This window comes from Arachis ipaensis, chromosome B4, assembly GCF_059453495.1.
Source record: "Arachis ipaensis isolate K30076 ecotype BB chromosome B4, ASM5945349v1, whole genome shotgun sequence".
NCBI lineage: Eukaryota > Viridiplantae > Streptophyta > Magnoliopsida > Fabales > Fabaceae > Arachis > Arachis ipaensis.
Genome location: NC_142439.1, coordinates 10,725,105 through 10,797,193, shown reverse-complemented (window position 1 = coordinate 10,797,193; position 72,089 = coordinate 10,725,105). Strand labels below are relative to the sequence as shown.

The 72,089-nt window shown below is 35.6% G+C and overlaps 2 protein-coding genes and 1 long non-coding RNA gene across 3 annotated transcripts in view; 2 read left to right on the top strand and 1 right to left on the bottom strand.

Annotated features, from left to right (window-relative positions):
- The first annotated feature begins 37,829 nt into the window (after positions 1-37,829).
- Positions 37,830-52,310, top strand: LOC148566649 (uncharacterized). Its single transcript, XR_015881267.1, has 8 exons — positions 37,830-38,080; positions 38,198-38,305; positions 38,408-38,456; positions 38,945-39,029; positions 39,487-39,775; positions 41,608-41,729; positions 42,334-42,583; positions 51,827-52,310. It is a non-coding gene; the product is annotated as an uncharacterized LOC148566649 (long non-coding RNA).
- LOC148566650 (uncharacterized) lies at positions 48,882-50,730 on the bottom strand. The gene is made up of 2 exons (XM_088483713.1): positions 49,932-50,730; positions 48,882-49,840 (listed from the first exon to the last, which is right to left on the bottom strand). Exons 1-2 carry the CDS (start codon positions 50,728-50,730, stop codon positions 48,882-48,884), a joined length of 1,758 nt encoding a protein of 585 aa, XP_088339839.1.
- A 19,661-nt stretch (positions 52,311-71,971) lies between the features above and the next one.
- The window catches only part of LOC107636020 (peroxidase 53-like), a 2,707-nt gene continuing 2,589 nt past the window's right edge, over positions 71,972-72,089 (top strand). The window contains exon 1 of the mRNA XM_021120716.2: positions 71,972-72,089. This exon is cut by the window's right edge and continues 117 nt beyond it. Coding sequence (XP_020976375.1) covers positions 71,988-72,089 — 102 coding nt within the window. The 5' untranslated portion in view covers positions 71,972-71,987.

Genomic DNA, 72,089 nt, shown 5'->3' with positions numbered 1-72,089 from the left:
TACAGTATGGGCCAGACAGGCATAACCCATACCAAAACGCACAACACAAGATCCTGTTGGGTCAACCAACGCTCCAACTCACTTTAAGTAAATTCAAATTACTCTCTACCACTAAGGTAAGCTTTTCCCCTAAGTGAAAGTGAGAAGGTTTTGTTTTTTTTTTTTTGTCAGTTTCTGGGCCAGGAAACCCAACCGAAGAACAACAGCAGCAACAGCAAGGAATATGCAAAACGAAACATGTTCCCTCCCTCTTCCTGACCAGAAAAAAACATGTTCCCTCCCTCTCGTTTACTTTCAATAAACTCTCCTATTTTGTGCATGCAGCAACTCATTGCTCAGCGGTAGACCCTTAAATGGAGTTTATTGCTCAGCGGCAAACCCTTAAATGGAGTTCAGATTCACGACGGATTAATCCTTAACTTATCGGATTGGGGATACCGTTTGGGTAAACAAAAAAAAAAAAAAAAAAACTCTCTCACCTAATCTAAGACAAGTTTAGACTTCAGAGGCATAAAATACAGAGAAAGTAAAATACAACATAAAATTTGAGTGAGTTAAACTTCAGAGTGGTCCCTGAACTTGCACTCGACCCTTAGAGTGGTCCTTAAACTTGCAATGGCCTCAATATTATCCCCGAATTTAACACATGTGGTTCACGGTCGTCCCTGAAGCATTTTTCGGAGAATATTCCTTAACGGCGCGCTGACGTGTATGAAGAGGCGCCACGTTGGATATCTGACGTGGCTGTTATCATTTTTTAACTCAATTTAGTCCCTGAATTATTTTATAACCCTAATTCCCAATTTATTATCAGAAACCACTCTGTTTCTTCTTCTCTGCTCTCCTTCGTCTTCTCTGCCATTGTTGAGCTGCCATTGTTGAACGTGATTTGAGTGGGTCATGATGGGTGGAGTAATAGTTGAAGTACCTGGTGGTGTGATAATTGGTTTGGCCCTTACTTCCTTGATTCTGGCATTGAATACTTTGCAAGCATTGTTACATATGTTGTCACATTTTGGTTGGGAGGGGAAGAAGGCCTGACTCCATGCATCTCTTCGTCATTTGAAAAGGTACTCTCATGCTTCCTTTTTAGCTCTCTAGATTTTCATCATCCCCTCAATGAATCCCTCTTGAGCAGTAGATCTTACACACTCCCATAGTAATCCTCTAAGTTCATTGTCTTTCCACTGCTTATTGAAGTTTCTCTGCAAGTGCTATACACAAAATCTGTGGTGGACATCAGGGAAGACCTCCTGCGCAGCTGTGATTAGCCCCTGCACGAAACCACTGAAATTAATAACTTACAATATCGGGACCCAAAATGGCCCCTCACCTTACATAAGTGACATCAAAATTAAATAGTCCCTACACATACATAAGTGACATCAAATTAATCCCTACACATGTATAAGTGACAGCAAATTCATCCCCACGATTTATTAAGTTCTACTCCTACCCCATTCTATCAATACAGGCAATAAAATGTGTGAAACAAACCAATAAATATAGAAATAGAATCATGAAAGTAAAACATGGCTACAAAAAATACATCAACCTAAGGAGTTCAACACTTACTAAAATACAATAATCAGTAAATAGCAAAGACATCGTTACCTTTTACATGTCCAAAATGAAACACCACCCATTTTGGGTGTAGCTCCCTAGATCCTCTTGCAGCAGCTCAAGAAACCACCTTCAATTATTCGTGTTCTCCATTGGTACAATGGCATATGCAATGACGTAAATGGCTGCCAAGATTTGTCCACTAAATCTGGTTTTCTGGAATGATTCATCAAGTCCTATTAGATGTCTGCATCCCGCCCTAAACCCATTCTTGCACCCATCCAGACAAATATACATCTTGTCAAAAGTGGGCTCTTCTGCATGGTTTGAAGTATGTTAAAGTTTCAGAGTGCTTCAGGAGTGTCTTCATTTTTTCGGATTGTCAAGAATTTGTCCCATCTAACTCATCATGATATACATCATGAGCATCATAACCTTCAAAATTCGGGCTTTCATCATAACCTCAATTTGCTGCCTCCACCCATCATGACCCACTCAAATCACGTTCAACAATGGCAGAGAAGACGAAGGAGAGCAGAGAAGAAGAAACAAAGTGATTTCTGATAATAAATTGGGGATTAGGGTTATAAAATAATTCATGGACTAAATTGAGTTAAAAAATGATAACAGTTACATCAGATATCCAACGTGGCGCCTCTCCATACACGTCAGCGCGCCGTTAGGGAATATTCCCCGAAAAATGCTTCAGGGACGACCGTGAACCACATGTGTTAAATTCGGGGATAATATTGAGGCCATTACAAGTTTAAGGACCACTTTGAAGGTCGAGTGCAAGTTCAAAGACCACTCTGAGATTTAACTCAATTTGAGTAGTAGTTTTGTTTTTTTTTTTTTACTTGGGTCCATAAGACCCGAAAAAACACACCAAGATCCAACCCGTTCCCATCCTAACACTCACATTTTGAACTATCTGAACCAGAGAAAACTCTTCTTCTACCCCGCCTTCATCTTTTATCATTGAAATGGTATCCTCATCTACCCACCGCCAATACCCACTCCAATACGCTGCTCCTACAACTGTGTTAGGACTCCATCTGGATCTGGTGCGTCGAAGATTGCGATCATCCCTTCCAAACTGAGATGCAGTGCTCTGTCATGGCCATTGCGAAAAGCTTCTATTCGCTGTAGTGCTGTACCATAAGTGGCCACAAGAGTCGAGAGCTCAAGGAAAGGGTTTCAAATTTTCATTGTGGTTCATTATACCCGAAATAATATTCTCAAATTGGCAACTGGGCCCATCCCAAATTCAAATGAGAATTTTATTCAAATAGAAATAAATGGCAGACCCGGGTTCGACCCAATATAGACTTGGCTTTGATATTTTTCTATTGGGTTAGTTTCTAAGAGTCCACAACGGACTTTACAAACTCTTTACACCAAGGAAACTAGTAACATAAATTGATAACCCTATACTTTTTTTAAAAAAATCTATCTTCGCAATCCTCATGATTAGCCAAAAAATGTTAATTTTCGTATGTCTGAAGTTAAGTAATTAACTATATCTCCATTTCTAATACCAAAAAAAGAAACTATATCTCCATTTCCACACTAATATTAATCACACATACTTTATACTCACCTATACTTTGTAATAATTATTATCAAACATTACCAATGCAATGTACAAAATTACCTATTGTTATTAACCAAATTTCATTTAATATGAAAAGTCCTCAAAATCATCGTGCGTGGATAATCTTGTAGTCATTAACACCTTTTTTTTTTTAATGAATAAAAAATAACGATCTTATTAAATGGTATTGTGCTAAATATGGTAATTTTTTTAGTAAGATGAATTAGACAACTCTAATTTTAAGTATTATAATACAATATATTTATGAGTATTGTTATACATACAAGTCTTTTTGGCATACAAGTCATATAAATTTCTTACATAATGCACGCGTGAAATCACGTTGTTCCTTTTGTATCTCGTGTTTCTCCTCTTCTTTTTTCTTTGCGTTTTTTCTTATTTTTCTTCGCGTGTTTCATCTTCATCGTCGATTTTTTATTACTGTTGTCGTTGTTATATTTTTTTCCTCCTACTATTTCTATTGATTTTGTAACATTATGTATTTTTTTCATCTTTGTTTGATTTTTTCTTCCCAAGAAGAATTATGAGAATATGAAATAAGAAGATAAAGAAGAAGAAGCAGCAAAAGATGAGAATGAAGAAGAGGAAGAGTTTTGAATTATATAGAACTTATCAGCACACATACGCCAGAAATTTTTAAACAATACACTCGAATATCTTCCTGTTACACCTAAATATCTTCGTGTTACACTCAAATTTGCTGCAAAATATTTTCTCTAATGCTGCATTTTTTTTCTTCTTTTTTTTGTCATTTCTTTCTTTCTTTTAGTTGGATGGATGTAAGTTCATCATCTTCTAATTAATTTTGTAACATTATGTATTTCTTTTTCTTTTTTGTTTTTATTCTTATTAAAAGAGTAAAACAAGAAAAAACTTGAGAAGGTAAAAAAAAAAGAAAATATGAATAAGAAAAAAAGAAGAAGAAGATGGTGATGATAATGATGATGAAAAAAAAAAGAAGAAAAAGCAGCAGAAGATGATGATGAGGAAGGAGAAGAATTTTGAATTATGCAGAACTTATCAGCACACATGCACCGAAAAATCTTAAACAATACACTCAAATATCTTCCTATTACACCCAAATATCTTCGTGTTATACCCAAATTTGCTGCAAATATAGAAAAATATTTCCTTTAATGCTGTATTTTTTTTCTTCTTTTTTTTTCTTCTTATTTCTTTCTTTCTTTTAGTTGAATGAATGTAAGTTCATTCTCTTCCAAGTAATTTTGTACCATTATGTGTTTCTTCTTTTTTTTGTTTGATTTTTTATATTTTTATTCTTGCTAAAAGAGTAAAAACAAGAAGAAATTTGAGAAGATAAAACAAGAAAAAAATGAATAAAAAAAAAGATGATGATGATGATGATGTTGAAAAAGAAGAAGAAGACGCAGCAAAAGATGAAGAGGAGAGAGAAGAAGAGTTTTGAATTTTGCAGGACTTATTAGCACACATACACCGAAAATACTTAAACAATACACTTAAATATTTTCGTGTTACACCAAATATCTTCATATTACACCAAATTTGCTGTAAATATAGAAAAATATTTCCTCTAATGCAGAACTTTTACATTACATTCATCATTATTTACCTGCAGAATCATAAACTACTAATAAAAAAAATTAACTAGAATTGAACCATACCTCAGCCACTTGATTGGATTTAAAATAATAATCAATTTCGTTATGATTCAATTGACAATTTAAACTTAAATTATTCATTATCTTCAACAACGAGATAACTGATGATGGAAGAGAAGGAGGAGAAGAAATTCCAATGAAAAAAGGAGAAAAAGGAGGAGGAGGTGGTGGTGATATTTATGACGATGATAATAAAAAAGAGAAGAATTTGTATAAGAAAAAGAAAAAGAAGAAAAAAAAGAACATGTGCATGTGCACGTAAATATAAATCACTTATAAAAACTTGTATAAAAGATGACTTGTATACAAAGAATAATTCTTATTTTAATTTTATTATTTATAAAATTTATAGTAAATATTAATACGAGTCATTCTGTATTGTATGTGCTATTAATCATTAAGTATTTGGTACAAAGTGTTAATTATATTCTATAGTATCTTTTAGAGATAGAATTCATTAGTTGAAAATGATAAAATATATAATAACCACTAAGATTAACAGTTTTAAGAAAAGTGAATTTAAAAAAAAAATTGAATTATAATCAACATCCAAATTTTAAATCTGAGAAAGAAAAATCAAAGAAAATAAAACTATTACTAGAGATAAAATTGCTGCCTTCAAAACTTAATAAGCGGCTTTCCAAAGTTACAATTTTTTTTTTTTTTTTGGTTCGTGAACGTCACAGTTTTAAATTCTTCAAAGTTACGGAATTTGTTTTTCTAACTTACAGTAGCATCATTGGGCTCCCTTATTGAAAGTGGCCCTAATATCTGTTTCGGTTTTTATTTGTTTGTCTGTGAGATTTGGGGTTATGGAGATTTTTGTTTTTCACAAGAAAGTCAAGAAAAGAATATAATGTTGGGTTAGAAGCAAAAACTAGGAAAGGATTGGTTGAAAAATTCAAAGAAAATAGAAAAGGATTGGCTGAAAAATTAATACATGATGCCATTACCAGCACATGGAAATGCCACATCAAACACATTTCACAGTTACTTACTTCTATAAAATTTTAAAAAATACTATTTATTATACCCTAAATATTCTTTATATTCATATAAAAATATAGTTATTAACTTATGATTAATTAATTATAGATTTAAATTAGCTTTTAATTAACAAAACAAAATTAAAGACTATTAATTTTAAAGAGTATACATGTAGAGGAATTGTAAAAATTTTAATCATGTTAAAAATTTTATATTTCAATTTTTAAAATAATTAAAATTTTCCTATAATTAATTTTAAAATAATAAAATAATCTTTGAAGATTAATTTTAAAAAGACTAAAGTACTTTTTAGTTTATTTTTAAAGGACTAATATATCCTTTAAATTAAACTTTAACTAAGGTTGATTGATTGTATTAGCAATTAGTAATTTAAATTTAATATTAAAAAGACTAAAAACCATTTTAGTTAATTTTAAAATATTAAAATAATTATTTAGAATTAATCCTACAAAGATTAAAATAACCTTTTAGAATTAAGGTTATTTGTTGTATTAGAAATTATAAAAATTAGCTTTTCCGAAGACTAAAATACCGATAAAGTAAAAATAATCTCTCTCTCTCTTCAATTCATAATAAATCACAAGCACATCTATATCCTTATACAATAGAAATCGAATTTATTAAATATTCTAATATAAAGAGATAATGGAAATTTTTTATTACAAGAAGAGATAATATTTAATTTGATTCTTGAATTTGCACATTAATTTTAATTAATTCTTACAATTTTAATTATCTCTATTTAATTTTTAAATTTTATAAATGTGATTCATATTAGTTACTAAAATAATTTGGTACATAGATTAATTTCTTGACCTATTAAATAAAAAAAACACCGTGAACTAAAAAAACAGAGCTATAATTGATTTTGAATGAACTAATTCTATCAATCTAAAATGTCATTAATTGGGGAGCTAGTCTATGTACATAGCTGTCAATGACTAATGAGTTTTCTAGATAAAAAAACTTATGGAATTTTATTAATCTTTCATCGAGTTTAATCAGAAGTCAATTTTTTTTAATTTTATATTTTTAAATTTTAAATTTTAATTTTTAAAATCTTAAATCTTTCAAAAAAATAAGAGTTAAAATATTAAATTTATTATAAAAAAATAATTAACGTTAGCTAATAAAAAGTGAATTTTTTATATTTATTCATCTTTTATGTATTTGGTTTAAGTGAAAGACTACTCCAAATAAATAAAACACACAAAACTAACGAAGAGATTATAAATAAGCTAAAAAGTTCATCTAATCCATGATAATAGGATAAAATGAATTGGGTCTAAATTCATGGATTACAGATATAATAAAAAAGTTAATAGGTAGTGTTCTTATCAGCTTGAGCCGAGGTATAAGTCGTCCTTCTGGTAAGGTCGGCAAACTTCTAAGGCGTGATCCAAATTTCGTCGGCAAAGGAAGAGTGGGAGAGGTGGGTACCTGCAAAGGCACTCCGACGCTCAAGTCAATAAGAGAATATGTATGAAGACTTTTTCTTAGAGAGATTGCCTACCTCTTTTGTTCCTGTCTCTTGCTTTTATATTTGTTCGGATAGGGATGACTGTTGTTTCTAGGTCGTAACGTCTGGGGAGAAAATTAATCATATGTCCGACGTTATGTAAATAAATGCCAATCATTGCGAATGCTCGGCTATTATTGTGGGTGCGTTACCGAGCTATAATTCGTAACCGATCTTACTGGTCATATCACAGCCCCCAAGCTTAGCCTGGCCTTGAGGAGACGGGTTGAGCTTTTTGACGAGTTATAGCTCGGTGTATGGAGCCCCCAGGTAACGTCTCTCTCAACCCAGCTATAATCCTCATTGTTTTCAACTTGAGGTAACAATTTTTTCTTTTTATCACCCATTCTCAGTGAAAGATTAGAAGCAGAAGAGGTAAAGAAGGTTTACTAACCTCTGGTACTCATGCTTCTATGAAAACCTGATGCTTCCCACTTAAACAGAATAGCAAAGGAACCAACCTTCATCCTGAGCCACTAATTAAATGAACTTTTCAGTTCCATGAATTAATCTACACCGTTTACCTAAACCCACTTAGAACGGTTATGGAACAACTTGGGAAGTTGAACCCAATCATAATAATGACTACGCACAAGACCCAATAAAACAAACTGTTTCATAATAACTTCACACTTCTCTATTTATAAAAAGTATTACTGAGTGAGCCACGTTGACCTGGGGGCTCCATACACCGAGCTATAACTCGTCAAAAAGCTCAACCTGTCTCCTCAAGGCCAGGCTAAGCTTGGGGCTGTGATATGACCAGTAAGATCGGTTACGAATTATAGCTCGGTAACGCACCCACAATAATAGCCGAGCATTCGCAATGATCGGCATTTATTTACATAACGTCGGACATATGATTAATTTTCTTCCCAGACGTTACGACCTAGAAACAACAGTCATCCCTATCCGAACAAATATAAAAGCAAGAGACAGGAACAAAAGAGGTAGGCAATCTCTCTAAGAAAAAGTCTTCATACATATTCTCTTATTGACTTGAGCGTCGGAGTGCCTTTGCAGGTACCCACCTCTCCCACTCTTCCTTTGCCGACGAAGTTTGGATCGCGCCTTAGAAGTTTGCCGACCTTACCAGAAGGACGACTTATACCTCGGCTCAAGCTGGTAAGAACATTGGCGCCCACCGTGGGGCCCGAAAAATTTGAAACATCATTTGTGGTAAGCCCCAAGATCTCCATGCACTCTCATGGCTAATGCTCCCCCGCCCACTTCATCCGAACTTTTGAGGATGGTGACCGAGCTTCAACAAGCAAACCAGCGAATGGCAGAGGACAACTAGAGAATGCAAAACCAAATTGCGCAGTTAGTGCAAGCTCGCTTAGAGCACCATAACCATGATCACGAGAACAACGAACGAACTCATGTTTCTGAGACACCACAAAGCGACAACGAAGGAAATCAACAGAATGACGAAGCTCAGCCTGATAACGAGGAAGAACAACCTGACAACTCGGCGGGACCATTTACAACAGATATAATGAACTTCTAACTCCCCAGACAATTCACTCTTCCGACAACTTTAACCCCATATGACGGATTGGGCGACCCAAAGCAGCATGTCAAAAAATTCCGATCTATTATGATTGTTAACGGTGCATCCGATCCAATTCTTTGTCGATGTTTTCCATCTTTTTTAGACGGTCCTGCACTTGACTGGTTTTGCTCTTTGCCTGCAGATTCGATATCCCGTTTTCAGGAGTTGGCTGCCCAATTTGAAGACCATTTTGCAGCGTCCGCAATATATCTACACGATTCTGACTATTTGACGACCATAAGGCAGGGAGCACAAGAAAGCCTGAAGGATTATATCACCCGCTTTACAAAGGTCGCCATGAGGATCCCCGACCTCCATCCAGAAGTTCATCTCCACGCCATAAAAAGCGGCCTCCGCCCTGGCAAATTTCAGGAAACTATCGCTGTGACAAAGCTCAAAACTTTAGCTGAGTTTCGTGAAAAGGCCAAAGGTCAGATTGATGTCGAAAAACTCAGGCAAGCAAGGAGGACAGAAAGGTCAACCACAAGCAAAGATGACGATAAGCCTCGAGATAGCAAAAAAGCATTTAAGCCGGTCCCTCGTTATGGCTCATACACTCAATTCAACACAAAAAGGGACGATATTATCAAGGAGATATTGAACTCTAAACTAATTAAGCCTCCTCACAAAGCCGGCAATTATCCAGAATCAAAGAGCGTCGATAGATCGAAGTATTGCACTTTTCACCAGAAACACGGACACACCACTGACGAATGTGTCATTGCTAAAGATCTTCTTGAACGACTAGCAAGGCAGGGGCATCTCGACAAATTTATTGCAGGGCATATCCAGAAGAACACTAGCCCCGCCCCATATACATCAACAGCTGGCGCATCCTCAAAAGGAAAGGAAAAAGCACCGGCCCAACCTAGAGGAGTAATAAACTGTATTTCAGGGGGCTACGCTGGAGGAGGACACACAAGCTCAGCCCGAAAACGTACTTACAGAACCATGCTGGCAGTAACCGATGCCCCAAGCAATCCTCAGCCACTGACGAATGTCCCAGAAGTGACTTTCAGATCAACCGACTTTAACGGTGTTGATACCAACCTAGATGACCCTGTTGTCATCTCCATTCAATTAGGAGACCTGATAGTAAGAAAGGTTTTACTCGACCCAGGAAGTAGTGCAGATGTCTTATTTTTCACCACCTTCAAAAAGATGAAGCTGAGCAACAATATTATGCAGCCATACCTGGGAGACCTGGTCGGATTTTCAGGAGAATGAGTTCCTGTACTGGGATCAGTGTGGTTACAAACCACACTCGGTGAGCAACCACTATATAAGACACAAGATATTCAGTATCTTGTAGTCGACTGTTTTAGCCCTTATAATGTCATTTTAGGCAGACCCTTTTTAAATAAATTTGCTGCAATCGTATCTACTGTTCACCTTTGAGTCAAGTTTCCTGTGCAGGACAATGTTATAGCTACAATTCACGGAGATCTCCAGGAAGCTCGGCAATGCTACAACACGAGCTTAAAGCCATTCAAAAAAGTCGGACAATCACATATCAACTTCATAAAGTCCGAACAGATAACACCAGCCAAACTTGACCCCCGCGCTGACTTCGAAGATCGGCCTATGCCAAATGAGGAGTTAGCAAAGATTACTCTAAATGATGATCCAATGAAATTTACTTTTGTGGGCACTTCCATGAGTACAGAGGACAGGAAAAGCCTTACAAGTTTCCTACAGGAGAATGCCGACCTATTCGCATGGACCTCTGCTGATATGCCAGGAATAGATCCGTCTGTTATAACACACAAATTGGCATTAAATCCAACAGCTCGGCCGATCTCCCAGAAAAAAAGAAACCTCGGCACTGAAAAACGACAAGCATCAATCGCCGAGGTGAAAAAACTCATCGACGCCAACTTCATCAGAGAAATCAGATTCACAACATGGCTGGCCAATGTGGTTATGGTAAGAAAAAATAATGGTAAGTGGCGCATGTGCGTCGATTTTACTGATTTAAATAAAGCATGTCCTAAGGATGCTTACCCCCTACCTTGTATTGATACCTTGGTTGATAACTCTTGTGGCTACGGTACGTACTTTAAGCTTTATGGACGCATATTCTGGTTATAACCAGATCCTTATGCACTCAACAGACCAGGAAAAAACGGCTTTCAAAACTGAGAATGGTAATTACTGCTATAATGTTATGCCTTTTAGTCTAAAGAATGCATGAGCCACATATCAACGGTTGATGAATAAAATCTTCCAGCAGCAAATAGGCCGGAATATAGAGGTTTACGTTGATGACATGGTCGGCAAAATAAAGCTCGGCGACTCTCATATCCAGGACCTAGCCGAAATCTTCGGACAAATCCGACGATACAATATGAGGTTAAATCCAGAAAAGTGCGCCTTCAGAGTTTAGGGAGGAAAGTTCCTCGGATTCATCCTTACTAGCCGAGGAATTGAAGCAAATCCAGAGAAATGTCAAGCAATACTTGGCATGCAAAGTCCATCCACAGTAAAGGAGGTTCAAAGGCTAACAGGACGATTAGCCGCTCTATCTAGATTTTTACCATGTTTAGCACCTAAATCCTCAAATTTTTTTCCAATGTTTGAAAAAGAAAGCAAAACACTTTGAATGGAACCAAGATTGTGAAATGGCTTTCAAAAGCTTAAAAGAATTTCTTTCAAAACCCCCTGTTTTACAAAAACCAAAGTCCTGCGAGCCATTATACATATATTTGTCTATTACTGATGTTGCCATTAGTTCTGCTCTTGTAACAGAAACAGATAAGAACCAACAGCCAGTCTATTTTGTGAGCAAGTCCTTATAGAACCCCGAGCTTCGCTACCCAAGGTTGGAAAAGCTCACCTTAGCCCTAGTATTCTCATCAAGACGCCTCCGACCATACTTCCAGAGCCACACGATCATCGTCAGAACGGGACAACCTTTACGGCAGGTTCTTTTGAAACCCGAGCTGGCAAGAAGACTAATTAAATGGGCCATTGAGTTGTCAGAATTTGACATTCAATATCAGCCAAGAGGGTCGATCAAGTCCCAATACCTAGTTGACTTTGTTGCTGAACTCACGGAACCATGGTCAGACACATCAAGTCCAAGGTGGACCTTGTTCGTAGACGGAGCTTCCAATCCTCAAGGTGCTGGTGCTGGAATACTACTCGAAAGCTCGGATGGCATAGTTCTCGAGCATTCCCTTAGATTTTCATTCAAGGCCAGCAATAACCAGTCCGAATACGAGGCCCTCATAGCAGGGCTCAGGTTAGCCACCGATTTACATATCGATAATTTAAAAGTTTACTGCGATTCATTATTAGTAGTTCAACAACTACTAAAAAATTTTTCAACAATCCACATTATTCACATACCTAGGGAGCAAAACCATAGGGCGGATATTTTATCAAAATTAGCAACCACACAAGCCCACACCACAACTCTTTTACAGTCAACTCTAGATAAGCCGAGCATTGATGCACTTAATGTTCTAAACATAGTTAATAAAGATAATTGGCAACACCCTTACATTCAGTACCTCCGTTCTGGATCCATTCCGAAAGATATTGAAAATAAAGGCAAATTCAGAAGACAAGCCTCCTATTATACATTGTTAAATGATAATCTGTATAGGCGAGGATACTCTCGACCTTTGTTAAAATGTTTGAACAGGGCAGAGACCGACCTTGTCTTATCCGAGGCTCACGAAGGCATTTGTGGAATACACTCTGGAGCTCGAAGCCTGTCACAGAAAATTCTTCGAGCCGGCTTTTACTGGCCAACGATATGGGAAGATAGCAAACACAAGGTCAGAACATGTGATAATTGTCAGAAGCATTCGCCGACCATTCATCTACCAGCAGAGCATCTTCATCATTCAACGGTAAGCTGGCCATTTGACAAATGGGGAATCGATATTCTAGGACCATTCCCTACTGCTCCAAGACAGGTAAAATATTTGGTAGTTGCAATTGATTATTTTTTCAAATGGATCGAAGCACAACCTTTGGCAAAAATCACATCAGCACAAATGATAAGCTTCGTTTGGAAAAGCATAATATGCAGATTTGGTATACCAAGTCACATTACAACTGACAATGGTCGTCAGTTTATCGACCAAAGTTTTAAAGCTTTTTTGCAGAATCTAAAAATAAAACAACATTTTTCTTCCGTCGAACATCCACAGTCCAATGGGTTAGCAGAAGCTGCTAATAAGGTCATTCTCCAGGCTTTGCGAAAAAAGCTCGACAGTGCAAAAGGGTTATGGGCCGAGCTTGTCCCAGAAGTATTATGGGCGTATAATACTACAGCTCATTCGACAACAAAGGAAACCCCATTTCGTTTGGTCTATGGATCTGAAGCTATGATCCCTATAGAAGTGTCACAGGGCTCAATGCGGACGTTAGCTAAAGAACATGATCAAGCTCGGCAAACAGAGCTCGACTTAATCGAAGAAATACGAGAAACAGCAGCCATTCGGCACCGAGCATTACAGCAGCAACTTAGCCGACGATATGGGCAGAAGGTGATCCCAAGATCCTTCAGCACTGGTGATTTAGTACTCAGAAAAACAGAGCAAGCTCGCCGACCTCCCTCCCATGGGAAGCTTGCCGCAACATGGGATGGTCCGTACAGAATATCTGAAGTCCTCGGCAGAGGAGCATACAAGTTGGAAAACATAAATGGCACTAAACTTCCTAGCACATGGAACGTCAGCTCCCTGAAGCGATATTACAGTTAGTAAAGCAGCAACCCAGTACTCTTTTTCCTACCATGAGAATTTTTCCCAAAGGGTTTTTGCTCGTGAAGGTTTTAATGAGGCTGGCTTACCTTGAACAATTAAGATATTTTATAGGTACTGTTGTTTATAAAATGTAATTTTTATTTTATTTCATACACACTCATTAAGCAGATCACTCATTCCCCGAAAGGGACTTATTCCGCGCAATGATACACTCCTTTAAAGGAGAAACCGATGATAGCTAAAGTCGCATTACTACAATAACGAATGCGCAAATAACATAACTATAACTGTCATTCAAGCCATTTAAGGGCAACAAAATACATGATTGGGAAACAGACAACCCTAATCAAAGCAGTTTTTCACAAATAAGTACTTAAGTACAAAATACTAATGTTCAGAAAAAGAAACCAAATTCTCGCTTTGAACAGTTAAACCTTTCAGATATGCAACAAAAAGCAAGCTACTAAAGCTACACAAAGAAAATATCAGTCAACCAAATTATCATCTCCCTCCTCACCAGTCTCTTCGTCATCGACGAGTTTACCATCCCGAATTATCTTGCCAGGATCCATAGCTGAAAAATCTTCATCCGAAAACAGAAACCTTGCTTGATTAACAGCTCGTTGAAACCCCTCAGCAAAAGCATCCAAAATGTCCACTTCCTTACGACTCTCAAGCTCTTTCATCTTCGCCGACACCTCGATAACTTGATCACTCAAACTCGTCAAGTCATTTTCTTTTTTCTTCAGTAAACCAGAAATCTCTTCATGGCATTCTTTTTCCGCTTTCAAATCAGTCTCAACCTCAGATAACCTTTTCTTCAAATCACTTACATTCATTTCCTTCAGCAAAAGTTGCTCCTTTAACTCGGCAACTCGGGAAGCCTCACCAATCGACTTCCTATGTTTTTTCTCCTGACTCCGCCCGATGCTAGCTAGCCGAAAACCTAGTACCTAATATTCACAGTTCAGTGTTCAGCCCTCAAACACATTTTTTTTAAAAAAAAAAAGAAGAAGAGAAGAAACAGAAAAAGAAACCTGTAGAAACTGATCAACCCCTATATCCCCAGCCTCTTCCACTCGCCTAATATCTGTCACAGTCTGAACGACTTCATCGGCCACAATGTTGAAGGGAAACTTCTTGTTCCACATTGACGAACTCTCCCCCTCCTCTTCAAATAGGTGTAGCCTCTCCTGCTTTATCAAAAAGTTTGATAAATCTTCCAACTGAACGCTTTCGTCTTTACCTTGTACATCATCTAGCAGAGCTGACTCTGACTTCCTCTTTTTAAAAACAATCGCCTTCTTCCTCGGCGGGGGCTGATTAACTTCGGCACCTCCATCAGCCTTGTCTTGATTGGACGACGATCCCTCAAAGTTTTTGGTCTTAAATCGAGACCTTAGGCTAGATGCAGTTACCCCGGGAAAATTGCCAGCTGCAACATTAAAACATTATTTGGTCAATTCATCAACAACTGTTAAAACCAACAAACAGTCTTTTCAACGTCTTACCGAAATATTTTATAACAGAGCTCTTATCTTCTTCCCAAGGAAGCAGATCAGAAACCGAAATTAAACCACCTTTATCAACCATCTCTATCAGAAACGAAATTATACATTCATTTCGACTGTTTATGAACCCGGGACCCAGTATGTGTTGCGGGTGGCAACACCAGTACATGGAAAATTTTTCCCCCAAATGCTCGTCAATGTAAAATGGGAATTCCTCATCAGCCGATTTTACTTTCAGAAACATTTCTTTCAAATCTTTAAAAGACGATTTATAAAGCTTGAAAACAGAAAAATTCGGTGTACTATTCAGATTAATCCACAGACCTTTCCATACCCCTTTAGCTTGAAATAAGCAAAAAAACAGTTCTAAATCCGCTTCAATTTCAAGAAAATCCATCAAAGCTTGAAAACACCTGATAAAAGCCCAGCCATTTGGGTGTATTTGAGAGGGAGCGCAATTCATTTGTTTCAACACATTACATTCAAAACTAGTGAAAGGAAGCTTCACTCGCAACTCCTCCATGACACAACTATACATATAAAAACTTTGAAAATCATTTTTTCTATGAAAAACACGATCAGACCGACTGCATGGCAGCAGTTCCACCCGAAACCCAGCCCTAACTATCCTACCCAGATTTACCCTATTGACACTCTCAATATCAGAAAACAATGAATCCTGTATGTGAACGTCTCTCTCAACCCAGCTATAATCCTCATTGTTTTCAACTTGAGGTAACAATTTTTTCTTTTTATCACCCATTCTCAGTGAAAGATTAGAAGCAGAAGAGGTAAAGAAGGTTTACTAACCTCTGATACTCATGCTTCTATGAAAACCTGATGCTTCCCACTTAAACAGAATAGCAAAGGAACCAACCTTCATCCTGAGCCACTAATTAAATGAACTTTTCAGTTCCATGAATTAATCTACACCGTTTACCTAAACCCACTTAGAACGGTTATGGAACAACTTGGGAAGTTGAACCCAATCATAATAATGACTACGCACAAGACCCAATAAAACAAACCGTTTCATAATAACTTCACACTTCTCTATTTATAAAAAGTATTACTGAGTGAGCCACGTTGACCTGGGGGCTCCATACACCGAGCTATAACTCGTCAAAATGCTCAACCCGTCTCCTCAAGGCCAGGCTAAGCTTGGGGGTTGTGATATGACCAGTAAGATCGGTTACGAATTATAACTCGGTAACGCACCCACAATAATAGCCGAGCATTCGCAATGATCGGCATTTATTTACATAACGTCGGACATATGATTAATTTTCTCCCCAGACGTTACGACCTAGAAACAACAGTCATCCCTATCCGAACAAATATAAAAGCAAGAGACAGGAACAAAAGAGGTAGGCAATCTCTCTAAGAAAAAGTCTTCATACATATTCTCTTATTGACTTGAGCGTCGGAGTGCCTTTGCAGGTACCCACCTCTCTCACTCTTCCTTTGCCGACGAAGTTTGGATCGCGCCTTAGAAGTTTGCCGACCTTACGAGAAGGACGACTTATACCTCGACTCAAGCTAGTAAGAACAGGTAGTAAAATTGTGAATTTAAGAACTTAATTTTAAAAAAGTAAAATATGATAGATGAAAGAGAAATATTATATTAAAAGATAACATTATCATTTAATACAAAACAAGATTATTTTTTTTTAAATAAAATTATTATTATAATCCTTATTACTAATTTTAACATATTTGGTCTCTTTTTTAATTAATCTTTACTAATGGTCCTTACTATTAATTCACCCTAGGTTTTGCAAAATTAGGTCAGGACCACTATCCTAAAGATAGGTTTTACAAAATTAGGTCGAAACCACTGTGCATAAAAATAGAAAGAAAACTCAATTACAATGGAAAAGAATAATAACATTAAGAAATAATATGGATAATTTTATTATAAATTTTTTTGTCCTTATTCTCAAATAAATTTTATTAGGTCCTTTATAATAATTTTAGTTTAATTGGTCCTTTTCAATAATAAATATGTGATAATGATCCTTTATGCTAATTTTTCCTTAAATATAATTGCAATTACTCCAATACCTCGCATTTTTGTCTATATGTGCATTTGATCATCTTCATGATCTTGTTTCTTACCCTATTAATTACTGTTACTTTATTAAAGGTATGTATTTATGGTTGTGTTGAATACATGTTAGTATGTTACTAATAGTTGCACTTGGAGGGTATTTTTTAATTAATTATATTCAACAACAATAGTAATTAAGTAGGCTGTAAAAAAAAAAGGTAATACGAAGAAAATTTCTAAGTGTTGAAAAATATTTTGTGTATTTAATATTTTTATCATATCCTCGGTCCCTCACTATATCAATATATATTTAGTATGTATTATATGATCATTTATGTATTTTATTGTTTTAACATGGATATTTTAAATATAAAATTAGTATGTGTTCATCACACCACGTCGTATTTATTTATTAATTATTGAGGAATAATTATAAATCTTAACTAGGAATTCAAATTTATATTTATTTTTTAAAACTTTAAAAATATAAAAATATATTTTTTTTAGAATTAAAAAAATTACGAAGATAATCTACGATTTCCAATCATTGTTATTTATGCTTTCGTAAAATGTATACTTGTCATATAATAATATAAAAATGAGCTTCACATATTTAAAATTTTAAAATTGTTTACATCCAAAATTATGTTAAATTATCATGGAATGGTTTTTATTTTTATTAGATTTATCTAATATAATCACGATTTACGAATCAATAATAAAAATTTGATACTCATTATTCTGAATTTTTAAAAATGTCGTATTTAAAAATATTTTAATTTTAAAATAATCCCGTGAACAAATTACTTTTGTTAACTGGTCAAAAATATAAAAAAAAACTAATTAATAAATAGTGTAGGATTTCTATAATTTTCTTTTTCTTGTTGAGGAGCCAAATTCAAATTGAATAGACAATATAAATCATGTCAAAAAAAAGAAAAAAATCAATTATCAGACAGTATAAGTATATGTATATTATATGGATCCGCTAGGGAGACAATGGACTATTTGTACAATGTGTTATTAAAAGATCGAACTTTTGACCTTTTCAATTTAGTACTCTAATACCATGTCATGATACCACTCATCCCAAATACTTCAGTTGATGAAAAAAGATAACACTAATGATTATATCTTTAATATTCCATAAACTTCCATTGTATACATTATATAAATATTCCATTGGCTTCTCATACTTTCCCATATTATATATATGTACATTACTACAAAACTAATTACTTTAGCATGTAGTACTATAAGAACAGCCTTGTTCCAATTTTCTTATAAATAGCTAGAGGCAACTCTAGTCCTCTATATGTAAAGCAAGTCACGCAAACATTCAATATCATATACATTATACAAACAATAAACTTGCTATTTACAAAAAAAACTTCTCATACGATATAAGATGAAACTAGAAGTTGGACTGCCAAATATAGAGTAGAGCTTTTGATTGGAGAATAATTCTGTGTTTATTTATTCAATATATAATATTTGATTTTTTTTTGTATTTATATAATTGAATAAATTAAAAATATAAACTTTTTAGTTTTTATAAATTACAATATTATACTTTTAGCTCCAATATTTAAACTTTAAAAATAATAGTAGTATAATACCAATATTTATTATACCTAATGTAATTTATTATATATTACTCTCGTACTCCAGTATATATATTTGTAAATCAAATACCAATACACAATACAATTTTTTCACTTTTGTATTGTAATAATATTTATTGTATATTTTAATTTATAAAATCAATAAAACATAAGGAACTTACAACAAAATAATTAATAACTGAATTTAAAATAAAAAAATATTAAAAGTAAATAAAAAAATGGAGTATCAAACTCATTTCGGAATTTAGATTTTGGAGTAAGAAATTTTTACCAAATCATACGCCTATCATGAAATTAATGGTCATGTGTTGGTCTCCTATGTATACACACCTGCCTCTCATAACCTACTTTTTATCATATACCCTAATTAGTCATTATAATAATAATAATAATAATAATAATAATAATAATAATAATAATCCTATTTTTAATGTTATATGGTGACTAGAAATGAAATTTTACTATGAAATGGCTCCAAGACCCAGGGACGGATGCACGTGTATAAGTGTAGGGCAAACGCCCCACTATAATTTAAATTTTTTTTAGTAGTATATGATAATAAAATTTATTTGCCTCCATTAAATTATTAAATTTGACCCCACAATAATTTTTTACTCAATTTTTGGTACTTCATAATCAATTTAAAAATTTTATATTAGATATTGTTAAAATGATCAATTCACAATTTAAATAAAATTTTTGTTTTTTCTTAGAAATCGACTCAAAACAGTATTATTTATCTTTTTTTATTAGTTTTAATTTTTTTTCGATAACAACTGTATTAATTGAAATAACTTTTTCAACTATGAATTTCAATAAAAATTGGCTTCTAATTATATGAGAAGTAAATTTTTAAATATGTGTGTGTAAGAGTAATACTACACATTCAAGTTTTTTTATGAACTAAATCTAATCAAGTTAAACAATAAGATTTTGAATAATGTCAGTCATAACTGATTTTTGTTATCAGACTAATTTGGTTGGACTTAGTTAACAAAAAACTTGAATATGTAGTATTATTCTACATAAAAAGAGAGATATTCCGATTGTATTATTAAGAAAAAGATTATTCAATTTTTTTTTAAATATAAAACCTAAATAATAAAATTTTAAAGAGTAAAGTATATTTTTTGTCCCTAAAGTGTTTGACAAAAATTTTAAAAATACCCTTAAGTTTTATTTTGTTTCAATTTTGTTCAAAAAGTTTTCGATTTACATCAAATATATACTCCATAACAGCTAATTTTTCAAAAAATTTAAGACTAATTCAACAACAATTTCATAAAAATAACTCTCAACACAAGCAAATCAAGCATAATTTTCATGCATTATTGTTAGATTAGTCTTAAATTTTTTGAAAATTTAGCCGTCAAGGATATATTTGATGCAAATAAAAAACTTTTGGGACAAAACTGAAACAAAATAAAACTTAAGGATATTTTTGAAACTTTTGCTAAATTTCAGGGATAAAAAGTATACTTTACCTAATTTTAAATTATATGTTATAATTTAAATTACTATTTTAGTGTTTTAATTTGTAAATTATATATTTTAAAGACTAATCATATTATATGCACATAAAAAATAATCACATGTATACATATTGAAATAAAAAATACAAATTAAAAATAAATTAAAAATACATATATTTATATATAAATATCTAACGATTAATGAATAATTTGATAGCTTACCCATAATATTTTTATTATAAAATATTTTATTATATTATATATATTTTGTCCCTACTATCAAAATTTTTTGAATCCGTCACTGCGAAGACCCATAGATAATGATTCGATATGGTAAGAGAAATTATTTTATTTATTTTTATTGATATGTAGAGTTGAGAAATATTTTATGATTTTAAAATGAGAAAGTATGAGGAGCCAATGGAATATTTATATAATAATGAAGGTTTAGGAAGTATTAGAGATATAAGCATTAGTGTTATATTTTTCCATCAGCTGAAACTTTTGGGATAAGTGGTATCATGACATGGTATTAGAGCGCTAGATCTGTAAGGTCCCTAATAATCGGATGGTTATTTTAAATAGTATGCATTTATGCATTTTTATTGTTTTAATATGAATATTTCAAATATAAAATTAGTACATGTTCATCACTTGGTGTCGTATTTATTTATTAAACATTGAGGAATGATTACAAATTTTATTTAGGAATTCAAATTTTAAAATTTATATTTGTTTTTAAAAACATCAAAAATATAAAAAATATAAATTTTTATTTATAATTAAAATAAATTACGAAGATAGTCTAGGATTTTCAACGATTGTTATTTATGCTTTCGTAAAAAATAAAAAATGTCCTTGTCATACTCATATAAATGAGTTAATATGTATTTATTGAATATTTGAATTTTTTATAAAAAAATTAATTAAAAAGTTAACATAAAAAATGTTAAATTAAATAAATAAAAAATATTTAAACTTCAAAAGTAATAGTAGTATAACACCAATATTTATTGTATATTTTAATTTATAAAATTAATAAAACATAACTTGAGTTTGTAACTTGTAATAAAATAATTAATAAACTGAATTTAAAATAAAAAAATGCTAAAAGTAAATGAAAAAAGGGAGTATGAATTATGAAACTCATTTCTGAATTTGAATTTTGGAGTAAGACATTTTTACCAAATGATAATGTGCCTCTTCTCTTTCCCTAACACGGTAAAATTTACCTATCAATAAATTAAATGACACATGCTTCTGATATTAGTATTTTGGTTTTTAAAGCATATATTGATATGAGACTACACCTCATTACACCAATTATATTATTATAGAATATTAATCCTTTTTTAAATGCTAGTGCTTGCAAGTTTTCTTATATATATATATATATATGGAAAAAGTAAAAAACTAATGGCAAGACAAAAAGAGACCGAATATAACTAATAAGGATGTGAGAAATTGTTTTATTTTATTTATTGATATTCAGGGTTAAAAAAATATTTTATAATTTTAAAATATATATTTAATATGTATTATATGATCATTTGTGCATTTTTATTGTTTTAACATAAATATTCACCTATTGACCTACATATCATAAGCTTCTTTTTATCATACCCTCAGTCCTTTTTTTTTTTTAACCCTCAGTCCTTTACTATATCAATTATGGGTAATTTAATATTTTTTTAAATGCTATAGTGGCTAAGAAGTTTTATTATGAGATGACCCGTAGATAATGACTCGATATGGACATATGGTCAGAGAAATTATTTTATTTTATTTTTTCTAAAGTTAACATCTTTATTGTAATCAAATAGTTCAATTGAAATAGCCACACAATCAGAATAAGCATATACAATAATAACAAATTTGGGACCACCAAATATAGAGTCCAGCCAAATGACATGTTTTAGATAAAACTTTTCCTGTGTCTTTGGGTTTCTTCTGTTAGCACCGACTTAACAGAATTGCTCAAGAGAGTAGCGCTTTTTTCTGTTTTCTTGTCAATTCGCGATCGTCTCGCTTTGATTGCTATTTTTTTTCGCTTTGTGCGGTTTATCTTCTCATCTGTAGATGGCAGAAATTTCTTCACAATAAAATTATTAAGATATCACTAATAATTCTACCACCGATACAATTTTACAAACCAATAAAGACTAGGTTCTAATTTCTAATAAAGACCCAAAAATTATAGAATATGAGGACAGTGATGTACATGCGGGGATAGCAAAATGCAAGCTAAGTCTCGTTGGAAGGTTCATTACAGGAAAATTCATTTCTTCCACCGTGATACAGACAACTATGAATAATATTTGGAGAAAACCAGCTGACTTTAGTATGATCGAATTAGCATCACAAATATATCAATTTTTCTTTCAAAATGAAACTGATTTAATATGAGTTCTTCGGGGTTCACCTTGGCTGTTCCGTAATGAATGGTTACTACTTACTAGATGGACCAGAAATTTCAACATTAACACCAGCCTTCAATAGTGTAGAACTCAAACTACAACTCTGGAACCTGCCAGAACATTGCAAAACCACCACACTAGGAATCAAAATTGCTGAACGCCTTGGTAAAGTGAAAGAGTGTAAAATGTTTATGGCAGGACCGGGTCAAAGTAGTTTCTTGAAAGCCACGATACATATGAACATATTGCAACCAATCAAAAGTAGGGTATTTATGGAAAATAAGACTGACGGTCGTACTTGGATTAAGTTCCGCTATGAACGGCTGCCCACTTTTTGCTACTATTGTGGTCTAATTGGTCATAATGAAAATAACTGTGCCCAGGCAGATCTTAAGGATCCAAATCAACCCGACAAAAAGGAGCTTGGACCATGGATACGAGCTAATACGATTGGAACTATAGTCGAGCATCGGGCAACAGAGGAGGATTTTCAAGGAGATGGACGTTTTGATCCAAAAACAGGTAGGGTTGACGTTTTAGACGGTTTTGCAAAGCTATCTGTGAAAGATACCTGAGATTATGCTCTATCAGGACAAATAGACATCGTAAGTGAGATGAATCCAGTCGATCATTCAGGTCAGAACACCTCTAATGCGCTAACAAAACAGAAAGACAATACTGAACATACGATAGATAAACAAACGCAAGAACAAGGATTGGAACCCCATAGAGTACCAACTGCCTTGGAGGAAAAAACTACACCGACATACGACATGGGGAAGCATACACTAAATATTTTACAAGAGAAGGCAGGTGCACAACGGAATGAGGAAAGGAGCAGCAACCAAGCCTATTCATTCCTCAAGGGTTACAAAGTGGAAGCGGATGGCTCAAGATTTACTCACCCATCCTAACCCCCATCACCAAAGTGTGTTGCTTACATGAAAGAGGAAAACTGGAGACATTCAAGAAATAGAGTGGGAGGAGAATGACTACCTCATCAAAAAACACAACCGGACAAGCCCGGAACATTTAAATTTGGCAGGGGCTGCAGAGCAGCCCTGCCAGCATCAATGAAACTCATTAACTGGAATTGCCGTGGGCTTGGGAACCCATGGACAGTGAGAACTCTCAACAAGCTCTTAACACAATAAGTTCCCAACCTTGTATTCCTTATGGAAACAAGAAAAAAAAATGGTTGAGTTAAATCGGATTCGTGGCAGAGGAGGTTTGCATAATATTTTGGGAATTGACTGTGAAGGAGATGGGAGACAAAGATCAGGAGGATTAGCAGTTATGTGGGACAATTCCCTAGTTTTGGAAGTATCATCGCCAAATCATATAGAGCTTATAGTCAAACCACCGGATCAGACTCGCCCTTGGAGGGTTATTGGTTTCTATGGTTGTCTAGATGTAGCTAATAAATATAAATCTTGGGAGCTTCTTAATCGGTTAAGACAAGCACATCAGATGCCTTGGCTAGTTTGTGGCGACTTCAATCAGATTTTGGAACAAAAGGAAATATTGGGTGGGCTACCTGTCACCTATGCTCAAGTCCGAGGCTTTCAAGATTCATTGCAACTTAATGAACTATTTTGATTTGGGATTTGTGGGACATGCCTTTACATGGTCTAATAATCAAATTGGCGAAGCTAATATACAAGAACGTTTAGACCGAGCAGTAGCGACTATCGATTGGAAAGAGGCTTTTCCGGAGGTGATTGTACGTCATTTGAACCAATATCGCTAAGATCATTGTCCTATTCTAATTGATATGGATGGGGCACGAAAGCAAAAGAGAAAGCGGCCATACTTGTTTCGGTTTGAAGAGGTTTGGTTACAAAAGGAGGAATGTAAAGAAGTTGTTAAGCGAGCCTGGATTGGGAGACAAGGACATCTGGCGATTACTATAACAAACTGTGGTAGTGTACTTCAGGAGTGGGGATGATATAATTTCGACCAACTCTTGATGAAAATACAACAGAACCAACAAATTTTGGCTCAACTTACAACTTTTCCACAAACAGAAGATATTTTACAGCAAATAAGAGATATCCAGGCCAAGTTAGATGAACTACTACTTCATGAAGAAATACGGTGGTCCCAACGCTCTAGAGCAACGTGGTTGAAAGTCGGTGATAGAAATACAAAGTTCTTTCACCGAAAAGCATCTCAACGAGCAAAAAGGAATCGTATTGACAGAATAACAGATGATACCGGGATTGTGTATGAAGAAGAAGCAAAAATTGAAGTAATGGTTAATTTTTTTTGAAACCCTCTTTAGGACAAAAGGAGTCTCGGAATTACAGAAGACAATGGAAGTAGTTCGGGATAGAGTCTCTCAAGCAGATTATCAGATTCTTGAGGCACCATTCATAGGAGAAGAGGTGAAAATAGCACTGTTTCAAATGCATCCCACCAAGGCTCCAGGACCAGATGGTTTGCCAGCACTTTTCTATCAACAAATGCGGGACATAGTAGGTGATGAAACCACGCGTTGGGTTTTACATTTTTTGAATGAAGAAGGAGACCCATCAGATCTAAACAAAACTTATATTTGTCTGATCCCAAAATCACAACAACCGAAGCATCCCAAAGAGTTTAGGCATATTTCATTGTGCAACGTGGTGTTCAAAGTAGCAACAAAGGTAATCGCTAACAGAATGAAGCTGATTTTGTCAAGAATTGTAGGCGAATATCAAAGTGCTTTCGTTCCAGGAAGATTAATAACAGATAACGGTTTAGTAGCATTTGAAACGTTCCACTTTATAAAGAAAAAAAAAACAGGGACTAACGGTTATGTCGAACTCAAATTAGATATGGCCAAAGCATATGATAGAATTGAGTGGCCTTTCCTTTTTGAAGTGTTACATAATGTTATGGGTTTCCCTCACACTTGGATAGGATTAATTCGAAGATGCCTCACCACAGTATCCTTCTCAGTCTTAATTAACGGTATACAATCTAGGCCTTTTACACCTACAAGGGGAATTCGACAAGGTGATCCTCTCTCACCCTATTTGTTTATACTATGTGCGGAGGTTTTCTCAGGGTTATTATTAAGAGCACAGAGAACGAAAGCAATCCAAGGTATCCAAGTTTCTAGGCATGCACCAGAAATATCACATCTTTTGTTTGCAGATGACAGTATTCTTTTTCTTAGAACTTCGGATCAGGTTATTCAGGAGGCTAAGGAGATTCTCCAACTCTACCAATTAGCATCTGGACAAAGGATCAATTTGGACAAGTCAGAAATTACGTTTAGCCGAAATGTGCCACTTCTCAGACAAATGCTTATACAAGATTGGTTAGGAGTTAAGGCAGTAGAACATCATGCAAAGTACCTGGGGCTACCTACTTTTGTGGGCAGGTCCAAGAGGCAGATTTTCAACTTCGTCCAAGAACGGGTCTGGAAAAAACTAAAAGGGTGGAAGGAGAAGAGTCTTTCAAAAGCCGGAAAAGAAGTTCTAATTAAGGCTGTGGCCCAAGCAATTCCATCTTACATAATGGGGTGTTTTCAACTACCTAAGAGCCTCTGCCAACAGATGGAGAGTTTAATAAGTAGTTTCTATTAGGGCAGCAACAGGGGAGAAAGAAAAATTCATTGGGTCGGCTGGACAAAACTCTGTAAAGCTAAAGAGGAAGGCGGCCTGGGATTTCAGAGTTTTGAGGCTTTTAATCAAGCTTTATTGGCAAAGCAGGGCTGGCGGCTTATCCAAACACCAGCATCACTAGCTGCTAGAGTTCTCAAGGCAAAATATTATAATCGAACAACCTTCCTAAGATCAGCTATTGGATACCATCCAAGTTATACATGGCGCAGTATATGGTCTTCAAGATGGGTACTAAATTTAGGAGGTTTTTGGCGGATAGGATCCGGTACAACTACTCGTATTTGGGGAGATTCGTGGCTTCCTAACCAGAACAGTTTTAAAATTTGGAGTCCGTGTTCTTATTTTGATCAGGATGCAACAGTCGGCAATCTTATTGATAACGATACCTTGTTTTGGAAAGAGAGCCTAATCAGACACATATTCTATGACTTCGAAGCAACACAAATTCTAAGTCTTCCCATTGACATCAATCAGTAACAAGATAGTTTTGTATGGAAAAACACAAATTCCGGGCTATATGTAGTAAAAAATGCTTACCATCTTATACGATCACAGCCGCAACATGCTGCAGAATCTAGTGAACACCATTTCAGGCCTCAATTCCAATAGAAAATATTATGGAAGATACAAGCTCCAAGACGCACACTTACTTTTGTTTGGCGATTACTCTTACAAGGTCTACCCACTAAGAAAAACCCACAAAAAAGAGGTATTAGTAATTCCACCCTATGTCTCAACTGTTACCTTGAAGAGGAAACTGAAACTTACATTTTTAGATACTGTGAATGGTCTCGCCGATTTTGGTACATTTCTCCTTTTACCCCTTCGAACAGCACACTCTGCAAATCAAACAATAGAAGAATGGATTAGTTCACTGCTTCATCGTCTTGATAACAATGAAAGGGGGATTTTTTTGGAGTGCTTTCATGCTTTGTGGTGGAATATAAATTGATCTTGCCTGTGAAATAGATCGGCTTCAACTCCTCGAGACCAGCCGAGCTATGTGCTACAAGGTTGAACGTCCGTCTCTTGGAATCCGAATTTCTTATGTTCGTCGTGAGTGTGAGAACACGAGCAATACCAAAAGAGGGGATTGTACCTGCAAAGGCACTCCGAAGCTTAAGTCAGTGTGTATTCTAGTTTACTCAGGAAAAACTTAGGTCTTTGGAAATAGTTTACTTCCCTTTTATATGTGACGAGTTCTTTGCCCGTTATATTCTCGGCATTACCGTTTAACTGAGTGATATCATAACCGACCTTATTTTGTCGTTGGAACGTCGGTTATGATGGAGATGTTATTGTCGCGGAGTTATAGCTCATAATTCCGAATAGTAACGGAAGATAACGAGGTACATCATATGTTGCTAATGGTTATGGGGCCGAGTTATAACGTACAATAATGATGACTATTATTATGAGATAATGATGATCATATCACAGCCCCCAAGCTTAGCCTGAGGAGGATTTTAATGAAGCAGGTTGAGCTTTTTTGGATGAGTTATAACTCGGTTTACGTGGGTTAGTGGATGAGCCCCCAGATCAACTTACTTCATTAAAAGATGGTTTTGTGTTTTAAATTTTTGGTACGTGGGGAGTCGTGTCCATTATTTTCTGATGAAAGAGAAAGAGTAATGGTTTCATTTAAGTTTGCTGATTCCCAATGTTGGGTTCACTGTTTGATGTGGCTTTGGGAGTGGGGGTTATCATTTGGAATGTTTTGTTCCTTTAATTGCTTTAATCCTTTCAGATTTTTGTTGGGTGTTGTTGGCTTTTGGTTATATGCTTGCTTCTTTGAAGAATGAGTAAGAGAGGTATGATTCTCCTTTTTCATTTCTGATCCGTTTCTTCTTCTTTCTGTTTATTCTTGTACTGCTTTGTGAGCTAATGGGTTTTGAGAAAGAGAAAAAGGATAAGGTGGATTGGTCTTATGATTGGGTAGGGAAAGATGTTAAATCACGGGTGTCACTTTTCTCTGATGAGGCGGTAGTGAGGGAGGTGGATGTGAATAAAATAGTGAGGGTGGGTTCCGGAGTGAAGGTAGAGTTGTTACCATGTAGTGTGGATGATAGAGTTTATCACCGAGAGTGGGGGTTTGGGTTCTTCTACATGCATAGTTGTGTGCTTGAAGAATTGCGGGTTAGGCTTCCGTTTACGGAGTTTGAGTGTCAGGTTCTTAGGCAGCTCAACTGCGCTCCATCACAGCTTCATCCCAATGGGTGGGCTTTTTTGTGATCCTTTGAGGTTTTGATGGAATTCCTAGAGGAGGTGCCTTCTGTGGATCTATTCTTTTCTTTATTTCAAGCTAAAGGGGTGTGGAAGGGGGGTTGGGTGAACTTCAATAGTACTCCGGGATTTGGGATTTTCAAACTTTACAAGTCTTCTTTTAAAGACTTCAAAGAGATGTATTTTAAAGTCAGGAGTTCAGAGGAGGACTTCCCATTTTTTATTGATGAAAATCTTGCTGAGAGGTTTCCTCTGTTTTGGTGCTCGGAGCCGCAAAATATACTCGGCCCAGAGGTGATATCGCCGAGGAACGAGTGTCTGATAGAGTTTTTGGTGGAGAATGTTGATCGAAAAAATTTGATATCGATGTATGAGTTGCTGAAGTGGGAGGAGGATAAAGGTGCTGTTGTAGAGTATTTGGGTGAGTTTTTAGGGCTTATGTTGATGTCTGTCTTTTTTTCTGAAAAGTCTAACATGAATTATTTTTTGTAGGTGGGAAGTATCCTGGCGTCTCTGCTGCGTCTCTGAGGACGCGGTTCAAGAATAAGAATTTGGAGAAGGAGGTATCTTCATCTAATGCTGAGAAGGTTGTTGGGACTGGCGAGGTTACGCAGCCTCGTCAAGGTCGGAGGAAGGTGATTGCGAAGAAGAGAAAGAAGTTCGACCTTGTGGATTTATCGGATGATTCTGATGAAAAAGAGTTAGGTGTTCCTCTGGAAGAGATACAGGCTTTTATGGAAAATCAAAAAAGGCTTCACGAAATTTCTGAACAAAGTGAGGCATTTTCGGTGTGGGGAAAAGAGTATCCTTATATGACTGTTGTGGACGAGTATTGCCAATCGTCGGCTGATGTTACTCTTGCAAAGGAGGTTGGGGATATGGCTATTGGGCAATATATGCAGGTAATAACCTACTGATTTTTCCTTAATTTTCTTTTGGGAGTCTTATGAGTTCTGGTTTATTTTGTTCTCTAGGTTGTTGGGCTGCGCCTTGCAAGTCTTGGGCGTAGCCAGGAGTTGAAATATAAGGGGGTTGCTGCAGAAAAGGGAGAGGTGTCTGTTTTGAAGGAGGAGTTGGTTAAGTGTAAGAGTCTTACTGCTGAGCTTCAAGCCCGTTTGACTGAGACCGAGAAGTTGCTGAAGGAGACTAGGGAAAGTTATTCTAAGGATGTGGAGGATTTGAAGAAAAAGGAAAGTGATCTGGTGAACATGCAAACTCGTCTGATTGAGGTTACTGCTCAGTTTAAGGATATGGAGAAGAAAAAGGCGGATGATATATTGGATTCGTTTGTTGAAGGTTTTGAAAGGGCAAGGTTGCAGGTTAAGTTTTTGGTTCCGGATGCCGATCTCTCTGGCATGGATCCTGGAAAGATAGTGCGAGATGGTTAGCTGATTGAAGATGATGGGGACGCAGAAGACGAAGCCGATAATGTTTAGCGTGTTTTGTTAGGAAACTTCTTTGAATTTGTTTTGCATATGTAACAGTATAGCTCGTGTTTTTTTTGAACTTATCTTGAATTGACTTGTTTGAATTTTGAATTTGATGCTTTTTATAAAAGCTATTTGTGATTGTTCGGATATTTTTCCGAGTTTATTGGTGTTGTGGTTGATGATGTTAGCTGATGAATGTAGTTTGTAGCTTAGCCGAGTATTGGCATTTGTCTGAGCTGTATTGATAGATTGATAAGATCGATTTTATTTGATAGAAAAGAAAAAATAAGATAATATTTGTCTCCTATATATTCGGAGTTGTTTTGAACCTTTTACATACAAAGGTGCAGGTAGACTAGCCTCGTTAAAACCTCTCCAAGCAAAACCCTTTGGGATAAAATCTTGGTAGTAGGAAAAAGAGTACAAGCCTGTCCCTGTCTTTTAACTATAATATTTCTTTAAGGAAGACACGTTCCATGTATTAGGCAAGAGTTTACCATCTAGTGATTCTAGCTTGTATGCTCCTTGGCCGAGTGCTTCGGATACTCGGTATGGGCCGTCCCAATTGGCTGCGAGCTTTTCATGTGTTGGTGGTTTCCGAGCAGTTTTGGTTTTGCGGAGGACTAAGTCTCCTTTAACGAATGATCTGTTTCTGACCGACTTGTTGTATTGTCGAGCTATGGCTTGTTGCGTTGCGCGTTGCTTCAAGGCGGCGATGTCTCTAACTTCTTCGATGATGTCGAGCTCGGATCTCCGAGCTTCGTCTTGGTTGTCGATATAAGTTCGGATGGAGTTCTGGGAGATTTCCAGGGGGATCATGGCTTCCGATCCATATACCAGCCTGAATGGCGTTTCCTTTGTTGATGTTTGTGGGGTGGTGTTGTATCCCCAGAGTACCTCGGGTATTAATTCGGCCCACAGTCCTTTGGCGTCATCTAGCTTTTTCTTTAGTGCATGCAGGATGACCTTGTTTGCGGCCTCAGCTAGTCCGTTTGCTTGAGGATGTTCAACAGAGGCAAAGTGTTGCTTTATTTTGAGATTCTGCAAAAAAGATTGGAATTTCTGATCGGCGAACTGGCGACCGTTGTCAGTTGTGATATGTTGAGGTATGCCGAAACGGCAAATAATATTTTTCCAAACGAACGAAATCATTTGTTGTGATGTTATTTTTGCTAGAGGTTGGGCTTCAACCCATTTGGAGAAATAGTCAATTCCGACAATAAGAAATTTTACCTGGCCCGGTGCCGTAGGAAACGGTCCGAGTATATCCAAACCCAATTGGTTAAATGGCCAGCTGATATCTGAATGATGTATTTGCTCGGCAGGGATGTGTATCAGTGGTGCGTGTCTTTGGCAATTGTTGCATGACCTTATTTTCTGTTGGCTGTCCTGTTTCAAAGTCGGCCAGAAAAATCCGGCTCGGAGGATCTTTGATGTTAGGCTTCGAGCCCCTGTATGTGTGCCACAGATTCCTTCATGTGCTTCTGCTAATGCTATGTCAGCTTCTGACTTGTTGAGGCATTTGAGTAGAGGGCGAGTATATCCCCGTCGATACAATGTTCCATTGAGTATTGTGAAGGAAGATGCTTGCCGTCGGAACTTTTTGTCGCTCTCGACCCCTTCTGGTATATTACATGTTTGTAAATAGTGTATAAAGTCGTTCCTCCGATCTGTTACCTGTGAAACACTTAACACATTTGTCAGAGTAACAGTGGGTGATGTTATTGTGAACTGTTGCAGTGTAGATAACTCGGACTGTGTACTGCCGAGCTTAGATAAGATATCCGCTCTTTGATTTTGTTCGCGTGGTATATGTTCTATTTCAAATTTGACAAATTTTTTTGATAATTTTTTTTACTAATAGCAAGTATTTAGAGAGTAGAGGATCTTTTACCTGGAAAAGGTCATTTACCTGCTGTACGACTAACAAAGAATCACAGTATACCTTGATCGTCGAAATTTGAAGATCTAAACAGAGTCGGAGTCCGGCGAGTAGTGCTTCATACTCGGATTGGTTGTTGCTCGCTTTGAAAGCTAAGTGTATTGAGTGTTCCAATATGAATCCATCCTCGGCCTCCAGACGAATTCCTGCACCACAGCCTCTGTTATTTGAAGAGCCGTCCACATATAAGATCCATTGTTTTGCATGATCTTCCTCGGATGGTATTGTAAGCTCGGCGATGAAATCTGCCAGGAATTGTGACTTGATCGGTCCTCGGGATTGGTATCTGATGTCGAACTCAGATAGTTCGACTGCCCATTTTATGAGTCGTCCTGCAATTTCTGGTTTGTGTAACACTTGTCTTAGTGGGTGATCGGTTCTGACATGGATAACATGGCTCTGGAAGTAAGGTCGGAGATGTCGCACCGAGAATATTAGTGCTAGTGCGAGCTTCTCAATCCTTGGATAATTGAGTTAGGCATGCTGGAGAGTCTTACTGACAAAGTATACTGGATGCTGAACTTTGTTTCTTTCTGTAACAAGGGCTGAGCTTATCGCCCAATCAGTAACTGACAGATATAGAAATAAATCCTCCCATTGTAGGGGTTTTTGTAATATCGGCGGTTGTGAGAGTGTTGTTTTTAATTTTGAAAAGGCCTTCTCACAATCGTCGTTCCATTCGAATTTATTTTTCTTTTTAATTGTTTGGAAAAAAGGAATAGAAGTTGAAGCAAGGCAGGGAACAAATATGGAAAGTGCAGCGAGTCGTCCTGTGAGGTGCTGAACTTCTTTGACTATTTTAGGGCTGGTCATGTCCAGCACTGCTCGGCATTTGTCTGGATTTGCCTCTATTCCCCTGCATGTCAGCAAAAAACCTAAAAACTTACCCCCTTGAACGGCGAATGCACATTTCTCGGGGTTGAGACGCATGTTGTACTGGCGGATCTGGCCGAATATTTCTGTAAGGTCGCTGATATGGTTGTCTTCGATTTTTGTTTTGGCGACCATATCATTGACATAAACTTCGATATTCCTGCCGATTTGTTTGGCGAACACCTTATCCATAAGGCGTTGGTAGGTTGCACCTGCGTTCTTTAAACCAAATGGCATAACTTTATAACAATAGTTACCGAAATTAGTGATAAAAGCTGTTTTATTTTGATCAGAGGGGTGCATCATTATTTGATTATACCCTGAATACGCATCCATAAAACTTAAAGTAGCGTAGCCTGACGCATTGTCTACTAAAGAGTCTATGGATGGTAGAGGATAAGAATCCTTTGGGCATGCTTTGTTTAAATCAGTGAAGTCGACGCACATGCGCCACTTACCGTTTTGTTTTCTTACCATTACCACATTGGCTAACCAGGTGGTGAATCTGATCTCTTTGATAAATTCGGCGTTGATGAGCTTTTATGTTTCTTCCAGTGACGCTCTCTTTTTCTCTTCGCCGAGTTTGCGTTTCTTCTGTTTCACTGGTCGAATTGCCGAGTTTATTGCTAGTCTATGACTGATAATCTGTGGGTCGATTCCGGGCATGTCTGATGGTATCCATGCGAAAAGGTCGGCATGTTCTTGCAGGAAGGTTGTTATGGCCTGCAACTCAGATGCATTGAGTGAGGTACCTACATATGTGAATTTATTAGGGTTATTGTTGAAATACACTTTTTGTAGGTCATCGGAGGGTTTTGGGAGATCGAGAAAATCAACTCTTGGGTCCAGTTCGGCTAGCGTGTGCTCCTTTTGGTTCAGGCCGACGTTGTTGACTTGTTGCGTTGAGCGATTTTGGAATTTCATGTTAATGTTGTAACATTGTCGTGCCTCTTTATGGTCGCCATGGATTGTTACAACCTGGTCGTCCTGCAGTGGAAACTTTACACAGAGATGAACTGTAGAAACAATGGCGCCGAACTTATTCAAAAAAGGTCGGCCGAGAATAAGGTTATATGGGCTGAAACAATCGACTACTAAATATTGAATATCATTAGTTTTTGAAAGAGGTTGCTCACCCAGTGTGGTTTGTAACCACACTGATCCGAGTATTGGAACTCGTTCTCCCGAGAAGCCGACCAGGTCTCCTCCTGTGGACTGTAGCACGTTGTCGCTGAGCTTCATCTTTTGAAATGTGGAATAAAACAGAACATCGGCACTGCTCCCGGGATCCAAGAGTACTTTTTTCACTAATAGATCCCCTAGCTGGAGGGTGATTACCACAGGGTCGTCCAAATTTTGTATGTTGGAGTTAAAGTCGGCCTGTGTGAAAGTGACTTCTGGTTGTGGGTTAGTGATTGCTACATCTTGTTTCGGTCCTTCTACCGAGCATATTGCTCTGAACGACCTTTTCCTTGCCGAGTTTGAGTATCCCCCACTTGCGTATCCTTCTGAAATACAATTGATTATACCTCGTGGTCTTTCATATTGGCTTGAAGATGCCTTCTCTTTTCCTCGGTGTTGTTCAGAGAGGTCGTTTGTTGTGGAACTGGGGCCGCACTTTTGGATGTGACCACCAATGTATTTGTCTAGGTGTCCTTGTCTTGCTAGTCGTTCTAAGAGATCTTTGGCGACCACACAATCATCGGTATTGTGGCCGTGTTTCTGGTGGAAAGCGCAGTACTTTGACTTGTCCACGTTCTTTGCATCCTGGTATGTGCTGGCCTTTCTTGGTGGCTTAATTAGTTTGGAGTTCAAGATCTCCTTGATTATGTCTTTCCTCTTAGTGTTAAACTGCGTATAAGAATCAAATCGAGGTGTTAGTTTAAAACTTTTCTTAATGGTTGAGCTCTTATCTTCTTCACGGAAGTGTGACTTGTCAGACTTCTGAGCTTGTCTGAGCTCCTCGATGTCAATTTGTCCTTTTGCTTTCTCTCGAAATTCTGCTAGAGTCTTCGGTTTTGCTACTGCGATCGTCTCCTGGAACTTCCCGGGTCGGAGGCCACTTTTAATTGCATGCAGATGGACCTCGGGGTGGAGATCTGGTATGCTGATTGCGACCTTGGTAAAGCGAGTCATATAATCCTTTAAGCTTTCGTTTGGTCCTTACTTGATAGTGTTCAGGTAATCGGAATTGTGCAAGTATATTGCAGATCCGGCGAAATGTTCTTCAAATAACTTCACCAACTGATGAAAGCGCGAAATGGAACCTGCAGGCAAAGCTCACAACCAATCAAGTGCAGGACCGTCTAAATAATTCGGAAAACAACGACATAAAACTGTATCTGATGCACCATTGACGATCATTATTGATCGGAATTTCTTTAGGAACTTCCTCGGGTCTCCGAGTCCATCATAAGGCGTGAGGGTCAACGGCAGCGTGAACCTCTTCGGCAGTTCGAAGTTCATTACTTCTTCTGTGAAGGGGCCTACAGGGTTTTCGGACTCTTCTTTCTCGTCTTCGGGCTGCTGCTCTTCGTGTCGAGCGGTTTCTGAAACATGAGTCGGTTGGGACTGATGTTCCTCGTCTTCCGCCTGTTGGCGATGAGCATCGTTGTGTTCAATCCGAGCATGATTTAGTTCAGCAATTTGAGCAGCCATTATTTGGTTCTCGTCAGCCATTCGCTGATTAGCTTGTTGTACCTCAGCTACCATTCGCATGAGTTCGGACAGTGAAGGAGGCGGTACGTCAGCCATGGATGCAGATGGAAGTGATGGGACCAAAAGAAAAAATATGATTTCCTCGGCCCCACGGTGGGGCCAATTGATCTTGCCTGTGAAATAGATCGGCTTCAACTCCTCGAGACCAGCCGAGCTATGTGCTACAAGGTTGAACGTCCGTCTCTTGGAATCCGAATTCCTTATGTTCATCGTGAGTGTGAGAACACGAGCAATACCAAAAGAGGGGAGTGTACATGTAAAGGCACTCCGAAACTTAAGTCAGTGTGTATTCTAGTTTACTCAGGAAAAACTTAGGTCTTTGGAAATAGTTTACTTCCCTTTTATATGTGACGAGTTCTTTGCCCGTTATATTCTCGGCATTACCGTTTAACTGAGTGATATCGTAACCGACCTTATTTTGTCGTTGGAATGTCGGTTATGATGGAGATGTTATTGTCGCCGAGTTATAGCTCATAATTCCGAATAGTAACGGAAGATAACGAGGTACATCATATGTTGCTAATGGTTATGGGGCCGAGTTATAACGTACAATAATGACGACCATTATTATGAGATAATGATGATCATATCAGAAATCAAACAATTTTTGAAAACCATACCTCCAATCCAATGCATCTGCTACGCAATGCGGTGCGCAGGGCCACGGATTACGCTGCTGCTCAACAACGCCAACACCCCTCTTCTGCAGCACCTGCATATGGCAGAAACAACCACACTACCTGGGAACCACCTCCACCGCGTATATATAAAATCAATTTCGATGCCTCTTTTTTCACAGACGAAAATGCAAGAACAGGGTTGGTGAGAGGCGATGCCGGGGCGACGGCGGTGATTCGCAATGATGATGGTAACATCATGGTCGCCGCAACATGGTTCCTCCAAAAAGTTGCATCGGCGAAGGAGGCAGAGGCTTATGCGTGTTTTCTGGCACTTAAATCAGCTTTAGACAGTAGCTTGACCAACATCATGATAGAGGGGGATAACCTTCAAGTTGTACAGGCCCTAATGCACACTCACCTCCCAAACAATTATTTTGGACTCACTATTTCTAATTGTTAAACTATTTTGAGAGGTTTTAGCTGTCCTCATATTTCACATGTAAAAAAGGAAAGGTAACTTAGTAGCCCATAAATTAGTATCATTGGCTTTTTCTATCCCCAATCAGGCTTGGATACAAACAGCCCCTTATGATATTCTTAATTTGACCTACTTAGATGTATTAAGTTCTTTGACTCACTATTAATAATACATATACTTTCTTTCAAAAAAAAAAAAAAAAGCGTCCAGCCTAAAATTAAAGAATAACTCTGTATGTTTACTTACTCAATATATATATATATACTAAAAATATTAAATGAGTATAGAAAGTCTATGTCAATTGAACTATGTGTTTGTTTGAATATTATTATTTTGATAAAAAATAGATTTTTTTCAATGAAAAAATATTTTTTTTATTTTTTAGTGTGTTTAGTAAATTTTTAGTAGTAAAAAAAAAACACTAAAAAAATAAAAAAATATTTTTTTGAGAAATTGTAATTTACATCTTTTTTCTTAAAAAAAAAATTTTTCATGCAATAAATAAACAAAAAATATTTTTATATTGTTATATCCAAATATAATTAATAGATAAAAAGATTTTTTTACATGAAATACCTAAACATAAAATTATTTTTATGAAAATTTTATTTTTTTATAAGATTTTTTTTAGAAGTTCACCAAAACAAACCTTATAATTCATTAGCACTCAATATTATTATTATTATTATTATTATTATTATTATTATTATTATTATTACTTTTACTAACCGTATTTTTTAATTGTATCAAGAGAGAAGTTGGTTACTCCTTCTTAGTCTAACGCAAAAAAAAAAATTTGTATTGCTATTTTTTTTACAATATAATTAATTATTATTGTTGTTGAATATAATAATTAATTAAAAAATGCTCGTCCAAGTGCAATTATTAGTACTATACTAACATGTATTCAACACAGCCATAAATACACACTTTTAGGGGTGTGTGGTTGGAAAAATATTAAAATATTTTCAATAATGTTTAGATGGAATATTTTATTTCCATGTTTATTTTAAAATTTAAAAATATATTTTTAGATAATTTTTATTTTTTGAAATCAACATTTTACCAATTTAATTTTTATCTTTAATTTCAATAAAAGTAAAATGTCTATAACAAAAATAAAAAAAAAAACTAAATTATCTTTTTTCATCTAACTCTAACAGCCTAACCCTCTCTTTTCAGATTTTTACCCCTCATCTCTCTATATATAATAGGAGAGTAGTTGATGATTCTTTACATGTAATGAGAAGTATTGTGTTTCTTTAAATATCTTTTTTCCCATATTTTGTTTGTTTCTCCATTCAATTCCTGAAAGAATTGGTCCGTCTCACTTGCTCGCGATATTTCGAACACCGTTTTTTTGCTCTTGTCCTAATCGTGACGACCTTAGTGGCACTGATAACTGGGATGCTGATCTCTTCTTCTGGAAGAAATCGTCGGATCCGAGCAGGAAGGTGAGACCGGTAATCCTCAAAGGATGTTACAGGTAAGCACAACGGAAGCTGCTTTTTTTTTTTTTTGCTGTACCCTTAACTGATGTGCTACAGTCTACAGATCTGATTTGAGGGTTTCTCCTCTGAACAATACTTTGCTCTAAACATAGCCTTTCAATTTAACCACCAACAATGGCAACGTCTTCTTCTAGCACCTTCTACACCAACCTCAAGTTTTGCACCAAATCCAACAACAGCAACAGCAACTTAAACTGAAGGTACACTTTGTTACTTTCTCTTTGCTAAAGATATGAAACTATTGAATTTAATTACCTATTTTCTGAAATTTCTAAAGTTGAAATCTTTTTACCATTTTGAAGGGAACTCATATTGAGAAGCAATGAAATAGCAACCGTTGGTGCTATCTTGGTAACCCCTTCTCTATGTTCTTTTTTCCCCCTGTTTATCAGTATCACCATTGAAAGTTGTTCAATTTTTTTTTATATTATAATTATTTGATGCAAATTTGGAATATCTTAGTTTAAGATTTTATATTTTTCCTTATTGCATATTTGTGCAGTGGAAAAAAATTTTATTATCTTGGAGTGCAGAAAAATTCTCCATCTTTAGCTTTGTGTCCAGCAACTAAGAACTGCATATCAACCTCTGTGAATGTCACTGTCAATTTTTTTGGTGGATATATATTTACAAATATAAGACTATAAATAATTTTACTTGCCTGTGATGTGTTTTGCTAAAACTATAACCAAGATTCACATTATTATCTCAAATTGCTTGGGTTGTTGACATCCATGTTGCAATTGGGGATTTAGATATATTTTTCTTTTAGCAATGATAGTGATTACAAGTAGAAGATAGTTACTTGAAGTTTGTCTAAAGGCTTCTCTTATCGATAGTGTATTAAGGTGGGATGTCAAGGTTTTGGGACTTAGTTTGGAGTTGGAGAGGAAGGGGAAGGAAATTGGGCAGCTCACCAAGGAGGTGTTTTATTTTATTTTATTTGAATACCAATAAAATATAAGTGAAGATAGGTAGGTAATCAGAAGTTCTATAATTCCAATGGAATGATAACTGGAATTCAAAATGAATTGAAACATTCAATGAATGTTGGCATCGTTGTTTTGTCTAGCTGGAGTTGGATACTAACATTTTTTTTGGTTTCGTATGGAGAGTAATGGGGCACTTTCTACTCACATGAATCTCTGTTCATCCTTTTGGCTTTAATGCTTATGTTGTCTAGATTTAATTTATGGGTGGCTGAATTGTGCCACTGTCAACAGCTTTTTCCTTGCTTTTATGACAAACAAAATTTGAAATTTGAAATTAGTTGAGCGTTAAATTTCCCAAAAGAGCTTTTGAATCTATCATTTGAATTTCTCTTGCTCTCATTCCTTCATTTTGTTTCTCTCATTCCACCGGGTGCTTCTACGTGATAAAGGTGGTGGACACGGATGTGGTGTGCGATGAAACTAAAGTATATATTCTAAGTATATGAGTCTGGGCCGGATTGTTGCTATGCTGTGTCGGATAGGGCATCCTCCTATCTCGAAGGGGAAGCCAGGTCGTCCTCCGAAGGCTGCTCCTGCTGGTGGTCCGGCTGCTGTTGCTGTGGCGGCAGCTGAAGCTTTAAGTGGCGACTCCTGTTCATTGCTGTCTCTGATCCTGCCGTTGCTGTGACTGCATTGCGGCTGGCACCCATGGTTCTGCCTGCCATTCATCACAACCAGGTCAATCACGTAAGCTATGAAGTTTCTAATCTATATTTGAGTTGGTTTTGTTCCCCCATTTTCGCCCTTTATTCTTTGTTATTCCAGAAGTTGTTGCATTGGCCTTTGTTTCTTCTTGGTTTTTTAAAATTTAAACATGATTTTCCATTTGTTCAAATTTCTGATTTTATATATGTGTTGATAATTTGTGTTTTGTTATTTTTGAATTAGGGTAAGGTCGTGTATCATTTATTTTGATTTGAGGAAAAGGATTTGATTTCGAAAATTTTCTGTGGTGATTTGTTGGATGCTTTGATTTATGCCTTTGTTTGTTCTAATTTTGTATTATGGTTTGTTTCTTTCTTACTATGCAGTGTGCCTTCTCATACAACTTCTCATACAATTTTGATCAACCATTTTGCTCTTTCTTTTAAAATATTTAGAAACAATTTCATTCTTCAATTAAAATCTCTAGAAAAGGACAATCTCATTTCCATTCCCAGAATTGTTAACAGTAAAAGTCCTTTTTTTGGTTCTTTTCATATTTTATCAATCAATTCTTATGGTGATTACTTTTGACAAGGAAAAAAAAGTTGCTTTTGACAATAATGTTTGCTCTTATTTTGTATGATGGTTTGTTTATTTCCTGTTGATTGTGGGTTGAAGGATTTTGACACACTGGTTTTTGCTAATCAAACTCATCGACGGTCGGATTGATGTTGTACGAAGGAAGAGAATAAAGTAATCTTTTCTCATTGAGTTGTCCATGGTTCCTTTGAAAAGTATCCTTTGATTTATTCTCATTTTTCCTCATTGATAGTTGTAAACATTCAAGCATTTCTTCTGTTGATATTTCTTTTTTGATTCTAAAAGTTCTAAACTAAACATAAAAATTTCTATGTTTGTTTTTTGTGTGCTTTTCATTTTAAGAGGATTACTAAGTTACTTAAAGATTCATATTAGGAATTTGGTCCCTCAAAAATACACTTGACATGAGATTAAAAAGATTTGTGGTATTTTTAACCTTAAAATGCATATCATATTTCATCTTAGAAAGGTGTTATATCTATTTGACTAAATTTGGGGTTTTAGACATAAATATACTCATTTTGTAAGGATTTTGGACATCAAATTTTTTTTGGAGGCAGTCTCTTAGCATGTAGGGTAATCTTCTATGTTTCTCATACTGTTAATGAAGGGTCTTAGATAAAGACTTTTTGCTTATCTTCATGGAAGTGTGTATTTATTTTACTTTTGGTTTTTTGGGAACTTTCTGTGCTCTTTGTTGTTATTACTTTTGGCAGCCTCCTGTTTATGCCATTTCTGTCTAATACCAAATCACTACCAAATCATGGAGAGTTTAGTTTAGCTTTTGCAGACTCAGTAGGAGCCATATAACTTAGAACTCTTGGAGTAGTAGTTATAGTCCTTACAATAAACATTTTAGGATTATGCTTTATATGTGTAAACATATGGAGATATCAAAATACATTTTAGAGAGAAAGAGAGACAAGAGTAAAAGTTATTAGTCTCTTATTTATTATTCATTGCAATAGTTAAAATGAAGGGTCTCTAATGTTGGAGCATAAATTTGACAATTTAAGGCTGTGAAAGAACACTTATCTATTCACTGTTGCCAAGAGAGAAAAGTTTGTTGGTAGTTGAAAACTTGAAATAGGTTGTTCACTGTTGTCCTAACTGTTATCATAACTAATTGTGTCAGCTCAGCCTATATTGAGAAAATGCAGTCCTTTGTTCATTTAATTTGCAGCTTTGGCCCTTTTCAATTTCACCTATTATTGTGTTTTGAATTCTGATTCCATTTGTTAATTGTTATGCTCATCCCCCATCAGGTTCATTCAACAGAAGCTAAGATGTCCTTCCATCTCAGATTATGAAAAGCTGCAAGCAGATTTCTCTTATCTCCACAACAAATATAATGACCTTTTGGCTGCACATCACAAAATTTCCAGAGGTTCCCCTTTTTATTTTTGGCAATTTTATACCATGATTTGAAATTTGAACTCCACAAAACCCTATATGATATCATATTGTTGCATGACATTTTCTTCTCAAGTGCTTGTGGCTTTGCATAACATTACCAAGGCCCACTCATTCCTTGCCAATTGGATTATATTTGAATCATTAAAGTGTATAGCATGATTTAATAACTGTAGTTTATATCTATGTACATTACCCCTATGTATGTCAATCACATTATTTAACAAGCTTTACATAATGATCTCGAATGCTATATACGTTTGTATTTGAAATTTAATCTATATGTACCTAACTATTTATGTAGAATAGTTTATAATAATTGTTGCTATGCATAGCTAATAAAAGCTATTAGTAGTTGAAATAAATTTTTTATGCAATCATATCATCTATATAATGGTTGAAGTTCAACCTCAAATATACCTAGTTCGAAGCATGTTCCTCTAGTGTTAATTTGGAAAAGATTTTGCCTTCTGTTAATTTGGTTTCAATTACATCCATTTTTCTTCTTCATTATGTTTGGTTTCTTTTCTTGAATCTGACAAAAACATACTTTTACATGTTTAATTTGGCTTGAAAAGACTGCTCAATCTTCCTCATCTCCCCTTTGTTTGCTGCTCTGCTGCCTCCTCTCGGTTTAAGCCGTCATCTTTCCTGGTTCGTTTTTCTTTATAACTATAACAAATATTAATCTGTTTTCTTGTGTATAATATAACTTGATCTGTTGCCTTTTATGATATATAAGTATTGAGGTTTTAAATTTTATAACCAAACATAGAAATCTTATATACCAAGTAATCTTATTCCTAGGAATGATATTGTTACGGCCTGGCCCGAAACTCACGCGGGTCAACCCGACCCGAGTCCTCGCCGGCCCAATGGTGCGTCCTCCACCCGACCCGGACACGCGTCCCGTACGGCTTGCACACAGCCGTGGGGCAACGCCTTTGAGGGTATGGGCCTGCCCACTGGAAGGGCCCACTACTGACATGTATATAAGGGGGAGACTGGCTCTCCCCCCGAGGTACGTCACATTTCACATCATTCCTTCTCCGCCTGCACATATTCTGACAAGGGCGTCGGAGTGTCTTTGCAGGTGGCACCCCCCCCTTCTCCATCAGAAGTGCTCGGGACCTCGCTCACCCGGAACCTGGAAACCCCGGCCAGACGAGCTTCTCCACCATCCGAAGCATTGACCTCAGGGTCCTAACCCGAATCGTCCGGTACCCGACCTACCGAACATTGGCGCCGTCTGTGGGGACAAAACGTTCATGGATTTCGTACTGGTCCAAACTGGAACTGGTTCCGAGGTAGCGCCTCCCATACTCGGGGGAGGCGCCGTCGCGACGGAATCCCGGCAGCAGCAACGGTCGCCCACGAGGGATGCGACGCAGACTCACGAGAGACGCCCCTTCGGGGGGACGGGTGACAACCACGCCAGGATAATGCAAGAACTACGCCACAGAATGCAAGACTTAGAGCGCAGGCTAGCAGAACGAGAGCGCGACCAACGCTTCCCAGAGCGGAGCCCCACCCGTTCCCGTTCAAGAAGCCGTTCGAGGCGCACGCCGAGCCCCCAATGCGAGTCGGAGAGCACCGAGGAACGGATACGCCCCAGAAGAAGAAGTCGCGACCCCATTATCTACGCCCGACACGAAAGGCGGCGCGCGTCGAACAGAGGCAACGAGGAACCCCACCGCGAGAACAATGAGTTGAAAAGAACTACCCGAGGACCTGTCATAATAGGAGCAACCCCTTTCCACCGCTCTGTACTTGAGGTCCGATTACCAAAACATGTTGACAAACCGACAGACATGAAGTATGACGGAACACAAGACCCCCTAGAACACTTGACAGCCTTCGAGGCCAGAATGAACCTAGAAGGGGTGGGAGACGAGGTCAGATGTCGCGCTTTCCCGGTCACCTTAGCGGGCCCGGCAATACGGTGGTTTAACAACCTCCCGCAAGGCTCGGTGACCCAATTTACCGACATCAGCCGCGCCTTCTTGGCTCAGTTCACAACTAGGATTGTCAAAGCCAAACACCCAATCAATTTGCTGGGGGTGACACAGAGACCCGGAGAGCCGACCAGGAAGTACCTGGACCGTTTTAATGACGAGTGCTTGGAAATTGACGGTCTGACGGACTCTGTGGCAAGTTTGTGCTTAACGAACGGGCTGTCGAATGAGGATTTCAGGAAACACCTCACCACGAAGCCCGTCTGGACGATGCAAGAGATCCAGTGCGTGGCCAAAGAATACATCAATGACGAGGAAGTCAGCCGGGTCGTGGCTGCCAATAAGCGGCAGCCCGCCTACAACCAATCCCGGCACTTCGAAGCCAGAGAAAGACCAAAGGAACACGCCAAGGACGGCGGTCCGAGCAAACCATCTAAACCGTTCCCCCGAGTTGGGAGGTTCACCAACTACACCCCCTTTACGGCATCGATCACTGAAGTTTACCAACAGATAACAGAAAAGGGGATACTGTCGAAGCCCCGACCACTGAAGGACAGGACGGGAGGAAACAAGAACCTCTACTGCGAGTACCACAAGGGTTACGGGCACAAGACCCAAGACTGCTTTGACCTAAAGGACGCCCTCGAGCAAGCTATCAGGGACGGCAAACTCGCCGACTTCTCCCACCTTATAAGGGAACCAAGGAGACGCAACCGGGACAACGACAACGAGGACAGATCCCGACCAACAAGACGACGACAGGAGCCAGAGGGTGACGACCACGGTCTCACGGTGGTAAACGTGGTGACGGCCAGGAATACCACCCCGAGGTCGAAATCGGCGCAGAAGAAAGATGCCAAGGTCTTAGCGATCTCCGCCCCACCTGGTAGAGGTCTTAAGGGTCTCCCACCTATCTCTTTCAGCCCGGAGGACCAATGGTTCGACGAAGCGCCGGAAAGTCCGCCCATGGTCATCACGGCTAGGGTCGGAACTGGCCTCGTCAAACGAATCCTGGTAGACACGGGGGCAGACTCAAACATCATGTTCCGAAACGTTTTCGATGCCCTGGGATTGAGAGATTCCGACCTGACGACCCACCAGCACGGTGTGGTAGGGTTAGGAGACCACTTCATAAAGCCAGATGGAATCATCACACTCCCGACCTCTGTGGGACAAGGGCAAAGACGAAGGACAATCATGGCAGACTTTGTAATACTACGAGATTCAACGGCCTATAACATCATCCTGGGGAGAAAGACCATTAACGACCTGGGGGCGGCTATCAGTACGAAACTACTGGTGATGAAGTTCATCACCGATGACGGATCCGTGGGATCCCTCCGGGGCGACTTGGAAACGGCAGTCGCTTGCGACCATGCCAGCCTTTCTCTCAGAAAAAAATCAAAGGAGGCGTCAGGAGTTTTCCTGGCCGACCTGGACGCCAGGGTAGACGACAAACCTAGACCAGAGCCAGAAGGAGACTTGGAGAAGTTCAGAGTCGGCGAGGAGCACGATAAGTTCACATTCATAAACAGGAACCTCCCGCATGAAATAAAGGAGCCTTTGATGGAGATGATCAGGGCTAACGCCGACCTCTTTGCCTGGACACCTGTCGACATGCCAGGAATAGACCCCCAGCTCATGTCACACCACCTGGCCGTAAAGACAGGAGCCAAACCAGTGGCCCAGAGAAGGAGGAAAATGTCGCAGGAAAGGGCAGACGAGGTAGCCAAGCAAACGGCCAGCCTCTTAGAAGCAGGATTCATCCGGGAATTGGATTACTCGACTTGGTTGTCGAATGTGGTTCTGGTTAAAAAACACAACGGGAGGTGGAGAATGTGCGTAGACTACTCTGACCTCAACAAGGCTGTCCCAAGGACTGCTACCCCCTACCTAATATTGACACGCTCGTTGACGCAGCGGCAGGGTACAGATATCTGAGTTTCATGGACGCCTATTCAGGGTACAATCAGATACCGATGCACCGACCTGACGAGGAAAAAACGGCGTTCATAACGCCAGGAGGCATCTATTGTTACAAGGTCATGCCATTTGGCCTAAAAAACGCAGGAGCCACATACCAAAGGTTGATGAATAAGATATTCAGCGAACTCCTGGGCAAAACAGTGGAAGTTTACGTAGATGACATACTCGCAAAAACCGCCCGACCTGACGATCTCCTGAGTGACCTTAACGATGTTTTCTCGTCCCTACGACAACACGGCATGAGGCTTAATCCACTCAAATGCGCGTTCGCCATAGAGGCCGGAAAGTTCCTAGGCTTCATGATCACTCAAAGAGGAGTGGAAGCCAATCCCGAAAAATGCCAAGCTGTCCTTCAAATGAAGAGTCCGGGTTGCATCAAAGACGTCCAAAGACTCGCTGGGAGATTGACAGCTTTGTCCCGTTTCCTCGGCGCATCGGCGGCAAAGGCCATACCTTTCTTCAACTTAATGAGAAAGGGAATGACGTTCGAATGGACACCAGCGTGCGAAGAGGCATTCAACCACTTCAAGCAAATCTTGGCGGCACCACCAGTCCTCGGGAAACCCAGAGCCGGAGAACCACTCTACCTCTATCTATCAGTAACCGAGGAAGCGCTTGCCGCTGTCCTCGTTACAGAAGAAGCGAGGACACAACAGCCCGTCTACTTCGTGAGCAGGGCACTCCAGGGGCCAGAGCTGAGGTACAGCAAACTGGAAAGACTGGCGCTGGCGCTCCTAGTATCCTCCCGAAGGTTAAGACAATACTTCCAGAGTCACCGTATAGTTGTGAGGACAGATCAGGCGATTCGGCAAATACTGCAAAAACCTGATTTGGCTGGAAGGATGATGACCTGGGCCATCGAGCTCTCACAATATGACCTACAGTATGAGCCTCGACATGCAATCAAGGCACAGGCAATGGCTGACTTCTTGGTGGAGGTAACGGGCGATCCTCCCGAGGAAACGAGCACACGGTGGAGGCTTCATGTGGACGGAGCCTCCAACCAAACGTCCGAAGGAGCAGGGGTCATCTTGGAAAGCCCAGCAGGGGTCATCTACGAGCAATCGACCAAGTTCGAGTTCCCAGTGTCAAACAACCAAGCTGAATATGAGGCTCTCCTAGGCGGACTAATGCTGGCTCGGGAAGTCGGGGCGACGAGGGTCGAAGTATGCAGCGACTCCCAAGTCGTCACCTCGCAGGTAAACGGAAGCTACCAAGCCCGGGACCCCCTCCTCCAAAAGTACTTGGAAAAGGTTAAGCAAATGATGAGCCAGTTCCAGGAGGTCATTATCCAGCACGTTCCAAGAGAAAAGAACACACGAGCAGACCTTTTGTCGAAGCTAGCGAGCACAAAGCCAGGATCGGGTAACCGGTCGCTCATCCAGGGCATGGTGAAGGAACCAACGGTCGCCCTCCACCTGACGGGGGCGAGCCCCTCATGGCTGGACCCCATTACCACCTTCCTGGAACTCGGCAAGTCACCCGAAGATGAGAAGGCGGCCAAAGCTTTAAGAAGGGAGGCGGCCAGATACGCAATCATACAAGGACAACTATTCAAAAAGGGACTCAGCCAGCCCCTATTGAAGTGTTTGCACCCCGACCAAACGGACTACGTGCTTAGAGAAGTCCACGAAGGGTGTTGCGGACATCACATCGGGGGCAAAGCCCTAGCAAGGAAGCTCGTCCGAGCAGGATACTACTGGCCAACAATGATGAAGGACTCGAAGGAATTTGTCGCAAAATGCACAAAGTGTCAACAAAACGCCAACTTCCACAAAGCACCAGCCTCCGAGCTAAGCTCGCTAACGACTACGCGTCCTTTTTCACAATGGGGAGTCGACCTCCTGGGACCCTTCCCGGTCGGCCCAGGACAAGTCAAATACCTCATTGTAGCCATTGACTACTACACCAAATGGGTAGAGGCTGAACCACTAGCCACCATATCGTCCTCCAACTGCCGGAAGTTCATGTGGAGGCAGGTGATAACCCGTTTCGGCATCCCAGAGGTCGTTATCTCGGACAATGGAACTCAGTTCACCGACAAGAAGCTCATGGAATTCCTCTCTGGCCTGGGGATAAAGCAAAAGTTCTCCTCAGTAGAACATCCCCAAACAAACGGGCAGGTAGAAGCCGCAAACAAAGTCATCCTTCTTGGTCTAAAGAAGCGCCTAGACAGCAAGAAGGGAAACTGGGCCGACGAACTCTCCTCCGTCTTATGGTCCTACCGGACAACCGAGCAAAGCGCCACGGGGGAAACCCCCTTTCGCCTAACATATGGGGTCGACGCGGTAATACCAGTTGAAATCGGCGAACCAAGCCCCCGACTACTCCTCGCGGGCATGAGCGAAGCGGTTGAGAAAGACTTGATTGAAGAAACAAGGGAGATGGCTCACCTAACAGAAACGGCGCTGAAACAAAGAATGGCCCTGCGTTACAACGCGAAAGTCCTCAAACGAGACTTCGAAGAAGGGGACCTCGTCCTGCGACGCAACGACATCGGCGTCCCGACCCCAGGAGAAGGCAAGCTGGCGGTAAATTGGGAAGGCCCCTACAGGGTAAGGGAGGTACTCGGCAAGGGCGCTTACAAACTCGAAAAACTGGACGGCAAGGAAATACCCAGAACATGGAACGCAAGCAACCTAAAGAGGTTCTACTCCTGACCCACCGGCTCAACGACCAGAGAGCCTAGCCAGAGAGTTAGTATTCGCCCCATCCACATGTTAATTCAACTTGTTTACTTACCTTGTCAAATACTTACCCAATTGTCGAGTAATTTTTACTTGTTCAAATTTTTCATCTTTTGTTAAAACTCTCTTACTTGATATCTGTTCCTCGTGACCAAAATCTAAAACGGCACCCCGGGACTGATCACCCCGGGAGCCAGACGGCTCATAGGCCTCAACCAATTCAACGACTACGCGACCGAACCGGTCCGAACTGCTACCAAACACGAAAACGGCAAGACGGGCACAAGACATAAGCCCGCCCAGAATAAACGGTAACACGAAAACGACAACACGACAAAATAATGAAACAAGCAAGAAATCATAGCAATCAAACGATGATAACTTACAAAGTGTCAAAATGCGCAACGAACACGTAAAATTGTTCAAGGCAAACAAAGCGACAAAGCATCAACGGGTTGTTCAACAAATACATTACAAAATATCCTAAGTTACAAGACTTCACTTCCTCGGCATATCGACAATTTTCCCGTCCTGGATAGTCTTGAAAACACCAATAGACGAGATCTCGAAATCAGGAGCAGCAATCTTCAGCTGGGCCTTCAGAGCATCTTCGGTCATCAAGATGGCATTCTTCCCCTGCTCCTTGGCCACCTTAAGCTTCTTCTTAAGATCAACGGCCTCTGCCTTAGCGGCCTTCGCCTCCGAGATGGCCTGCTCCCGTTCCTTTTCCAAAGCGACAACTCGACCCTGAGCGGCGTTCAGTTGATTTTCTAATGTCATCTCACGCTCAAAAAGCCGAGCCACGGTCTCATCGGATGCCTTCAACCTCTCCGCAGTAAACGCCGACTTCTCCTCAGCAGCATTAAGCTTTCGCCCCATCTCGGACAGCTGACCCTGGAGGAGCTCAACTTGAGCCTTAAAGTCGTTATTCGCCTTAACAGAAGACTCAAGCTTCCTCCGAAGCGCCTCCATGCCAGATAGCTCAAACTCAGCCTTCCGAGCTATCACGGCCCCACGAAGCAAGGTGCGATACATCCACCTCGCCTGTCCGGATAGCTCGGTTGCATGAAAATGCTCTTCCGTCCCGGGTATCAACTGGGAGTCAATGAACTTGGAGGCATAAAAATTCCTCTCCATTACGGTTAGGACCCCCTCTGGGCTGGAAGACATCTTTCGCTTCTTAGGAGTGTGGATAAGCTCCACGTCGCTATCTGGATGGGGGGAGAGGGTCGCCTTCCCGTCGGCAGGTCCCTCCTCATGGGTAGGAGAAACTTGACCCCCTAGGCCCTGCTTTCCCGATGTCTCGGTATCCGGGGCAGGGGAAGCCTGACCCTCTTTTTCCCCTGACGGACCCTCCGACTTGCCGACCCCCTTTTCTTCGGCATTCTCATCATCACTAGCCTCAAAAAATGTCTTCATCAGGTTCTCGAGACCGGTCACGGTGGCAGACATTTCCACTGAGAATAAAGAACAAGAACGTTAGTCGTCAAACTGGAAAGAAGAAGAACAACGACAAAGAAACATAGACAAACAAAAAAGGCAACTCACGAATATAGCTCCGGCCGGCCTCCCGTTCACCCATAAGAAGGTGGGGATTCACAGGATTCTTTTCAAAGATAGCGAGAAGAACGTTCGCTATATTCTTATCTACAGCCGACAACCTCTTGTACGATACTTTCACAAAAGGATTCGACCCCGCGCCGAAGCTCCAGTAAGTCTGGATAAGGCGCTCCCCCTCTAACGACAACCAGAAGGGATGGCGACCCTTGACAGGACGAACCTTGAAATACTTATCTTTGAAACCATGGTAGGAATCCTCAAAAAGGCTAAAAATCTTCCTACCCTGGGCAGCACGGAAAGAAAGAAACCCTTTTCTTGCTTTCCCCTGTTTGGAGGGGTTGGTAAGGTTGAAATAAAAGAGAAAAACGTCCACCGACGCCGGTAGCTCCAAGTACTCGCAGACCATCTCGAAGCAGCGGATCGAAGCCCAGCTGTTCGGATGAAGTTGAGACGGACAGACGGATATCCGGTTCAGCAGCGCCATTTGAAAGTCGGAGAACGGTATCCGAACACTGACTTGTGTGAACATGGACTTGTAAAACCAAATCCAATCGGGGACGCGAGGAGAATGAAAATTAAGCTCATAAATACGCTCACGAGGAAGCGGGACAATGGTCTCGTAGTTGGCCTCCTCGTCAGTACCCCCACACAAGTAACCGGCTTGCCGGAACTCCGTCAATTCCTCCAAGTCCATCTGGTTGGGTGAACTCCTTATATCGTCTGTCACCCAAGCATACGGGTCGTAAGCCGCAGCGGATCCGGAAGACCGGGAGACAACACGAGGCATACCTACAGCGGGGTACCACTCCGTTAGTCTATGAGGTCGGGAGCCCGAAAAAACTCAGAAACTACGCCTTTTCAACTCAATCATGACCAGATACGGCTAAAAACCACGCCTACCTCACAAACCACCCAAAAAAGCCTATCCTGGAATGGTACCCCTCTCCTAACCCACCTATCCCAACACTGAAAAAACCTCTTAACAAATATAAAACCAGCCATGCAGTAGATGCAAACAAAAAATCATACAATAACAGAGCATAACGCAGACACCAGAAGAGAGAAATCAGAAGATTACCTGGAACGATGAAAGAAATCTGGGCTGGAAGTTGAAGCAGGAAGGAGTTCGCGCAGGAAACTTTGGATGTTAGGGAGAGAAGGAGTTGGAAATGATAAGAGTGGGGGGTGGATAGGGAGAAAACTGTTTAAAAACCACCCCCAAAAGCGCGAAAGGAAGCAAGGGCAAGATAGTCTTTACGCACGGGTTTTTTCAAATAATTATGAGCATTAAATGCCCAGCGCGGAGAACGAAACGGCAAACAAATGCCACAGCAGATCAAGAGACACGCGCACAAGAGACGCGTCCCACCCACGATCAGCCGACCCAACGACAACGCACGAGTGCAAACATCACGCGCCACCAATGGCCCCCACGGCCATCACTGACGCGTCGGGGGCACTGTTACGGCCTGGCCCGAAACTCACGCGGGTCAACCCGACCCGAGTCCTCGCCGGCCCAATGGTGCGTCCTCCACCCGACCCGAACACGCGTCCCGTACGGCTTGCACACAGCCGTGGGGCAACGCCTTTGAGGGTATGGGCCTGCCCACTGGAAGGGCCCACTACTGACATGTATATAAGGGGGAGACTGGCTCTCCCCCCGAGGTACGTCACATTTCACATCATTCCCTCTCCGCCTGCACATATTCTGACAAGGGCGTCGGAGTGTCTTTGCAGGTGGCACCCCCCCTTCTCCATCAGAAGTGCTCGGGACCTCGCTCACCCGGAACCTGGAAACCCCGGCCAGACGAGCTTCTCCACCATCCGAAGCATTGACCTCAGGGTCCTAATCCGAACCGTCCGGTACCCGACCTACCGAACAGATATTATTGGTAATGAAAATTAATTCTTGAACCACACACCCTTAAAGTAACAATAATTAATAGGGTAAGAAACAAGATCACGAAGAGATGATCAGATGCACATATTAACATATAGATATACATATTAGTATGCGTATTTGCAAGAATGCAGGGTATTGGAGTAATTGCAATTATATTTGAAATATTTATGTTAAAACAATAAAAATGCATAAATGATCATATAATCCATATTAAATATATATTTTAAAACTATAAAATATTTTTTAATTCTGCATATCAATAAAATAAAATAAAACAATTTCTCACATCCTTATTAATTATATCCAGTCTCTTTTTATCTTGCCATTAGTTTTTCACTTTTTCCAAATATACATATATAGCCATTTCATAAGAAAACTTGCTAGCACTAGCATTTAAAAAAGGATTAATATTCCATAATTGGTGTAATGAGGTGTAGTCTCATATCAATATATGCTTTCAAAAACCAAAATACTAATATCAGAAGCCTATGTCATTTAATATTATTTAATGAGCTTAAATGCAAAGCAAACAAGAAAAAAAAATGTGATACAACTATACAAGCGTCAAGCTTGCTATTTACAAAAAAAACTTCTTATAAGAGACAAGCTGAATTTAGAAGTTTGATAACCTAGCACTAAACAACCAGAGAATCTTGGACCACCAAATATAGAGTCGAGCCTAAAATTGGTTTTATTATTATTATTATTATTATTATTATTATTATTATTATTATTAGTAGTAGTAGTAGTAGTAGTATAATGAATATTAACAATTTCGATATGTATTTATTGAATATCTAAAATTTTTTTATAAAAAAATCAATTTAAAAACTAACATAAAATAATATTAAATTAATAAATTTTAAAAATAATAATAGTATAATACCAATATTTATTGTACATTTTAATTTATAAAATCAATAAAACATAAGGAACTTCTCAATTTGGATTTTGGATTAAGAAATTTTTACCAAATCATAATGTGCCTCCTTCCCCTAACACAGAAAACCTACTATCATGAAATTAAGGGCAAAAAATAAAATTAAGCTAAGGGTGGAAAGAAATTACATGAATAAGCCAAATTGGAAATTGCTTCACGAATGAGCCAAAACACATTACTATATAATTCGAACAAGTTTGGTTCGAACTACAATAACACATAATTCGAACTAAGGTAGCTCGAATAATGATGGAACACGTGACGAATGTAATTCGAACTTACATGGTTCGAACTAGAATTGAGTATAATTCGAACTAGGAGAGTTCGAATTACACATTTGGACGCTTCACCAAGTAATTCGAATCTAGTAGTTCGAATTACACAGGTCTCAGCTATATAAGGACTTCGAATCGCTTTTCCAATTCTCATACCCCACAAAATCTCCGAGAAAACGACCCGGATTTGATCCGACAAAGACTCAAACAGAATACTCAGCCGATGACAGAGCCTCATCTTTATCCTGAAATTGCTGACCAACATAAAATTATGGTAATGAGCTTGTGGTTATTTTAATTGTTTGTTAGTTTATGTTTATAATATTTTTTTTTCACTCCAAGTATAATCGGCTAAGGACAGTGTATACTTTTCTGCCGTCCAAACTACACAAATGATGGGTCACCTGGACAAATCTCACGAACTTGGACTCGAAAACCCCTAATGTGTTTGATAATAATTATTCAACGTGGTAATGCACTATTTAACAGCGATGAAGTGGTGTTCAACACAAGAGGTGCACCAATAATTAATGCAGGAAATCTCTTGCCTTCTAACTAGACACTTTTAGATGTAAATAAAAATGCAAAGTATTAGTTTAACTTTGTATAGTGTAATAAAAAGATATTATCATATGCAAAGTTAAACTAACACTTTACATTTTAATTTATATTTACTTAGTTTTTTAAATATTAAAAAAATTATAATAATTTCTTATAATTCTTTGTTCGTCAACAAGAACTTCGATCATACTCATCTTGATCATTAGGGCTTTAAAAGCCTCAAAGAAAAGTGTATGGTTAGAAGGTAAGAGATTGCCTGTATTAATTGTTGGTGCACCTCTTGTGTTGAACAGCACTTCATCGCTGTTAAATGGTGCATTATCACGTTGAATAATTATTATCAAACACAGTAGGGGTTATCAGGTCCAAGTTTGTAAGATTTGCTCCAGTGGCCCATCATTTGTGCAGTTTGGACGGCGAAAAAGTGCACACTGTCCTTGACCGATTGTATGAACACTTGAAGTGAAAAAAAATTAGAAACATAAACTAACAAACAATTAAAACAGTCAAAAGCTCATTATCATAATCAAAGTTCAAAATTCATAAGAAAGGTTGAAAGATGCACCTGAGAGTGCCACTAAATCTTTAGCTATTGTACTATCCCTTCTTCCAAACGGATAGACTATTTTGTAGACTGGCAAGAGACACTGTGAAAATTTATATCAATTATTGAACGAAGAGAGGAATATAAAAAAAAGGATCTAGTCAAAGTTGGTAAGTTCTAACGGGAATAAGGAATAATACAACAACAAATTTATTTAAGAAGAATGGCCTAGATATTAAAGATTTAGTGGCATTTTCAGTTCCATCTTTTAACCTTTTTTATGAGGTTTGAAATTGATTATGGTAATGAGTTTGTGGCTGTTTTAATTGTTTGTTAGTTTATGTTTATAATATCTTTTTTTTACTTCAAGTGTTCATATAATCGGCCAAGTACAGTGTGCATTTTTTCGCCGTCCAAACTGCACAAATGATGGGCCACCTGGGACAAATCTCACGAACTTGGATTAGAAAACCCATATTGTGTTTGATAATAATTATTCAACGTGGTAATGCACTATTTAATAGCGATGAAGTGCTGTTCAACACAAGAGGTGTACCAATAATTAATGCAATTAATCTCTTGCCTTCCAAACACTTTTCTTTGAGGCTTTTAAAGCATCAATGATCAACATGAATATGATCAAGTTCTTGTTGGCGAACAAGGAATTATAAGAAGTCATTGTAATTTTCTTAATATTTAAAAAAGTTATGTAGATGTAAATAAAAATGCAAAGTATTTGTTTAACTTTGTATAGTATAATAAAAAGATATTATCATATGTAAAGTTAAACTAACACTTTGCATTTTTATTTATATTTACTTAGTTTTTTTAAATATTAAAAAAATTATAATGATTTCTTATAATTCCTTGTTCGTCAACAAGAACTACGATCATTATCATCTTGATCATTAGGGCTTTAAAAGCCTTAAAGAAAAGTGTCTGGTTAGATGGTAAGAGATTGTCTGTATTAATTATTGGTGCACCTCTTGTGTTAAAGAGCACTTCATCGCTGTTAAATGGTGCATTACCACGTTGAATAATTATTATCAAACACAGTAGGGTTATCGGGTTCAAGTTCGTGAGATATGGCCCATCATTTGTGCAATTTGGACGGCAAAAAAGTGCACACTGTCCTTGGCCGATTGTATGAACACTTGAAGTGAAAAAAAAATATTAGAAACATAAACTAACAAACAATTAAAACAGTCGAAAGCTCATTATCATAATCAAAGTTCAAAATTCATAAGAAAGGTTGAAGGATGCACTTGAGAGTGCCACTAAATCTTTAATATCTAGGCCCTTCTTCTCAAATGCGGAAATTAGTTGAGGAAGTTTGAAGGATGGACTTGGTATATCCGAAGTTTGCTGTTGTACTATCCCTTCTTCTAAATGGATAAACTATTTTGTAGACTGTCAGAGATATTGTAAAAATTTATATCAATTATTGATTGAAGAGAGGAATATAAAAGAAAGGGTCTAGTCAAAGTTGGCAAGTTCTATTGGGAAGAATGAATAATACAACAAATTTATTTCACGTTCTTCGTTAAAGCTCCTTCAATTAATTTTCGCATTTAAGAAGAAGGGCTTAAATATTAAAGATTTAGTAGCACTTTCATTTCCATCCTTTAACTTTTCTTATGAGGTTTGAAATTGTTTATGGTAATGTGCTTGTGACTGTTTTAATTATTTGTTAGTTTATGTTTATAATATTTTTTTTCACTCCAAGTGCTCACATAATCGGCCAAGGACAGTGTGCACTTTTTTGCCGTCCAAACTGCACAAATGATGGGCCGCCTGGGGGCAAATCTTACGAACTTGGATCCGATAAGTTTTATAATAATTTTTCAACGTGTTAATACACTATTTAACAGCGATGAAATGCTGTTTAACATAAGAGGTGCACCAATAATTAATGCAGGTAATCTCTTGCCTTCCAAACACTTTTCTTTGAGGCTTTTAAAGCATCAATGATCAAGATGAGTATGATTGAAGTTTTTGTTGGCGAACAAAAAATTATATGAAGTCATTGTAATTTTTTTAATATTTAAAAAAGTTAAATAGATGTAAATAAAAATGCAAAGCATTAGTTTAACTTTACATAGTGTAATAAAAAAAGATATTATCATATGCAAAGTTAGACTAACACATTGCATTTTTATTTATATTTACTTAGTTTTTTTAAGGGTAAAGTATATTTTTTGCCCCTAAAGTTTTACAAAAATTTCAAAAATACCCCTAAGTTTTATTTTGTTTCAATTTTGTCCCAAAAGTTTTCGATTTGCATCAAATATACCCCTGACGGCTAATTTTTTAAAAAATTTAAGACCAATTCAACAACAGTTTTATAAGAACAACCCTCAATATAAGCAAATCAAGCATAATTTTCATGCATTATTGTTAGATTGGTCTTAAATTTTTTTGAAAATTTAGCCGTCGAGGGTATATTTGATGCAAATCAAAAACTTTTAGGACAAAATTGAAACAAAATAAAACTTAGGAATATTTTCGAAACTTTTATTAAACTTTAGGGACAAAAAGTATACTTTATCCTTTTTTTTAAATATTAAAAAAATTACAATTATTTCTTATAATTCTTTTTTCGCCAACAAGAACTTCAATCATACTCATTGTGATCATTAAGGCTTTAAAAGCCTCAAAGAAAAGTGTCTGGTATGAAGGTAAGAGATTGCCTGTAATAATTGTTGGTGCACCTCTTGTGTTAAACAAGACTTCATCGCTGTTAAACGGTGCATTACCACGTTGAATAATTATTATCAAAACACATTAGGAATTATCGGGTCCAAGTTCGTGAGTCGGGTCCAAGTTCGTGAGATTTGCCCCAGGTGGCCTATCATTTGTGCAATTTGGACGGCGAAAAAGTGCACACTGTCCTTGGCCAATTGTATGAACACTTGAAGTGAAAAAAAATATTAGAAACATAAATTAATAAACAATTAAAATAGTCAAAAGCTCATTATCATAATCAAAGTTCAAAATTCATAATAAAGGTTGAAGAATGCACCTGAGAGTGTCACTAAATCTTTAATATCTAGGCCCTTCTCAAATGCGAAAATTAGTTGAGGGAGTTTGAATAATAGAATTGGAATATCCGAAGTTTGCTGTTGTACTATCCATTCTTTCTAAACGGATAGACCATTTTGTAAACTGGCTGGAGACATTGTGAAAATTTATATGAATTATTGAATAAACAGAGAAATATAAAAGAAAGGGTCTAGTTAAAGTTGGCAAGTTCTATTGGGAAGAAGGAATAATACAACAAATTTATTTCACGTTCTTCAACTAATTTCCGCATTTAAGAAGAATGGTCTAGATATTAAAGATTTAGTGGTACTTTCAGTTCCATCATTCAACATTTCTTATGAGGTTTGAAATTGATTATAGTAATGAGCTTGTGGCTGTTTTAATTGTTTGTTAGTTTATGTTTATAAAATTTTTTACTCCAAGTGCTCATACAATTGGCCAAGGATAGTGTGTCCTTTTTCGCCGCCCAAACTGCACAAATGATGAGCCACCTGGGATAAATCGCACGAACTTGGATCCGATAACCCCTACTGTGTTTGACAATAATTATTCAACGTGGTAATGCACTATTTAACAGCGATGAAGTGCTGTTTAACACAAGAGGTGCACCAATAATTAATGTAGGTAATCTCTTGGCTTCCAAGCACTTTTCTTTGAGGCTTTTAAAGCATTAATGATCAAGATGAGTATGATCAAATTCTTGTTGGCGAACAAGGAATTATAAGAAGTCATTGTAATTTTCTTAATATTTAAAAAAGTTAAGTAGATATAAATAAAAATGTAAGGTGTTAGTTTAACTTTGCATAGTGTAATAAAAAAATATATTATCATATGAAAAGTTAAACTAACACTTTGCATTTTTATTTATATTTACTTAATTTTTTTAAATATTAAAAAAATTACAATGACTTTTATAATTTTTTATTTGCTAACAAGAACTTCGATCATACTCATCTTGATCATTAAGCTTTTAAAAGCCTCAAAGGAAAGTGTTTGGTTAGAAGGTAAGAGATTGCCTGCATTAATTGTTGGTGCACCTCTTGTGTTGAACAACCCTTCATCGCTGTTAAATGGTGCATTACCACGTTAAATAATTATTATCAAACACATTAGGGGTTATTGGGTCCAAGTTCGTGAGATTTGTCTCAGGTGTCCTATCATTTGTGCAGTTTGGACGACGAAAAAGTGCACACTATCCTTAGCCGATTGTATGAGCCCCAGAAGTGAAATAAAAAAATATTAGAAACATAAACTAACAAACAATTAAAACAGTCAAAAGCACATTACCAAAATCAAAGTTCAAAATTTGTAAGAAAGGTTGAAGGATGGACCTGAGAGTGCCACTAAATCTTTAATATTTAGGCCCTTCTTTTCAAATGCGAAAATTAATTGAGGGAGCTTTAACGAAGAACCTGAAATAAATTTTTTGTTGTATTATTCCTTCTTCCCAATAGAACTTGCCAACTTGGACTAGACCCTTTCTTTTATATTCCTCTCTTCATTCAATAATTGATATAAATTTTTTACGTCTCCAGCCAGTCTACAAAATAGTCTATCAGGAACAAGAGATAGTACAACAACAAATTTATTTCAGGTTCTTCGTTAAAACTCCTTCAACTAATTTCCGCAATTAAAAAGGGCCTAGATATTAAAGATTTAGTGGCACTCTCAGCTCCATCCCGCAACCTTTCATATGAATTTTGAAATTGATTATGGTAATGAGCTTGTGGCTGTTTTAATTATTTGTTAGTTTATGTTTCTAATATTTTTTTATTTCACTTCAACTGCTTATACAATCGGTCAAGGACAGTATGCACTTTTTCGCCGCCGAAACTGCACAAATGATAGGCCACCTGTGGCAAATCACACGAACTTGGACCCGATAACCCATACTGTGTTTGATAGTAATTATTCAACGTGGCAATGTACTATTTAACAGCGATGAAGTGCTGTTCAACACAAGAGGTGCACCAATAATTAATGCAGGTAATCTCATGCCTTCCAAACACTTTTCTTTGAGGCTTTTAAAGCCTCAATGATCAAGATGAGTATGATCAAGTTCTTGTTGGCGAACAAGCAATTATAAGAAGTTATTGTAATTTTCTTAATATTTAAAAAAATTAAGTAGATGTAAATAAAAATGTAAAGTGTTAGTTTAACTTTGCATAGTATAATAAAAAAAAAGATATTATCATATGGAAAGTTAAACTAACACTTTGCATTTTTATTTATATTTACTTAGTTTTTTTAAATTTTAAAAAATTACAATGATTTTTTATAATTCCTTGTTCGCCAACAAGAACTTCGATCATACTCATCTTGATCATTAAGCCTTTAAAAACGTCAAAGAAAAGTGTTTGGTTAGAAGATAAGAGATTGCCTACATTAATTATTGGTGCACCTCTTGTGTTGAACAACACTTCATTGCTGTTAAATGATGCATTATCACGTTGAATTATTATTATCAAACACAGTAGGGGTTATCGGGTCCAAGTTCGTGAGATTTGTCCCAGGGACCCATCATTTGTGCAGTTTGGACGGCAAAAAAATGCACACTGTCCTTGGCCGATTGTATGAGCACCTGAAGTGAAAAAAAATTAGAAACAAAAACTAACAAATAATTAAAACAGTCAAAAGCTCATTACCAAAATCAAAGTTCAAAATTCATAAGAAAAGTTGAAGGATGGACTTGAGAGTGCCACTAAATCTTTAATATCTAGGCCCTTCTTCTCAAATGCGAAAATTAGTTGAGGTAACTTGAAGGATGGACCTGGAATATCCGAAGTTTGCTGTTGTACTATCCCTTCTTCCTAATGGATAGACTTTTTTGTAGATTGGTTGGAGACATTGTGAAAATTTTTATCGATTATTGAATGAAGAGAGGAATATAAAAGAAAGGGTCTAGTCCAAGTTGGCAAGTCTATTGGGAAGAAGGAATAATACAACAACAAATTTATTTCAGGTCTATGGTTAAAGCTCCTCCAACTAATTTTTGCATTTAAGAAGAGGTCTTAGATATTAAAGATTTAGTGGCACTCTCAGGTCCATCCTTCAACCTTTTTTATGAATTTTGAAATTTGATTAGAGCTTGTGACTGTTTTAATTATTTGTTAGTTTATGTTTCTAATATTTTTTTTCCTCCAGGTGCTCATACAATCGACAAGGATAGTGCGCACTTTTTTGCCGTCCAAACTGCACAAATGTTTAATAATAATTATTCAACGTGGTAATGTAACAGCCATTCAACACAAGAGGTGCACCAATAATTAATGTAGATAATCTCTTACCTTCCAAACACTTTTCTTTGAGGTTTTTAAAGCCTCAATGTTCAAGATAAATATGATCACAGTTCTTGTTGGCGAAGAAATTATTGTAATTTTTTTAATATTTAAAAAAATAAGTAGATGTAAATAAAAATGCAAAGTGTTAATTTAACTTTGCATTGTATAATAAAAAAAGATATTATCATATGCAAAGTTAAACTAACACTTTACATTTTTATTTACATCTACTTATTTAAAAAAATTATAATGATTTCTTATAATTCTTTGTTCGCCAACAAGAACTTCCATCATACTCATCTTGATCATTGAGACTTTAAAAGGCTAAAAAAAAAGTGTCTGGTTGAAAGGCAAGAGATTGACTCCATTAATTTTTGGTGCATAATATCTTTTCTTGTTACATTGTACAAAATTAGATTTGAATCTTTTAAAGTTTGAATTTCACTCTAAAGGTAAAGTATTATCTCTTACCATTTATTTTATAGATGGGAACAAAAAAAATATGAGAGAAAAACCATTTAAGGGTGAGAGATTACATTTTATCTTTTAAAGTGAAAATTCAAAATTTAGAGGATCAAAATCCTGCAAAATTGATATGATTCATATCAATATAATATCTTTTTTAGTTTGTTTTTGTTTTCAATCAAAGCATCATTATCAGTTATTAATTTATCATCGTGAATAAATTTTGTTTCCTGAATAACATAACCAAAGAAAGCAGCAACCCAATGATCTCTTGGTATTCTTTTGATTACAATATGGGTCGGACAGGCCCAACCCATACCAAAACGCACAATACAAGATCCTGTTGGGTCAACCAACGCTCCAACTCACTTTAAGTAAATTCAAATTACTATCTCTAAGTCAACTAGTCTACCATTAAGCTAAGCTTTCCCCTTAAGTGAAAGTGAGAAGTTTTTGGTTTTTTTTTTTTCGGTCAATTTCTAGGCCAGGAAACCGAACCGAAGAACAACAGCAACAACAACAAAGAAAATGCAAAACGAAACATGTTCCCTCCCTCTTGCTGACAAAAAAAAAAACATGTTCCTTCCCTCTCGTAATCTCGTTTACTCTCAATCAACTCTCTTACCTAATCTAAGACGTGCAGAGACAGCCAGGAGGTTTGCCTAGAAGCAGCCACCCTTGAAAGAGTGCGTAATAGCTCACTGATCGAGCGCTCTTGCGCCGAAGATGAACGGGGCTAAGCGATCTGCCGAAGCTGTGGGATGTAAAAATGAATCGGTAGGGGAGCGTTCCGCCTTAGAGGAAAGGACCCGCACGAGCAGTGGTGGACGAAGCGGAAGCGAGAATGTCGGCTTGAATAACGCAAATTCAGAGGCATAAAATACAGAAAAAGTAAAATACAACATAAAATCTGGGTAGTAGTTTTGGTTTTTTTTTTTTTTTACTTGGGTCCATAAGACCCGAAAAAACACACCAAGACCCAACCCGTTCCCATCTTAATACTATCACATTTTGAATTATCTGAACCAGAGAAAACTCTTCTTCTACTCCACCTTCATCTTTCATCATTGGAATGGTATCCTCAGCCACCCACCGCCAATACCCACTCCAATACGCTGCTGCTACAACTGTGCTAGGACTCCATATGGATCTGGTGCGTCAAAGATTGCGATCATCCCTTCCAAACTGAGATGCAGTGCTCTGTCATGGCCATTGCGAGAAGCTTCTATTCACTGTAGTGCTGTACCATAAGTGGCCACGAGAGTCAAGAGCTTAAGGAAAGGGCTTCAAATTTTCATTGTGGTTCATTATACCCGAAATAATATTCTCAAATTGGCAACTGGCCCATCCCAAATTCAGATGAGAATTTTATTCAAATAGAAAAAAATGGCAGACCCGGGTTCGGCCCAATATAGACTTGGCTTTGATATTTTTCTATTGGGTTAGTTTGTAAGAGTCCACAACGGACTTCACAAACTCTTTACACCAAGGAAACTAGTAACATAAATTAATAACCCTATTCTATTTTTAAAAAAATCTATCTTCGCTATCGTCATGATTAGCCAAAAAATGTTAATTTTCGTATGTCTGAAGTTAAGTAATTAACTATATCTCCATTTCTAATACCAAAAAAAGAAACTATATCTCCATTTCCACACTAATATTAATCACACATACTTTGATACTTTATACTCACCTATACTTCGTAATAATTATTATCAAACATTACCAATGGAATGTACAAAATTACCTATTGTTATTAACCAAATTTCATTTAATATGAAAAGTCCTCAAAATCATCGTGCGTGGATAATCTTATAATCATTAACACCTTTTTTTTTTTCGATGAATCAAAATAACGATCTTATTAAATGGTATTGTGCTAAATATGGTAAATTTTTTTTGTAAGATGAATTGGACAACTCTAATTTTAAGTATTACAATACAATATATTTACGAATATTATTATACATACAAATTTTTTTGGCATACAAGTTATATAAGTCCCTTACATAACGCACGCGTGAAATTACGTTGTTCCTTTTGTATCTCGTGTTTCTCCTCTTCTTCTTTTTTTCGCGTTTTTTCTTATTTTTCTTCGCGTGTTTCATCTTCATCGTAGTTTTTTTTATTACTGTTGTTGCTATATTTTTTTCCTCCTCCTCTTTCTATTGATTTTGCAACATTATGTTTTTTTTTCTTTGCTTGATTTTTTCTTCCCAAGAAGAATGATGAGAATATGAAATAAGAAGATAAAGAAGAAGAAGCAGCAGAAGATGAGAAGGAGGAAGAGGAAGAGTTTTGAATTATGTAGAACTTATTAGCACACATACACCGGAAATTCTCTAACAATACACTCGAATATATTCGTATTACATCCAAATATCTTCGTGTTACACCCAAATTTGCTACAAAATCAGAAAAATGTTTCCTTTAATGCTGCATTTTTTTTCTTCTTCTTTTTTTTCTTATTTCTTTCTTTCTTTTAGTTGGATGAGTGTAAGTTCATCATTTTCCAATTAATTTTGCAACATTATATGTTTCTTCTTCTTTTTTGTTTTTATTCTTATTAAGAGAGTAAAAAAAGAAGAAATTTGAGAAGGTAAAATAAAAAGAAAAATATGAATAAGAAAAAAAAAAGAAATAGATGGTGATGATGATGAAAAAAAAAAGAAAAAGAAGCAACAGAAGATGATGATGATGAAGGAGAAGAGTTTTGAATTATGCAGAACTTATCAGCACACATACACCGAAAAATCTTAAACAATACACTCAAATATCTTTTTATTATACCCAAATTTGCTGCAAATATAGAAAAATATTTTCTCTAATGCTGTAATTTTTTTTCTTCTTTTTTTCTCCTTATTTTTTTTTCTTTTAGTTGAATGAATGTAAGTTCATTCTCTTCCAAGTAATTTTGTACCATTATGTGTTTCTTCTTCTTTTTTGTTTGATTTTTTTATTTTATTCTTGTTAAAAGAGTAAAAACAAGAAGAAACTTGAGGAGATAAAATAAGAAAAAAATGAATAAAAAAAAAAGATGATAACGATGATGATGAAGAAGAAGAAGCAGCAGAAGATGAGGAGGAGAGAGAAGAAGAGTTTTGAATCATGCAGAACTTATTAGCACACATACACCGAAAAATCTTAAACAATACAGTTAAATATCTTCGTGTTATACCAAATATCTTCTTGTTACACCAAATTTGCTGTAAATACAGAAAAATGTTTCCTCTAATGCAGAATTTTTATATTACATTTAATTTAAACTATAAATGATGAAATATTATTCACCTGTAGAATCATAAACTACTAATGAAAAAATTAACTAGAATTGAACTACATCTCAACCACTTGATTGGATTTAAAACAATAATCAATTTCGTTCTGATTCAATTGACAATCTAAACTTGAATTATTCATTATTTTTAACAACGAGATAACTGATGATAGAGGAGAAGGAGGAGAAGAAATTCCAAATATAGAAAGGAGGAAGAGGAGGAGGAGGAGATGGTGGTATTAATTACGATGATAATGAAATAGAAGAACTTGTATAAGAAAAAGAAGAAAAAGAACATGTGCACTTAAATATAAATTACTTATAAGAACTTATATAAAAGATGACTTGTATACAAAGAATAACTCTTATTTTAATTTTAATATTTATAAAATTTATAGTAAATATTAATACGAGTCATTCGTATTGTATGTGCTATTAATCATTAGGTATTTGGCACAAAATGTTAATTATATTCTATACTATCTTTTAGAGATAGAATTCATTAGTTGAAAATGATAAAAATATATAATAACCACTAAGATTAACAGTTTTAAGAAAAGTGAATTTAAAAAAAATTGAATCATAATCAACATCCAAATTTTAAATCTGTGAAAGAAAAATCAAAGAAAATAAAACTATTACTAGAGATAAAATTGCTGCCTTCAAAACTTAATAAGCGGCTTTCCAAAGTTACATTTTTTTTTTGTTCGTGAACGTCACAGTTTTAAATTCTTCAAAGTTACGAAATTTATTTTTGTAACTCACAGTAGCATCATTGGGCTCCCTTATTGAAAGTGGCCCTAATATCTATTTCAGTTTTTATTTGTTTGTCTCTGAGATTGGGGTTATGGAGATTTTTGGTTTTCACAAGAAAGTCAAGAGAAGAATATAATGTTGGGTTAGAAGCAAAAAATAGGAAAGGATTGGTTGAAAAATTCAAAGAAAATAGAAAAGGATTGGCTGAAAATTTAATACATGATGCCATTACCAGCACATGGAAATGCCACATCAAACACATTTCACATTTCACAGTTACTTACTTACATCTATAAAATTTTAAAAAATACTGTTTATTATACCCTAAATATTCTTTATATTCATATAAAAATATAGATATTAACTTATGATTAATTAATTATAGATTTAAATTAGCTTTTAATTAACAAAACAAAATTAAAGACTATTAATTTTAAAGAGTATACATGTAGAGGAATTGTAAAAATTGTATATTTCAATTTTTAAAATGATTAAAATTTTCCTATAATTAATTTTAAAATAATAAAATAATCTTTGGAGATTAATTTTAAAAAGACTAAAGTACTTTTTAGTTAATTTTTAAAGGATTAATATATCCTTTAAATTAAACTTTAACTAAGGTTGATTGATTATATTAGCAATTAGTAATTTAAATTTAATATTAAAAAGACTGAAAACCTTTTTAGTTAATTTTAAAAGATTAAAATGATTTTTTAAAATTAATCCTACAAAGATTAAAATAACCTTTTAGAATTAAGGTTATTTGCTGTATTAGAAATTATAAAAATTAGCTTTTCCGAAGACTAAAATACCGATAAAGTAAAATTAATCTCTCTCTCTCTTCAATTCATAATAAATCACATTCAACAAGCACATCTATATCCTTATACAATAGAAATCGAATTTATTAAATATTCTAATATAAAGAGATAGTGGAAATTTTTTATTACAAGAAGAGATAATATTCAATTTGATTTTTGAATTTGTACATTAATTTTAATTAATTCTTGTAATTTTAATTATTTTTATTTAATTTTTAAATTTTTTAAATGTAATTCACATTAGTCATTAGCATACAAATGTTAATGGAATGTTGATATAGACAATCAAATACCATCTTAAACTTATAAAATGATGCTATTTTAGTTTTGATATTTAAATAGTCTAAAAATAAGTTGTATCAATTGTTTTGGGAGAAAAAAACTTTAATAAATATCACTTACCATACTATTTTTAGACTATTTAAGTGCAAAAAAAAAAAACGACATTTTACAGAGTCCAATGTAATATCTAACTATCTATACCTTCCATTAATGTTTGTGCGTCAAAAATTATTTCAGGAATTAACATGAATTATATTCACAAAATTTGAAGCCTAATTAAAATAATTAAAACTTTAAAAACTAAATTTAGACTCATGTACAAATTCAGAAATCAAATTGAATATTATCTCTTAACAAAAATGATAATATACTGTTAATATACATGAACTAAAAAGATATTCACTCGCTAATGAGTTATAGATCAAATGGTATAGTCTTTCCATACTCACCTAAAAAATTGCGAATTCGAGTCTTTCTATTTTTGGTACAAAAAAAAGGTATTCACTTTTTTTAAGTCAAATTAATATTTCAAATTTATAATACAATTACATAATTCATATTTTAACAGTTTAATTATTTTATTAGTTAATATAATTTTATTAAATTTATATATATATTTTTTAATTTTATCTCTATATTTTTTTAATTTGATTTTTACACTATATTTTTAATTTTGTAATTCAGTCCTTGTGAGTATAAAAAATTATAAAAATTAACAGAATTTTTTTCTGCAAATAAAAAATGCTCACAATTAAAATCTAATTAGATCATTGATTATATATTTTTTTTAGAAAAATATTCTGTTAATTTTAATATTTTGATATAAAAAATAATATAATTACAAAACTAAAAATAGTGTAAAATTTAATTTAAAAAATATAAAAATTTAATTATAAATTTAGTAAAATTATAAAAATTAATATAATAATTTAAAATATTTTAAAAAGCTAATTGAATTGTTTCAAAACCAAGTACAAATTTATTTTATTTGAATTTATCCTATCTAAAATGAAATTCTACTTCTTAAAATATTATAATTGAACTTCTCAAGCTTACACTGTTACACATGTATATTAGACTTTGTAAAATAATATTTCTATAAATATATGTCTTTTTAGCCACAATTATCGTAGAATGATACTTCTAAAGTTTTAATCATATAAGAGTCTTTTGGTTTTCTCTAACTTAACACCTAATATTTATTATTTCACTCTTTAAGACTTTAACTACAAAGGTATTATTTATAATTAAACCTGTTATGAAAATAAACCTGTTAAATTTTCGAAATCCTCTTTAATTAATTGGAAATATGAAAAATAAAATGATTAAGTTTACTTTTGATTTTTTTAAATTCTTTTGTAAAAATAAAAAAAAAACCTTAAATTTATATGTTATCTCTGACGCTGTGATCCACTGCTTCTACCATCAATTTTTTTTTTAAATATTGTTACTTGACTATTTTCATTTTATGATAATTTTAAAAAAAAATTATTCTTGAATCAATCCTTATTACCCTGTAAGATTAAATTTGTAAGTGTTGAAACATAAAAAAAAAAAAAAAGAGAAAGATATATAATCACCGAATGGTAAAAAAATTTGAATTGCGAGAATAAATATAATATTTAAGTAGGGTCTCTATAATTTGAAAGAGAAGAAGATCAATTCTATTATTATTTTTAATATTTTTACTTACTATGTTTATATTATGATAATTTCAAGAATTTTTAATACTTGTATCAATCGTTATTATTCTGTAAAATTAAATTTGTAAGAGTTGAAGCATATAAGAAAATTAATAAAATTGTGTAGGATCTTTTTTTTTGTCGAGTTAAATTTAAATTAAATAGACAATCTGAATCATATCACAAAAAAAAAAAAATCAATTATCAGATAGTATAATAATGAATATAAATGTAAATATATGTATAAATAGAATTTTTAAATTAATAGCCATGTGCTGCTCCCTTATATGTACACCATCGTCATCATAGGCTTCTTTTTATTATACTCTAACTATATCAACTATGGATAATTTAATTTTTTTTTAATGCGATAGTGACTAGAAAGTTTTATATTGAGATGGATCCAAAAGGCGTAGACAATAACTCCATACAGCAAGAGAAATTGTTTTATTTTCTTTGATTGATATCTAGTGTTGAGAAATATTTTATGATTTTAAAATATATATTTAGTATGTATTATATGATTATTTATGCATTTTTATTGTTTTAACATTAATATTTTAAATATAAAACTAGTACGTGTTCATCACATGACATCGTATTTATTTATTAATTATTCAAGAATAATTATAAATCTTAATTAGGAATTTTTATAATTAATGGTAACAATTATTATCTAAAAAATGAAAAGTTTTTTATGTGAATAATTTTATAATGACATTTAGTTAAGTGCTAATGTTATTACATAAAAAAAATTCCATGCAAATTATCCAAAAATATTTTTTCTATATATAAAGGTATATTAGATATTAATATAAAAAATGACATTGACACTTTATAAAACTGAACTCAAAATCAATCTTTTTCTTTTAGTATACTTGAATTTTAATTTTAGGATAAAATATATTTTTTATCTTTTAAATTTGTCAAAAATTATAAAAATATTTTTAAATTTTATTTTATTTTAATTTTGTTCTAAAATTTTTTAATTTGCATTAAATCTATCCCTGATAATTAAATTTTTAAAAAATTTAGGATTAATTCAACAATAATACATGACAATTATTTCTGGTTTATTTGTATTGATGGTTATTTTTGTAAAATTGCTATTGAATTGATTCTAAATTTTTTGAAAAATTAACTTTCAAGAATATATTTGATGCAAATAAAAAAATTTTAGGACAAAATGAAAACAAAATAAAACTTAGAGATATTTTAAAAATTTTTAGCAAATTTTAAGGACAAAATTAAAATATACTTTACCCTTAATTTTTTATTATTATTATTAGTATTCTCTCTAAATTATTTTTAAAATTTTACATGCTAATTATTTTTTACTTGTTTAAATTTTATTCAAAATTATATATCTTTCATAATTTTATAAATTTATTTAAATTATACTATTTTAACATTTTTTATTTCTAATATTTTAAACTATGCTACTAACTCCTTCTCCCTACTAATTGTTAACACGCAATTATACTAGGGAAAAAAATAGTAGTCATGTGCAGTAGCAAGTAGCAACACATATTTGGGAGCAAATGATGTAACAATTTTGGCTGGCTGTCCAATTAATAGAAACAATTACAGGAAAAAAGTTGTAAAAATTTTGGGACGGGTTTCAAAAAGACAATTACAGTAAAAAAGATGTAACAATTTTGGCTGTCCAATTAATAATAACAATACATAAATAAAATTTGTACAGAGAATATGTTAAAAATGTTAAAGTCAACGCAAAACCTTTATTACTGTACATTTATATACATATTTGTTTGGCGTGATGTAATTAATTAATATTAAAGTGAAAGTTTTTCCATATTCATTATTTGACCATATTATAATTACACTTTATATTTGGGGACTATAATAATATAATATACCTTCTTATAAGAGAATAGTAAAAAAAACATTGATATTATGTGTATTTTTTAAAAATTATACATTTATAAATTGATGTAAAAAAATATTATAATAATTAAATTGATTTATATGTATTTTAAGGAGTTAAGTTATTATCTATTCATTTATTTTTTTTGCCATGTGTAATACTGTTTTTACTTAAATTTTAATGTTATTATCTATTCATTTATTTATTGTACATAATAAAACTTACCTATCATGAAATTAAATGACATACATAGACTTCTAGCCTGGTTATTAATATTTTGATTTTTAAAAGCATATATTAATGTGAGATTACACCTTATTATACCAATTATGGAATATTAATCCTTTTTTAAATGCTAGCTAGTGCTGACAAGTTTTCTTATAAAATGGCTATATATATATGGAAAAAGTGAAAAACTAAGGACAAAATAAAAAGAGAACGGTCAACGGATATAATTAATAAGGATGTGAAAAATTGTTTTATTTTATTTTATTGATATGCAAGGTTAAAAAATATTTTATAATTTTAAAATATATATTTAATATGTATTATATGATCATTTATGCATTTTAATTGTATTAACTTTAACATAAATATTTCAAATATAATTGCAATTACTCCAACACTCCGCTTTCTTGTCTATATATATGTGCATTTGATCATCTTCATGATCTTGTTTCTTACCCTATTAATTACTGTTACTTTATTAAAGATATGTATTTATGAATGTGTTGAATACATGTTAATATGTTACTAACAGCTGCACTTGGAGGGCATTTTTTAATTAATTATATTCAACAATAATAGTAATTAAGTAGGCTGTAAAAGAAAAAAATAGCAATACGAAGAAAATTTCTAAGTAATTATAATTATGAATATGTATATATATGTACATTACGACAAAATTAATTCCTTTAGCATGTAGTACTATAGGAACAGCCTTGTTCCAATTTTCTTATAAATAGCTCCTCTAGTCTTCTATATGTAAAGCAAGTCACGTAAATATTCAAAAAAAAATGTCATACAATTATATAAACAACAAACTTGCTATTTACAAGAAAACTTCTCATACAAGATAAGATAAAATTAGAAGTTGGACTGCCAAATATAGAGTAGACCTTTTGATTGGAGAATAATTCTGTGTTTATTTACTCAAGATATATAATATTTTTTTTTTTGGTATTTATATAATTGAATAAATTAAAAATATAAAATTTTTAGTTTTTATAAATTACAATATTATACTTTTAGCTCCAATATTTAAACTTTAAAAATAATAATAGTATAATACCAATATTTATTGTATATTTTAATTTATAAAATCAATAAAACATAAGAAACTTACAACAAAATTATACATCCAAAATCATGCTAAATTATCGTGGAATGATTTTTATTTTTTATTTAAATTTATCCAACATAATCACTAACCAATTTAACAATGGAAATTTGATATTTATTATCCTGAAATTTTAAAAATATGGTACTTAACTGCTTATGTTTTAATTTTAAAATTCCGTGAACAAATTACTTTTATTAACTGATTATATAAAAATAAGCTATGATGTAGTTTAATTAGTTTGGTTTTAGTTTTATTTGGTAATTGATTTCAGATTTTGGGTTTTATTTATTTTAATTAGCTTAAATGCAATGTAAATAAGAAAAAACAATGAGATATAACTATACTACCTAAGCACCTAATAGGCTAATACTAAACAATCACAAATCTTGGACCACCAAATATATATAGTAAAACCTAAAATTGGAGAATAATTGTTTGTATTTACTTACTCAATATATAATATTTGATTATTATTATTTTTTTGGGTGTTTCATATAATTGAATAAATTAAAAATAAATATAAAAATATAAAAAATAAATATTTTTTATAAATTAATATTTTTGCAATTTTTTTTGCATATTTTTTTATTATTATTTTATTTAAATTAATCTTATCTAAAATGAAACTCTACTTCTTAATATATTATAATTAAACGTTCCAAGCTTACACATGTATATTATTAGACTTTGTAAAATAATATTCATTAAACCAAGTTGCATATTAATTTCTATTTTTTTAGCCACAAATGGTATAATGATACTTCTAGAGTTTTACTGTTTTAGTTATACAAGTGTCTTTTGATTTTCTCTAACTTAACACTTAATGTTTATTTCACTCTTTATAAGAAGGTATTATTTAATATTTATAATTAAACCTGTTAAAATAAATATTTAGGAATGGTCAAAGTTTTAGTATAAATAGAGGTGTTGTATCTGCAGAGAAAGCCGCTCAAACACTCTCTATCATATACAATCATACAAGATGAAGTTTCTGTTTCTTTTCTTATTCCCTTTGATTTTGTGTGTTGTGGTTCCTACCACCAGAGCACAATTATTAGATCCATTCTTTTACAAAGATACATGT

What these genes read in the sequence shown, in the direction of transcription:
- LOC148566650 (XM_088483713.1), bottom strand. Translation starts at nt 50,730, where the DNA reads ATGCCTCGTGTTGTCTCCCGGTCTTCCGGATCCGCTGCGGCTTACGAC. An exon ending in GGCCGGCCGGAGCTATATTC is followed by an intron (nt 49,841 to 49,931) that starts GTGAGTTGCCTT and finishes CTTTATTCTCAG; the next exon opens with TGGAAATGTCTGCCACCGTG.